Genomic DNA, 72089 nt, shown 5'->3' with positions numbered 1-72089 from the left:
CATAATGAGCTAGTATACCATGCATACTAGCTCAATATGCCTTTGTCTTGCAGGTTTTTTTTGTTTGTTTTTTTAGGGTTTACAACCACTTGAAGGACACTGCACAACTGTAAAGACAAATTAAGCTGTTAATATGAAGAAATACTGCATTACAATTTGCTCAACAAGATTCAGGACATTTGGCTTTTCGGCGGTTCCAAACTGTCCGTCGTCGCTCCTTCTTCTGCAAGGGTCCTCAGAAGGGTCCACTGGAAAAGAAGTAAAGCTGTCCGAATATGATAACATGCAAAAAAAAAAAAAAACAATTGGTTTCAGGAGATTAAAAGTGCTATGTGAGTGGATGCGCTGCTCCCATCTGTGCTCTCTATATTACCTGTGTATGTGCTATCTTAATAGCCTAATTTGGTTCACCATCCACTTAACAGGTTATATCTCATTTATACAATAACCATATGTTTGTATAATTCATCACATGTGAACAACAACTTAATCCAAATACTTTAAATCATATAAAAAGTCCAGTGACATATGTCACATAATGATAGACTCTTCTTCATATGTGTTGCAAATCATCCGTTATAATTGCCGTGGGCGGCGTGCTCTTGTGTGTGGTATCAGATTAAAGTGACTTAGTGCTTCACCACCACCTGTGAGATTTGCCACTCACCAGATTGATCTTTAAAACTGCACCTTTGGTTCATTAACAGGGATAACCACTCCACTCAAAGGAAACTTTCTCCAATATCTATACCAGGTCCTCAATGTTCCTCATGCAAACGGATAAAAAACCATCATCGCGCAATAACGTTTAAAACCTTTATTCCATACATAAAAAACACTTTGCACTCACATTTCCAAGTGCCATTAGGCCGGCACCGAGCTTTTCCCGCAGTTAAGGACGGGTGGGCACTGCAGCCCGGTTCGTCTGGTGTGTGCTAGATGGTCTCCGTTGCCGCTTACGTTCCCCCCTGTTTGCGTTCGCGTCCTCTCCAAACCCCGTTCGTTCCCGGTCACGTGGGTACGGTAATCTCCCAGCAGCCTCTACGCGTTTCGCAATCAAATTTGCGTCATCAGGAAGCTTCCTGATGACGCAAATTTGATTGCGAAACGCGTAGAGGCTGCTGGGAGATTACCGTACCCACGTGACCGGGAACGAACGGGGTTTGGAGAGGACGCGAACGCAAACAGGGGGGAACGTAAGCGGCAACGGAGACCATCTAGCACACACCAGACGAACCGGGCTGCAGTGCCCACCCGTCCTTAACTGCGGGAAAAGCTCGGTGCCGGCCTAATGGCACTTGGAAATGTGAGTGCAAAGTGTTTTTTATGTATGGAATAAAGGTTTTAAACGTTATTGCGCGATGATGGTTTTTTATCCGTTTGCATGAGGAACATTGAGGACCTGGTATAGATATTGGAGAAAGTTTCCTTTGAGTGGAGTGGTTATCCCTGTTAATGAACCAAAGGTGCAGTTTTAAAGATCAATCTGGTGAGTGGCAAATCTCACAGGTGGTGGTGAAGCACTAAGTCACTTTAATCTGATACCACACACAAGAGCACGCCGCCCACGGCAATTATAACGGATGATTTGCAACACATATGAAGAAGAGTCTATCATTATGTGACATATGTCACTGGACTTTTTATATGATTTAAAGTATTTGGATTAAGTTGTTGTTCACATGTGATGAATTATACAAACATATGGTTATTGTATAAATGAGATATAACCTGTTAAGTGGATGGTGAACCAAATTAGGCTATTAAGATAGCACATACACAGGTAATATAGAGAGCACAGATGGGAGCAGCGCATCCACTCACATAGCACTTTTAATTTAATTTTTCTCTGAAAAAACATTTTTTGGATGCAGCAGCTATAAATATCACTTACACTATTTTTGATAGGATAGGTTTTGCGCCAGTGACACATATATTTTCACATGGTTTCAGGAGATACATACTGAAAATTTCGATGGAATAATGCTGGCCTTATTTTACAAATGTTCTTTTGATGATTTGCAAAAAAAGTTTTTGATAAACACTATGAGCTATTTTACCATTGATCTTAAAGTGGTGGATAATGTTTAGTGAATTGAGCTCAACATTTGAAATAGTGCAAAAATGCCAAAAAAAGTGCAACAAAAACTTCTGCATCCACTATTCACTGCTCTACTCACCCTCCTCTGCTGGCAGTTCCAGCAATGTCTCCTTCCCTACTTCCTCCCAACATAATAAGAAATTGGGAGGTAGTAGAGAAGGAGGTGTGGCTGGAATTGGCAGCAGATGAGGGTAAGAGCAGTGGGATTATTGGAGCCTATGCAAATCTGCTTAAACACAAAGGCCTATGGAATTTTGAAGATAAATGATCCAAGTGGTATGTATTTGGATCAGGAGATGTGCAGTTACTCTTATGGAGAGCTCATTTAGACCTACTTAGAAGTAAGGGATTCTGGGTGAGTGGAGCAGAGATTTTTGGAGCCTATGAAAATCTGCTTAAACATTAGAAGCCATGGAATTTTACAGATATATGACCCAGGTGGTGTGTGTTTGGAGCAAGAGATGCTTAGTATAAAGAGGTCACAATATTCTGATGAGTAAAATAAATGAATTAATTAATGCCCCGCAGTATTAAATGTTATGCACATAATATTGCAAAACATGCATTTTATATATTTCATAGTGTTCTCTCTATAAATGAACTCCAAAATTCACCATATACCATGTTAATTAACATTATATATCAGTGTCCCACGCTACCTCACTCACAACGTCACACCACAGAAATGAGCTGAACACCATTTTGTCAGTTGATAAATGTCTTTTAAATCTTAAAGGGGGTAGTACATGTGATTTCTGCAGTGCACCAGTATAGCACACTATACAGCGTGGGTGTTTTATTGGAGAATGGTTTTAATAAAATAGAATAATTAAGGCAGAAAGCACTCTAATTGATTATTCTTTTGAGCTTCTGTGAAGTTGGGCTTACTTACTTGAGGATTGGAATCCACCTGGATGGAGGTGGATTGAGGGAGCAGTGAGCCTTGGAGAGAAGACCAGTCATGGCAATAGGAGTTAATTTATGTAGAGAACACCATGAAATGTATACAATCATGTTCTGCAACATTATGTTCATAATAATTAATACTGTGTGGCACTATTTATTTATTTATTTTGCCGGTTGTACATGTGGGAGCACATAGAGTGCGGGCAGCAGTTACACATTTATACAGGAGAGGTGAAAGATTGTAGATTGTGAAGGAGTTTCTTTGATTTCTAATTCTGGTGGTCTTTCATTTTTTAAGGTGAAGAAATAGCACCGGGTATTTTATTTAGACAATACCCTAATATAACATTTCACATTAAACAGTCGCTCCTAAACATATGAAAAGCATTTATCAATGATAAGGAACATTGATAAAAAAGCAAGGCCAGTCCTTTAGACCCCAGATCTCTCCATAAAGAGGACCTGTCATGACCCATGCCATTACAAGAGTTGTTCATCGCTAGTAATAGCAATGATAAAAAAATAAAAAAAAATAAAGGTACAATGTAAAAAAATGTGTTTAAATAAGATAAATATTAAAATTAAAACATTTTAAAGCCCCCCCGAGATCCTGTGATTGCACACAAATGTGAACATGTACATACAGTGTCTTGAAAAAGTACTCATACCCCTTGAAATTTTATACATTTTGTCATGTTACAACCAAGATGTATATGTATTTTATTGGGATTTTATGTGATAGACCAACACAAAGTGGCACATAATTGTGAAGTGGAAATAAAATCATAAATAATTTTCACATTTTTTTACAAATAAATATGTGTGGCATGCATTCCTGAGTCAATACTTTGTAGTACCACCTTTCACTGCAATGTACAGCTGCACATCTTTTTGGGGATGTCTCTACCAACTTTGTAGAGAGTGAAATTTTGTTGCCCATTCTTCTTTGCAAAATAGCTCAAGCTCTGTCAGATTGGATGGAGAGCTTCTGTGAACAGCAATTTTCAAGTCTTGCCACAGATTCTCAATTGAATTTAGGTCTGAACTTTGACTGGACCATTCTAACACATGAATATGCTTTGATTTAAACCATTCCATTGTAGCTCTGGCTGTATGTTTAAGGTAGTTGTCTTGCTGGAAGGTGGACTTTTGCCCCAGTCTCAAGTCTTTTGCAGACGCTAACAGGTTTTCTTCTAAGATTGCCCTGTATTTGCCCTGTATTTGGCTCCATCCATTCATTTTCCCATTAACTCTGACCAGATTCCCTGTCCCTGCTGAAGAAAAGCATCCCCACAACATGATGCTGCCACCACCATGTTTCACGGTGGGGTTGGTGTATTCAGGGAGATGTGCAGTGTTCATTTTCTGCCACACATAGCATTTTGCTTTTAGGCCAAAAAGTTCAGTTTTGGTCTCATCTGATCAGAGCACCTTCTTCCACATTTTTGCTGTGTCCCCCACATGGCTTCTCGTAAACAGCAAATGGGACTTCTTATGGCTTTCTTTCAACAATGGCTTACTTATTGCCACTCTTCCATAAAGGTCAGATTTGAGGAGTGCACGACTAATAGTTGTCCTGTGGACAGATTCTCCCACCTGGATCTCTCCAGAGTTACGATGGGCCTCTTGGCTGCTTCTCTGATGAATGCTCCCCTTGCCCAGCCTGTCAGTTTAGGTGGACGGCCATGTCTTGGTAGGTTTGCAGTTGTACCATACTCTTTCCATTTTCGGATGATGGATTGAACAGTGCTCCATGAGATGTTCAAAGCTTGGGATATTTTTTTATAACCTAACCCTGCTTTAAACTTCTCAACAACTTTATCCCTGACCTGTCTGGTGTGTTCCTTGCACTTTATGATGCTGTTTGTTCACTAAGGTTCTCTAACAAACTTCTGAGGGCTTCACAGAACAGCTGTATTTATACCGAGATTTAATTACACATGTCTGAAGGCAATTGGTTCCCCTATATTTTTGTTAGCAGAGTAAAGGGAGCTGAATACAAATGCTCGCCACACTTTTCAGATAAGAATTAGTAAAACATTTTGAAAACCATTTATCATTTTCCTTCCACTTCACAAATATGTGCCACTTTGTATTGGTCTATCACATAAAATCTCAATAAAATACATTTATGTTTTTGGTTGTAACATGACTAAATGTGCATCACTTATCTCTCCTATGTTTCATGATGAGGCCTTTAAGGTGAAACACACATTGGAGTAGAGCTACACGTGACGACATCCCACAGGCAGAGTTGGGGGTCACACCAGGCTGAGCGGTGGAGCCCAAACCAGCTGTGAAAGAGCAATTGATCTTAGTGCTGAGAGACAGCATGAGGCATTGTGAGTGTATTGCTTTTATGCATGTTTTTAATTAATATTAAAAACTGATGAGTAAAGAAAAACAATAGTGGTGGAACCCCTTAGGAGAGATAAGCAGTGCAGATCCTGGAGTGCGAGAGGATTGAGGTGGTGCTGTTGAATAAGTGAGGTGGAGGAGTGGGGGAACCCTCCTGTGATCTTAAGTGTTTTTACCCTAAACAACAATGGGTCTATATATCTGGTAAGTGGTTTGTAAAGGTAGAGGCTGCACACAGTGAGTGAAGGCTTAAAGTGGAAAGTACAACAGTGGTTGTAAAGTACATGGGACACTAAGGCCCTTTTTTTTGCATAAGGCACTTTATTTACACATTTTTTGGACTTTTTACATTGGTTTGATGTTCCATTATATAATTATGTGGCTTTATGTACAGTATAATGTAAGGGTATTTTTTTGTATAAAGTATTGAGCACATAATTAACACTGTATATATAATTGTTTATTTATATATATATATTTTTTCTCTCTTCAGTTTACTGGGATTTTTTATAGTTTGGCTGAGCTCTGTATTTATATAACTTATAACTTAGATCACATTCTGATCCAGTACAGCAGCTGTATAAAAAATAGGTACATAGTGCGGATTCATGAGTGTATATTGCCAATAACAGGCATGTATAAAAAGAAAAAAAATGAAATAAGTATACCTTATCACATTGCAAGAGGCAGAGATACAAGTACACACCATACTCAGCTGAATTGCATTTTATATTAAAATATTAAATCTCCTTAATGAATATCCAACCATGCTATTAGACAGAATGTGTACAGGACAGTTTTCATTTTTGCCAAAGATTTTGCTAGGAGTATCTAAGGACAGATGTTAATAGAAAAATTGAAAACACACTTGTTTTGTCCCATAGCGCATGAAACATTTGCCAAAAAAACTAAGGGAATTATTTACTTGTTGTGTTCACTTTTAATACCCAATCATGAGCGGGATGTTGCCTTGCACATGACCAGATGATGAAGTAAACCCCACTTCCCTTTACTTAAGAACTAATTTATATTGAAGAGCAAATTTCACTATCTGCACTCTGTTATTCTCTACTTCACTGTATACATCACCTTCTGACCATTCCTCAAATATGGCGTGTAGTTGGCAGAGCCCTATGGAGTTGATTTTGACAGGTTCCGACATCCAAAGTAATAAATGTGCACCCATACCTCTGCATTAAAAATGTACTCCAAATGAATATTCAGTACTCCTTAAGCAAATCAACCCCCAAAACATTTTTGTACCTTTGATAGATAGAGTAATGAATAAATTCCCTGTTATTTGTTTTGGTTTTGCTTTCTGTGTGCCTTTGGGCTGATTTTTCTTCAATTACTGTCCACATATAGAACCAAAAGTGAGAGGAGATTTCTTCTAAGGAAGGAAATGCTCTCTTAGACAAGGAGTCTTCCCAATTTCAAAACAAAGGGCCAGTTTACAGTCTTTCAGACTTAGGAAGGCTAATCTTTAGCCATTAGGAGTAAAACATGCCCCTACATTAATGGGAGTGAGAAGAAAAAATTATATAGCACCCGTGACCAGTAGAAGGATAATAGGGCCCCATCACTGGTGTTAGAAGAAGGAATAGGGACCCATTGTTGGCATCAGTGGAGGGTATTTTGCCCAACTGTTGGTGTCAGTGGGAGGAATTACAGTGGCGTAGTGGGTAGCACTCTCGCCTAGCAGTAAGAAGGGTCGCTGGTTCGAATTCTGACCACGACACTACCTGCCTGGAGTTTGCATGTTCTCCCTGTGTCTGCGTGGCTTTCCTCCGGGTACTCCGGTTTCCTCCCACACTCCAAAGACATGCTGGTAGGTTAATTGGATCCTGTCTAAATTGGCCCTAGTATGTATGAATGTGAGTTAGGGACCTTAGATTGTAAGCTCCTTGAGGGTGTAGGGACTGATGTGAATGTATAATGTATATGTAAAGCTCTGCGTAAAATGACGGCGCTATATAAGTACCCGAAATAAATAAATAAAATAAATCATGCCCTAGTGTTGGTGTTAGTGTAAGCATTACTGCACTGGAAGCCATTTAAAGCCAAGCAAAGGGCAGCATCTGGCCCATGGTATGCAGTTTGGAGACCATTGTTCTTAATTACTTTCATTGGAACAAGTGCCGTTGCCGTTGGAAAACTTCCCCCAATATTTTGGATTTTCTCTTTCAGCCCTGGCGACAATGGCTACTTATAAATATAAGATTAACTCCACTATTTTGCAGGTTAATTAAAGCTATTAATTAATTTAGCTATTCTTATACTAAAAGTCAACAAAACATTGCCAATCTTGTTTAACTCATAGTATTGTATAGTATACACTCACCGGTCACTTGTTTAGGTACACCTTGCTAGTACTGGGTTGGACCTTCTTTTGCCTTCAGAACTGCCTTAATTCTTTGTGGCAAGAATTCAACAAGGTGTTGGAAACATTCCTCAGATATTTTGGTCCATATTGACATGATAGCATCACGCAATTGCTGCAGATTTGTCTGCTGTAAACCCATGATGCCAATCTTCCATTATACCACATCCCAAAGGTGTTCTATTGGATTGAGTTCTGGTGACTGCAGAGGCCATTGGATTACAGTGAACTCATTGTCATGTTCAAGAAACCAGTTTGAGATGAATTGAGCTTTGTGTCATGGTGCATTATCCTGCTGGAAGTAGCCATCAGGAGATGGGTATACTGTAGGGAAGGGATGGACATGGTCAGCAACAATACTCATCTAGGCTGTGGTGTTTAAATGATGCTCAATTGGTACTAAGGAGCCCAAAGTGTGCCAAGAAAATATCCCCTACACCATTACACCACCAGCCTGAACCATTGATACTAGGCAGGATGGATCCATGCTTTCTTGTTTTTTGCCAAATTCCGACCCTACCATCTGAATGTTGCAGCTGAAATTGCGACTCATCAGACCAGGCCATGTTTTTCCAATCTTCTATTGTCCAATTTTGATGGGCCTGTGTGAATTGTAGCCTCAGTTTCTGTTTTTGAGTTACTGTTGCCTTTCTATTATCTCAAACCAGTCTGCCGATTCTCCCCTGACCTCTGACATCAACAAGGCATTTTCACTTACACAACTGCCACTCACTGGATATTTTCTCTTTTTCAGACCATCCTCTGTAAATTTAGAGATGGTTGTTTGTGAAAATCCCAGTAGATCAGTAGTTTTGGAAAAACGTAGACCAGCCTGTCTGTGGCAACAACAATCATGCCACATTCAAAGTCACTTAAATCCCCTTTCTTTCCCATTCTGATGCTCAGTTTGAACTTCATCAAGTCGCCTTCACTACATCTAGATGCCTAAAGGCATTGAGTTGCTGTCATGTGATTGGCTAATTAGCAATTTGTGTTACCAAGCAATTGAACAGGTGTACCTGATAAAGTGGCCAGTGAGTGTATATTTTGTGTTATTTTATGTGTGATATCTAAATGCATTGGTTTTACTTTCTAATATTTTAACAATAATAGAATATATTAATATATAATAATACTTTAACTTATATATTTAATTAAATTATCAATCTTATCTTTAATATATACCCGTCATTGGGATTAATGTCATATACAATTTTTCTTAAAACTGTAATGCATTGGATAGTTTATTCAACAAACTCTGATGAATCACATATTGTTCATTTGACTTTCCAGCTACTTCAAATAATCCTGTTTTTTTTATTACATTACTGCTTAAGAAAAAAACATACCAGAGCAAGAATTTCTGTTGTTCTTACTGGAAAGTCTTATAAAATGTGACTGCTTCAGATATAAGTGAAATATAATTAACTTTTATTTTTTAGGTCTTTTAAAAAATACTGGTATCTCTGCAGCTGCAAAACAGGATTTACTGGAAAACCTGTGAGCAAGTAATTGACTTCTACAGACTGCTTACTATCAACTGTCTAAATGAAAGATCGTTTCTCAAAATAACTGAAAGATTTGGTGTATATAATTTAATGTATTATAGACTATATCAGTGATTTTAAATCTAAAAGCCCCACCTAGCCTGGTTCTAAAATGAATTTATGAATAGAGCAGAACAATGCACGCAGAATGGATATTAATGTTGTTTTGGTAACAATAACCAATGGAATATCAAGTTCTAAAAAGCTTTTGTATAGTTGTGCTCCTGAGACTATCTATTTCAATTTTCTGGATAAGGTATGATTAAGGGAATACTTGTTTAAGGGAATATTGTTAAGGGAATAAATGACCCTATTTTTCCTAGTGCAAAAGCTTAAGCCCAATCTTAAATCTTTAGTTTAAATCAGCTAAACACAATCCAGTTGCTTTAAATACAAAAACGTGCAATGTATGATTCTTTTTTTTTTTTTTTTTCTGAAGCCACCACAGCCTGAGTAAGGAAGCCTAAATTCTGCCAAAAGCTGCAGATTGGAATCCCTGTTCTCTTGGAAGGGCTCTCTCTTTTTCAAAAGCAGTAGTTTTATTAAAAAAGTCCAACACTAACCTACTTAGTCAAACCTATAGATCAGCAATCAGAGTTTATGTTCCACACTGTCCAGAAAGCTCTGTCTGAACAGGGGGCTTGTCAGACCTCTGCAAAGATTTCACTGTTCCCCCACAGAGAGCAGGGGTTTCCCACTCCAGCATGCTGCCAGAGGACAGATTCTCTATTCAGGCTGTGTCTGTATCTGATTTTTAACTGCTTCAGATCCACGCTATAGCCGAATGAGGGCTACAGCATGGACCTACATTGCTGGGAGGACGTCTATTGACGTCCTCCCCTTTCCTCGCACCCCGCACTCCCTCACGTGCATCGGGGGAAAATCTGTGCTGGCCGTGTCCCTTGGACACAGCCAATCACAGATCGCTGCAAATGGCCAATCAAAGCGGCCATTTACTGTGCGATCGGCGTGGCCAATGAGATATGATCTTAAATGTAAACATATGAGATCATCTCTCATTGCCGCCTCTCCCTCCTCACACAGAGCCCGCGTGTGAGGAGAGAGAGGATCTGTGCTGAATCGTGAGTGATTCCTGAGCATCACAGTATAAAAAAGTAAAAAAAAACATACAGTACCCAAACAGTGCCCAATCAGTGCAGGCTTAGTACACATCTGTGCCACCTCATCAGTGCAGGCTTATTAACACACATCTGTGCAGGCTCATCAGTGCCACCTCATCAGTGCCCATCAGTGCAGGCTTAGCACACACCTGTGCAGTCTCATCACCACCAGCAACCATGTCCAAAAGATGATTTTCCACTGAGGAAGCATACCAAATACTTTCCACGACGGACGAGAGCAATGAGGAGCTCTCTTTTTCGGATTCCCTTTCAAATTCGGATGCTGAGTCTGACGTAAATTATGAACCAGTCCTCAGTAGTGGAACATTGTCAGACTCAGAGAATGAAGATATTCTGCCCGCCAAATGAAGGCGTTCTGGTGAGGAGGCAGTGCCATCCACCAGCACCGCAGTACCTCGGCAAGAAAGGCCAAGTACCAGAGGGGTGTTACCTCAGCCCCAAAGGGTTAGGACCCATGCCAGCCTTCCCTATGCCCTTCAGAACCCCTTGTGACTTCCTCCTAATTCAGGAGAAGCTAACATCCCCCCTTTCACTGCCCAGCCAGGAGTCCAGGAGGACACTGAGAATTTTTCCCCAATCAATTTTTTTAATTTAGTTTTTACGGAGGACATGTTAGCATCAATTTTGGCCCAGTGCAGCCTGCATGCACAACAATTTATTTTGAATAATCCAACAACTTATTATGCCCGTCCTTAAGAGTGGAGAGACCTAACAGTGGAGGAGTTAAAGGTTTTTTTGGGCCTCACATTTTGTATTGGACTCACCAAAAAAAATGAATTGCGTTCCTATTGGTCATTCCACCCCATCCATCACATGCCGATCTTCTCCGCGGTAATGCCCAGAACCAGATATCTCATGATCATGAGTACCCTACATTTTAATGATAATACCCAGTGCCCCCCCCCCCGAAATTACCCAAATTATGGCAGGCTTTACAAAATTCGTCAACTACTAAATTATTTTCCAGAAATATTCCCCCAGTTGTTTACCCCGGCCCAACACATATGTGTGGATGAGTCCCTTGTTAAATTTAGCGGCAGGCTTAAAGTTAAGCAATTTATCCCTAGCAAAAGGACCTGCTATTGGCTGAAGGTGTACAAATTATATGACCGAGCCACAGGGTACACATATTCATAGTGTACAAAGGGAAGGACACCCAGCTGCAGCCCCCTAAATGCCCGGACTACTTGGGATCAAGCGGGAAAGTTGTTTGGAACCTCATATACCCCCTACTTGAGAAAGGATACCACTTGTATGTAGACAACTTCTACACAAGTCTGCCCCTGTTCCACAACCTTCACCGGAAGAAGACGCCAGCATGTGGCACCATAAGAAAGAACCAGAAGGGCTTTCCTTAAAAACTTGTCAATATGAAGTTGAGAAGAGAAGAGACAGCAAGTCTGCGAAACAAGGAGATTCTGTCAGTGAAGTTGGGGTGCAGAAAGGATGTCTACATGTTGTCTTCGATCTACAATAACACCTACGTGGAAATCCCCAGAAGGAACGGCCAATCCAAAAGCCAACATGCTTCCATGAATACAATTTTTTTATGGGGGGAGTCGACTTCAATGACCAAATGCTCAAACCATACCTTGCCACAAGACGGACATACCATTGGTATAAAAGAGTAGCAATTTATTTTTTCCAATTGGCCATATATAACTCCTATATCATTTACCGCAACTCCACCCAAAATACCCAACCCTTCCTTGGCTACCAGGAAGAAATTTACACTGCCCTTATATTCCAGAATGGCACTTTCCCAATAAAATCCCTCCCAAACCAACAAGCCAAAGACGTCAAAAAAGATGTAAGGTGTGTACCAGTGCAGGAGTCAGAAGAGACACATCTTATTATTGTCCCCATTGTCCTTCCCAACCAGGCCTCTGCATAGGGGACTGTTTTCACCATTACCATACGTAAATTATTAGTGAAGTATGGTAAACGTAATCCTCAGTTCCTGCCATTTACCCCCACACCCCTTATGCCACTGCCTCCTCTGTAACTGACCGTGGCTTGTTATTTGACCATGTTTCTGCCTACCGATTCTGTACATACCTCTGACTTATCTGGAACTGACCTTGAACTGTTTTACCATGTTATTTGCCTGCCTCTTGGACTGATCTTGTACCCTGCAACTGGACTAGTGGGATTCAACACAGGGGTCTCACATATGTGAGGGGCTCCAGAATAGTTTTTCTGGATGAAGAAAACATTTTTTTGTTTTCTCATTCCTAGATTAGGGTCTGGAGGCTTCAAAGAGATTTGGGTGGGAGAAGCCTCTAGCCCTGTCCCCATTCTGTCCTGAATGAGGCCCTACTTCTGCCTGCTGCCTGTAGGACTTACTGCCATCATGCCTCTGCCTGTCACACTGACCACAGCACATGGACCATGTTCCTGCCTACTACCAGGACCAAAATTTTTGGCACTGCTGACAATATCTCTGCCTGCACTGACCCTGGACTGTATATGGACAGTATCCCTGCCTGCTGCCTGGAGAACTGTGTTTGCTGTTGCTGACCAAGTCCCTGCTTGCTGCCTGGACCAGTGCTATCCACCTGTGGACAACTGCGCTACTAAAACCACAGGTAATCTTTTGTTTACCCTTTGCTCAGCATAGTGTATTTTGGGGTGTAATTCTTGGTATGTGCATGATATGTGTCCCTGGAACACCTGATCATGTTCCTTGCATGTTGGATCTCTCTATGTGTAAAAGTCTCACACATTTGGTATTGCCATATTTAGAAGGAGTGGCAGAATGTATTTTGTGGTGTCATTTTTGCTTTGTAAATGCTATGTGTTGGAAATATCTTATAAATAGACAACTTTGTGTAAAAAAAAAAATGTGTTTTCATTTTTTTTTTACACATTTTTCAAAAACTTCTGAAAAAAAATAAACCGTTCAAAAGACTCATTATGCCTCATAGATTATACGATGGGGTGTTAGCTTTCCAAAATTGAGTCCTTTTCTGGGCATTTCCATTGTCCTGGTGCTCCAGGGCCTTCAAAAGTGTAATAGGTGGTTGAGAAATGAGATGTGTAATTTATGCTCCTAGAACGCCTGAAGATGCTACTTCAATGTTGGGCCTCTATATGTGGCCAGGCTGTGTAAAAGTCTCACACATGTGGTAACGTTATACTCAGGAGGAGTAGCAGAATGTATTTTGGGGTGTCATTTTTGCTATGTAAATGCTATGTGTTGGAAGTATCTTATAAAAGGACAACTTTGTGTAAAAAAATGTGTTTTCATTTTTTTCCCACATTTTCCAAAAACTTCGGGAAAAAAATTTTCCATTCAAAAGACTCATTATGCCTCATAGATTATACATAGGGGTGTTAGCTTTCCAAAATGTATGCTCCTTGAACACCTGATGGTGCTCCCTGCATGTTGGGCCTCTGTATGTGGCTAGGTAGTGAAAAAGTCCCACACATGTGGCATCGTAATACTCAGGAGGAGTAGCATAATGTATTTTGGGGAGTGATTTGTGGTATGTACATTCCATGTGAGAGAAATAAGCTATTACAATTTTGTGAAAAAAAAATTAAAATAAAATCTTAATTTTGCAAAAAATTCTGGGAAAAAATGACAATTTCACATAACTCACCATGACTCTTACTAAATACCTTGGAATGTCTACTTTCCAAAAAAGGGTCATTTGGGGGGCATTTGTATTTTCCTGGCTTGTTAGGGTCTCAAGATAGGCCAACAGTACATAAGATGTGATAAATTTTTTATAATTTGCACCATTGCTTGTAGACTCTATAACTTCCACACAGACCACATAATATTCACTAATTTGGGTTAATTTTACCAAAGATATGTAGCAGTATAAATTGTGGCCAACATTTATGAAGAAAAATTGCTAATTTGAAAAATGTTATCACAGAAACGAAGAAAAATGTGTTATTTTTTCAAAATTTTCGGTCTTTTTTGATTTATAGCGCAAAAAATAAAAAACCCAGAGGTGATTAAATACCACCAAATGAGAGCTCTATTTGTATGAAAAAAAGGACAAAAAAATCATTTGAGTACAGTGTTGCATAACTGAGTACTTGTCATTCAAAGTGTGAGAGCACTGAAAGCTGAAAATTAGTCTGGGCAGGAGGGGGGATTAAGTGCCCAGTAAGCAAGTGGTTAAAGAAAGCAAACTGTAAGATTTTGCACACCTGGAATGTCCTGTGTGTATTAAGCCAATTTAAAGCTGAACTCTGGGCACAACAACTTTAATTTACATATATTTTATATTAGCCATAAAGGAATAAATTCACTTTATGGGCACAAAATTCTATTGCAGACCCATATAATACCTTGTAAAAGTAACAGAGAGATCATCACTGTGCTATAACTAACCTGTGCAGAGAGCAGAGCTGATGGAGGGACCCAGCTGGTCTCACCCACTACAGGTAGCCTGTAGAAAACTACGGGAGAGTGCAAAGAGCAGCAGAAAATGGTTTTCAATACAGGAAGCTCCTGCACAAAGACAACATTTCATGTTGGATTACTGCACGTCTGGAAGAAGTACACAAAGCACAAGTAAGAATACACGTCTTTTGTATTTAACTACTTGCCGACCTCCCTATAGCAGTTGTACTGCTACAGGGTGGAAGCTGTGGGCTGGATCACGTATATATACGTGATCTCACACTTTTGAGTTGGGGGCATGCATGCGTGCCGGCAGTGGCTCGTTCCTGCTGTGATTTACACACAGCTGAAGCTGATCAGCGGGTGCCGGGTACTCGATGTCCGCCGGCACCCACTGATCATCAGGCAGAGACACAGATATGCCCATGTAAACAAGGAAGATCGCCATTCTGACAGGGGGAAAGGGATGGAGTTTATGTCCCTGCAAAGCAGGGAATACATTCCATCTCTTCCCCTAGTAAAATCACCTCACACAGTTCACATAAACACTGGTTAGGCACGCAGTTAACCGTTTGATCACCCCTTCCCAACCAGTGTCATTAGTACAGTGACAGTGCATATTTTTAGCACTGATTTATTTTATTTATGGTACTTATATGGTGCTGTCCATTTATGCAGTGCTTTAACATATACAATCACATTAGTCCCTGCCTGTCCCCAAGAAGCTTACAATCTAAGGTCCCTAACTCACATTTATACATACACATACTAGGGCCAGACAGGATCCAATTAACATGTCACACTTCAGGCAGGTAATGTCATGGTTGGTATTCGCACCAGCAACCCTTTTGCTGCTAGGCAAAAGTGCAAACCACTACACCACTGTGCTTTTATATTAGTTTTGACTGGTTCCCAAAAAGTGTCAAAAGTTTCAGTTAGTGTCAGAATGTCCGTCACATTATCGAAGTCCCGCTATAAGTCGCTGATCGCCTCCATTACTAGTAAAAATAAATAAATAAAAATATCTCATAGTTTGTAGACGCTATAACTTTTGTGCAGACCAATCAATATACGCTTGTTTGTATTTTTTAACAAAAATATTTAGCAGAATACATATTGGTGCAAATTTACAATGACATTTGATTTTTTTTGGATATGTTTTTAGAAGAAAGTAAAAAATATTGTTTTTTTTGTTTTTTTTCAAAATTGTAGGTCTTTTTTTGTTTATAGCGCAAAAAATAAAACTTGCAGAGGTGATCAAATACCACCCAAAGAAATCTCTATTTGTGGGAAAAAGGGACATTCATTTTCTTTGTGTATAGTGTTGCAGGACCATGCAATTGTCAGTTATCTACTTCTGCTCCGAAAGATTGACCTCCCTTCACGACCAGGCCATTTTTTTGCAATACAGCACTGCTTTACTTTAACTGAAAATTGCGTGCGCTCCCTACCCTAGTGCACAGTTCATGTACTAGGTATGTGATCCTGAGCAGAGTGGGCACCCTGCCGCAGTATATGTGTGGAAGGCAGTTGTAAAGTGGTTAAAGTAACACAGTGCCATATCAGAAAATAATGGTCATGAAGGGGGGGTAAATCTTCCAGAGGTCACATGGTAAAACAATATTTGCTAATAATATCCTAATAAATTCCACAAATGTATTAGGAGATAGATATGAATGTATCCGAGAGAAGAACTCAATACATACAACTTTTTTAAGCTGAATGCAAGGGAACAGCTAAATAAGTAGATGAAATGCATATTAGAGAGCTGTTTTACTTGCCTAAGTATTTGTACAATAAATTCTGAACTTTACACAGATCTGTCTGGTAAGACAGCCAGGTTGGTGACCTTTTCTCTACAGCAGTTTTTGAACACATACAGATCACCTCCCTGCCCCCAGCCTATGACAGAAAACAAATGTGATCATTTCCCTAACATACTGTATCTTCCTATCAGCATATCAGTATCTATGCATATAGCACACTTCATTGGCTCTTAATGTTGCTCCTCCCTCTGCCCGTGTAAGTGTTGATGTGTAGGTGCAGGACAGTAGTTACTTTCAAAAATATATTCTTGGATTGTTTATTACATATAGAACAGAATGGCTTTTATTGAGAGAACCAGAAAGAAATCCATGCAGGCAAATGTGATTATACAGATTAGCAAGACATATTGTTTTCTATTGGAAACTAAATATAACACTTGTATAATGTTTAATTAGCACTAGATACATGGAAATAAACAGGGTTAATAAAACGTAAAAGCCATTAATTAAAGCTCTGTGCATGTTTATATATTATTATATTGACAAATGTTAATGTATCTTTGAAAACAATGTTATTAGTATTTTGTAATATATAAATGAAGTTTCTATCATATTTATAACACAGACACTAGAGTGTGCGTATGAGTGTTTTTAAATGATTAGCCCTTTGGAGGGTAGCCGCTTTTTTCAAACATTACTATTTTTAGGTTTATATTTGTACCCCCTCTCCCATGTATGTTAGGGCCTGTATTGACAGGCTTTGGGCTTGTGTCAATTAAATCAATTTTACCTGTCTGATTTTATCAAACTGGGATGCATTACAGATCATCAAAAAAAGGAGAGAGGTTAAAAAATATACTAAAAATAAAAAATGAAACAGAAAAATATTGAAAAAAGTATATGTGTAGGTGTATGGAACCTAAAAGCATGTACGAAGACATGTTTTCCACCTCTTAATTGATCTACAAAGCCGTATATTTTTTTCCTTGTCAAAAGAAGTTTATTGAGTATACAATGTTATAAAGATACATAAAGTAAGTTTACAAGGATCTATAAAGTAAGCTCATTGTTTTACAGTAGGGTTTATATAGGTAAATATCATGAAATTTCAAATATTAAACATTGGGTTCACGTAAACCTAAATTAAAGATATATATCATTTCCTTAGTTACTTTTGTAGGTATTTAAATGATTTATACCTACTATACATATTGTTTACAAGTAGAGTGTATATAGGTCAAATAAATTCTGATAATGAGCTTTAATCGTAAGGTGGAGAAAAGGAAAGAGAAAGAAGAAAAAAGGTTGAAAGGTAGAGGTATGGTCCACAAGGTTGTCCCGCTCGTCAGTTTATTATTCTTTTTAGTTCTCTTTGAAGCCTTAGAATGGGTGTCTCTGTAAGTCATTTAATCTGTTACCATGGCAACAGGACAGAGTCATTGAAGTTTGACAGGAACTGTTGTTTTATCCAAGGATGCCAAAGTTTTTCAAATTTTGGAATTTGATTTTGATCGATGGCTACCATCTTAGCATGGGACATTGTATTATTCATTCTGTGAATTGTTTCTGCTAGTACCAATGTAGGAGATTTCCATGCCTTGGCCACTGTTTGTTTTGCAGCCGTTATTAGTTGGATCATAAGTTTGAATTGAGAGAGTGTTAACCATTCCGGTTTTAGATTAAGTAAAGTTAAATATGGATCTGGTTGTATTATTTTTTTAAATATTTTAGATGCAATCACGAAAACTTCCTTCCAGAAGGTTTGGATTACTGGGCACGTCCACCATATGTGTAAATATGTGCCTATTTCTGGGCATCCTCGAAAACAAAGAGCTGAGGTATTAGGTGAATATTTTGCCACTCTAGCGGGTACAAGGTACCAGCGAGTTAGGACTTTATAATTTGTCTCCAGTGCTAAGATGTTGGGTGAAGATGACTTAGATGTGAGCCATATGTTAGACCAGTCCGTGTCTTCTAAAGTTCGTCCCAGGTCCTCCTCCCACCTCTGAACGTAAGAGGGTCTATTAAGATTTGCTACTCCATATAATTGATTATAAAGTGATGAAATTGTACCTTTAGCAAATGGATCTTTTGTACAGATTGATTCAAAAATGGATAATTGGGATAATGGTGTATCCCCCTTTAGGAATGGTGTATAGAAATTTTTGATTTGGAGATATCTAAATATCTCAGAGTTTGGTAGATCATATTTTTCTCTAAGCGATGGGAATGAAAGGAATGATTTAGATGCTATGAAGTCATTTAGTGTCTGAATGCCTGATGTTGTCCAAGCTTTAAAAGAATTTGGGTAGATCCATGCCGGATAAAAGGCCGGATTTCTGATAAAAGAAAGGAGAGGATTGTGTGGAGATTGTAACTGATATTTGGTTTTTAGTTTATCCCAGAGAGATAAGAAATGTTTAGTTATGGGATTATGAATTTTAAAGCGGTCTTTAGGATCAAGCCATAATAAATTTGATATTAATAGAGGGTCATTTTCTGAAGCCTCTATAAATACTAATAATGGGATTTCCTGTTTTGCATGGTATTTGGACAGACTGGCCAAATGTGCTGCTCTGTAGTAGTTAGTAAAATTAGGGTATCCCAGGCCTCCTTTATTTTTGGGAAGATGTAGTGTGTGTATAGGTATACGTGGTTTAGAAGAGCCCCATATAAACGAAGTTGCTCTTTTTTGTACTATTCTCAAAAAATAGGAAGGAATTGGAATAGGGAGGACTCTGAATAGATAAAGCAATTTGGGTAGAATAGTCATTTTGATTGCATTAATCTTCCCTATCCAGGATAAAGGAAGTTGCAACCATTGTTTTATTAGATTTGTGATCTGTCTTAATACAGGAGGATAATTGGTTGAGAATAAGTCAGAATGAGATGCTGTTAAATGAATTCCAAGATATGGGATTGATTTTTCTGCCCATGTGAATGGGAGTGCAGCCCCAGCCGGGATCAATTCCATGTTTGTGAGTGAAATATTAAGCACTAGGCATTTCTTAGGATTAATCATAAGGCCGGATAGGGCTGCAAATCCATCAAGAGCTGGTATTAAGTTAGGACCAGAGACCTGTGGTGATGATAGAAAAAGTAATATATCGTCTGCAAATATACATAATTTGTGTGTAATACCTCCTACTTCAATGCCAGTTATAGTTTGGTTTGTTCTGATGTATTGGGCCATGGGTTCGAGTATAAGGGCAAATAATAAGGGAGGTAATGGGCAACCCTGTCGGGTACCTCTTTCGATATTAAAGGCTTCAGATTTGTATCCAGCATATTTTATATAGGCTTTGGGTTTATTATATAATGCTTTGATCCATGTTAAAAAGTGGGGTCCAAAACCCCATTTTTGTAATGAATATTGCATATATTGCCAGGATACTGTGTCAAATGCCCTCTTAATATCGAGAGATAGAAAACATAAAGGGATTTTCCGTTTTTTAGCAATATGTGCCAATAACACTGCCCTGCGTATATTATCGCCTGCCTGTCTATTTGGCATGAAGCCTACTTGATCTCTATGTATTAATTTTCCTATAATGCTATTGAGGCGTTTTGCTATTATTTTTGCTAATAATTTAATATCGAGGTTTAACAGAGAGATAGGCCGATAATTCACACAGGAAGTATCATCAGAAAGGGGTTTTGGGATCATACAAACAATTGCCATTAGTGTTTCTTGCCGAAAAGAATGTCCATCTAGAAGTTTGTTAAAAGTTTCAGTGAGAATGGGAGAGAGTATTTCTGAGAATGTTTTATAGTATAAAGCCGAGTAGCCGTCTGGGCCTGGTCTTTTGTTAAGTTTTAGGTCTTTTATGGCGTTAGCAACTTCATCTATAGTTATAGGCTCATCCAAACTGCTTTTTTGATTCTGAGATAACTCAGGTAAGGTTATTTTTGAGAAGAAGGATTCAGCCTCTGTAGGATTAAATTCATTGTTTGTCTTGTATAAAGTTGCGAGATGTGAGTGAAATTTATGGACTATTTTAACTGGATTACAAGTGTAAACATTTTTTGATAATTTCAAACGTATTGGTTTGAAAGATTTGTTAGTTGAATTTAATGCCCGAACCAAATATGTACCTGGTTTGTTTGTATTCATGTAGAAATTGTGTTTGGAGCGTTTGAGGGATTTATCAACGGACTCAGTGAGAAATAGATCGTATTCCAATCTAGATTTTTCCAGATGAGATTTTGTACTCTGAGATGGATTATCTTGAAATGATATGTAGGCTGCATTAAAATTGAGTTCTAGTTTTTTTGCTAGATTTTTGCGTTCCCATTTAAATAGTGCCATTTGTCTTTGTATTGTACCACGCAAGACAGGCTTATGAGCTTCCCACAGTGTTATTGGGGAGATGTCTGTTGTATTATTAATTGATATGTATTCCTTTAAAGCTTGTTCAATGGCCATCTGATGTAGTGGGTGTTTGAGCATTATGTCCGGTAAGTACCACGTTGGGTCATGCGCTTTTGGTATGGCTGAGGCTATAGTAGTGTATACTGCATTATGGTCAGACCACGGAATCGGAATTATATCTGATGCAATAATTTCTGGTATCATTCCTATTGTTAGAAAAATATGATCTATTCTGGTGAAGGTTTGATGAGGGTGCGAGAAATAAGTGAATTTCTTTTTCATTGGGTTACTTTCTCTCCACGAATCTACCAGATTGTATTTGGAAAGAAGTTGAGAAAAAGGTAATCTAGAGGTTATTTTGGATGGTGTAAAAGGTGATTTATCTAGAAATGGGAGGAGGACCTGGTTCGAATCCCCACACATTATCACTGTTCCTATTTTGTGTGTATTAATCACTTGCAATATATGTGAGAGGAATGGTGTAGGTTGTTTGTTAGGAGCATAGTAGGAAATCACCGTGATTGCTGTATCCATTATATAACCCATGAGTATCAGGTATCTACCTTCTGGGTCTTTAATTTCTGATGATAAGGTGAATGGTGTGGATCGGTGAAATGCAATTAGAGTTCCCCTTTGCTTGGTACAGGCAGAAGCCGTGTAAATTTGTTGATAAAAAGGAGAAATATATTTTGGAGTAGAATCTTTGGTGAAGTGTGTTTCTTGGAGGCATACTATGTGAGCCTTTTTGTTATGGAAAGTACGGAAGGCTTTGGTCCTTTTTTGAGGGACATTTATTCCCTGAACATTCAGGGAAAGTATATTCAGTGGTGCCATGGCAATAGATCAAATAGTTTTGACTTACTTTTTGTTATGCAGAGCTGACTGCGCAGATCAACCTGTGTGGACTGAAGAGATGAATAGATAGAAAAGAAAACAGTGAATTCTGGAGTAAAGAGTAAACAAAAAACATATGAGATTAGATGATACATTGTATAAATTATTTTTTGCAAGTAATCACAATTTACCCGTGAAAGAGAATGAATATCTCTCTCAGGGGAATAAGTGCCTTCGTCACACTCCCACATAATATGGTTGGGAGAATGAGGAGGGCTAATGGGGGTACACGGATATTCCGCTTACAGGAGAGAAGTGCTATGTCAAAAGACATCAAAATGATGTTTCATCAATTGGAGTGCAGAATATAGTTTTTGTTGAAATGATTTATTCCAGGGTGGTTGTATATGGTTAGCCTTGCCCTAGGCTAAATAATTCAGTTAGAAAGGTACTGTTAATAACTTTGGTATTGATGAAGATAGTTTGAATTATTTTGGGATTTTAACCCTTTTAGAGTAAACAATTACATATTTTATTCATATGTAACTGTTTAGATATGTTAACTCATAAAATTGAGGTTGTATTGCTTCAGATTAGAATAAACAAAAACATAATTCTAGGAACTAGTTAGGTAATAATATATTTGTTTTAAGAAAAGAAAGAAAAAGCTTCCATTACTTCTGGATTATTGAACATATTTGTCCTAAAAAGTAATAAATCTATTGTTATTACCTGATAATATATAACTGAACAAGAATTTCCTTATTTCACGTATATATTCTAAGGCTATATGAATCAGAAGTAATAAGAAATATAACTGGAATGTAACATGATCCCACACAGTGTGTGACTATCAGAATGCAGTTACATTCAGTTATAAATACAGGTTTTTTATAGAGAACCATCTCTTAGTATAATAAATGAAGAGATATCAGGAATTAGGATGTCAGTCCATTGAATCTTCTTGGTCCATGGATGATGTGGCATAACGGCCTCTTTTGTGAGAATGATGATTCCCATTTTGTTCTGAAATTTTCTGGGTGCTGCCTGAAGGTGAAGATGATGCCATTCTTCTGCGTGTGGGAGTGTTGCTGCTTGTGGGTTCTGTCAGATTTAATTTTAAAAGGGTTTGTTGTAGTTCATCTGCTGATCTGCTTCTGTAAATTGTACCTTGGTAGTTAAATCTGACTGAAAAGGGGAAGCCCCATTGATACATAATGTTGTGGCGTTGCAGTTCCATTAGTTGGGGTTTCATGGATCGTCTTTTAGTAATAGTAAGTTGGGATAGGTCAGCAAAAATTTGATAATTGTGTCCTTGAAAATTAAGTTCCTTTTTTTCTCTTGCAGCAATTAGTATTTGTTCTTTCGTTCTGTAATAATGAAATTTTGTGATTATATCACGTGGGGGTCCATCTTTCTTTTTGGCTGTGAGGGCTCTGTGTACTCTGTCCAGTTCTAAACGTTCAATAGGGATATCTGGCTTTAGTTCTTGTAATAGAGCAGTAATAGTAGATTGCAGGTCTGTCACAGTTTCAGGTATTCCCCTTATGCGTAAGTTTGAACGTCTGGCTCTATTTTCGTAATCTTCGAGCTTAGTTTGAAGTATCAAATTCTCTTTTTTTAATTGTTCCAATTCTGTTATATTTTCTTGGGTTGTAATTTCAATTTCATCCATTTTTATTTCTAAGGCTGCGGTGCGGTTTCCCAGCTCTCTTATTTCTTTGGTTAGGCTTTTTGTTATTTGGTCTGAGGTTTGTTTTAAAGCCTTATGAAGCATCTTTTCAAATTGTAATAATATTACTGGGGATGCTGAGGAGGCTTGTGGAGAAGTTTGTGAGAGGATTTGTTCTGTATCTGACTCAAATGGAGAGTCTTGCTGTGACATTTTCTGTCTGTGAGAGCGCCCTGATGCTGTATCTTGTGAGGTGACTGGAGCTGCTTCAGCTGCAGTGAGTGCCTGTGAGCTCTTTGTGAGGTGATTTTTATTTCTGCCACGGTTTCCTCCCAGTACCATATTTCCTGCCCAAACTTTCACAGTTTGTTCCCTGGGGCAAAAAGGTTCAAATGGATACCTTTTGAGCCTGCAGGCTCCGCTTTGTCCTTCTCTTCTCTCCTCAGCGGTGTGGAGCTCTAACAATGCATGTCTGCTCTGCTAAGCTCCGCCTCCTGCCCCCAGCCGTATATTTTTTAACCTCTCTCTTTTTTTTTCTTTCTGAACAATTTAAATAAAATGCTTTTTTAACTGTTTTTTTAAAATAAACACTATAACTTATGAAGATTTCATGTAACAGAATTTATTGTCCAGCCTCCCTTGTAGTGCTTTTTCATATGTGCCCTGTTTAGTTTTATGCCTTTTTTGAAGTTTTTGACCCGTTAATGTTTTGACTTGTCAATTTTTAAGCATACATGATAACCTATCTACCAACACTCATTTAGGTTGGATCCATGAGATACCAGCTAATTTGACTATGAGGGAGGAGCCACCGCCCACACTCCCGCCCATCTACCCTATAAATCAGGCACTAGAGAACATGCCCTCTTTCCTTATGGTTTGATAAAGGGGTGTAGCCCCAAAACACGTGACCACGCCCCCTTATGGGGTGAGATCATTACCTCATCCCAGCTGAGATTGGCAAACCAGCTGAGGATACTGAGAAGCCACCACTGTACCGTGTTACACACAGTTTAGCTTTCACAATCACTGCCTGTCTGCATCCACCCAGCTGCTTTCTGGCTGAACTCTGCATATCAGAAGAGTGCCAAGCAAGCCAAGGACGCCAAGATGCCGATGCACACCACGCCGCCAATTTCTCCACTCTCCAGCACTTCTCTCTCACCACCCAGCACCTTCCTTATCTCTACACAACACCAGACACTTGCCTGCCGATCTCTGCTAGAGATGTCAAGACCTCCACATATGACAAGTTGACATTTCCTCCATTACATGTGAGTGCAATATTTATTCATCACATAATAGTTGTTTCCAACACTCTACAGATAAATGCGCCCTCTGTTTTTCTTTTGTTTTCATGCATACAAGGCATGCTTATCTAAATTCAGTAGAGAGTTGAGAGAAAGCTCAATCCACTGGATCAGTGGGGATACAGACACCTGAACACATCATACAAGTTTGTGTTTAACGCTCAACTCTAGGTTTGATTAACTTTACAGGTTTCAAGCAAGCATTCTCATTCCTCAGTATTATTTAATTTTATCCCCACTCTGCTCTGATCACTTTAAATAGATCTGCTTACACCCCTGTTTTATCATCAGCTCAAACAAATAAATGTTTATACTGTATATCAAGAGTGCAGTGCTTCTCCCTTCTAATTAGAATGCAATAAAAAACACAAAAAAATTCAAATAAAAAACATCCATGCATGCTATCCCAATGAAAACTCTTACTTATATACATGACCAAATGTGATATCCATATACGCATTATATATAAACAAATAATCTCTGTTTTCAGCTGCGTAAGGATCTTAGACAGCTGGGGAAGAGAAGCAGCAGCACATTGATATTCATAGTGAATAGCTGTGTATGTGTGTAGGTGGGGGGGCATGTCAGCACAAGCCTGATCATTGGAGGAGAGTAGGCTGAGTTCCAAGCACAACTAGAAAACTGACCAACAGGCCAATAAGGCCTATTTATATTATTTCATATTTGCTGGTAGTAAAAAAAAAAAAAAAAAAAAGAAAAGCTGTTACATGTATTACAGAAAATGCTATCGGTTTAAAGTTTTGTCTGCAAAGAGATTACATTGAAGGGTGAATAGTATCTCTTTTTATTATTTTGAATTAACAAATGCTTCATTCCTACACCCAAACCAAGGCATGTCTTTGCCCTTAAAAACAACACAGGCCCTTTAAAATGTACATCAGTTAAAATAACTATCCAAATTTCTCTATTATTCACTTATCTCTAAAGCAATTTACACTTTAAAGAATCCTCCAAAATGCATATTTTAATATCTAATGTGGAAATATAAAATCAGTGCTTTTGAGTAACCTACTTTTAAAGTTGGCTGAAAATGTCTGCATATTTTTGTGCTCATGACAAATTAGACTTTATCACACGTGTGAGAATAATTCATGACTTTGTTTCATTAAAATTTTCCAGCACCTTAACAAGCAGGTTCTTGTTCATATCAGATCAGCCTAGTTAAGGGTTTTTGTGAGCTACACGCATGTGGTGAGGTTCAGACATAGTTTGTTTTCAGTTACAGTTAAGTATTTCATGTTACAAATGCATTTAAAATAGGTTGGGTAGCAAACCAGATGAGGAATATTTTTAGAAGTGGTTAATCTAGTATGCCATGAAAGTTTATTAAATATCAAAACTAGTAACCCAACAATTTTAAATGCACATAAATAAATAATAAGAAACAACTATGTTCAAACCTAAAAATACAGCAAATTACATCAGTACATTGGCATGTTTGTTAGGTTTTTCAACCACGTCATGAAGTATAGTTTGTTCATGTCCTTTACAAGATGTGTTATTTGTTTATATATTACAGGAAATTGTTTATATTGAACCTTTCTAGATGGACTATGCACATAGGCGTGCGCACAGGGTATGCCGGGTGTGCCTGGGCACACCCTAATGTGTGTCCTAAGATCTGCTGTGAAATGCTGCAAGAGACTGTATAGAGCGCTGCCTGTGAGACAGTTTCCCATTGAGCACTCAAACACAAGCCAAAGGGATGGGGGCTGGGCAGAGCCACATACACAGACCAGCCCGCCCAGCCCCCATCCCATTGGCTTGTGTTTGATAGGCCAGCTGTTCGGTCCGGCCCACCCCTGACATCAGCACCAAGTTTTGACAGCTGATCTCTGCAAGCAGTGACATTACATTACAGTTTCACGCACTGAGTGGCTCTTACATGCATAGCTGACTGCTTTATGGGAGGCTACCCCTCTCCTAGGTCAGTGCCAATTGGTGCCGCCTATCAATGCCAACCAATGCCACCTATCAGTGCCAACCAATGCCATCTATTAGTGCCACCTATCAGTGGCAATCAGTGCCCATCAGTGCCACCTGTCAGTGCCAATCAGTGCCACCTGCCAGTGCCCATCAGTGCCAATCAGTGCCACCTGTCAGTGCCCATCAGTGCCACCTGTCAGTGTCAACCAGTGCCAACCAATGCCAACTATCAGTGACAATCAGTGCCCATCAGTGCTGCATATCAGTGCCAATCAGTGCTTCCAATCAGTGCCACCTATCAGTGCCAATCAGTGGCTTGTGTTTGATAGGCTAGCTGTTTGGTCTCGCCCACCCCCGACATCAGCGCCGAGTTTTGACAGCTGGTCTCTGCAAGCAGTGACATTACATTACAGTTTCACGCACTGAGTGGCTCTTACATGCATAGCTGACTGCTTTATGGGAGACTACCCCTCTCCTAGATCAGTATCGTTGCCGCCTATCAATGCCAACCAATGCCACCTATCAGTGCCAACCAATGCCACCTATCAGTGGCAATCAGTGCCCATCAGTGCCACCTGTCAGTGCCCATCAGTGCCAATCAGTGCCAACCAATGCTACCTATCAGTGCCAATCAGTGCTTCCAATCAGTGCCACCTATCAGTGCTGCCTATCAGTGCCAATCAGTGCTTCCAATCAGTGCCAATCAGTGCTGCCTATCAGTGCTTCCAATCAGTTCCACCTATCAGTGCCCATCAGCGCTGCCTATCAGTGCCCATCAGTGCTGCCAATAAGTGTTGCTAATTTGTAGTCCTGTGAGCCTCCAGGTAATTGACCAAATCTGGTCTCCAAAATAGTATATCTTTGCAAATGATCAGCTGCTAACGTTATGCATGTCTCATAACCATGCAAAATAGTTAAACCAAATTGTACACACACTGCGCTTATCAAAATAAAAAATAAGAAATTTCCACTAAAATATTAATAAAGTGATATTGTGCTTAACATATACAAAATCTATCAATACTATACTATACGTTAATGTGCAATAAATTTCAATGAATGAATAAATAGGTAAAAGTGCTCCAATAAGCCTGTGTATTGCAATATTCCACAAAGCTTGTGCAATTTTCAAACATTAATAGGTAATTCAACACAAAAATCCATGCGATTTAGTGTTGCATCCAAGCATATCAGTACTGCATCTATGCAATATGGTGTTAGTGCAATGTTCGAACAATAAAAAGTTAAAAATACAAAAAAACGCATTCATGGGATTTGGTGCTACATCCATGTGATTCTATGCAATTCAGTGTTGTGTTGCTGTGCAATGATTAAATTAACAGTCCAATTTAGTGTTACATCCATGCATTTCAGTGCTGCATCTATGCAATATGGTGTTAGTGCAATGTTCAAACAATAAAAAGTTAAAAAATACAAAAAAACGCATCCTTTCGATTTGGTGTTGCATCCATGTAATTCTATGCAATTCAGTGCTGTGTTGCTGTGCAATGATCAAATTAACAGTTCACAGAGCTTCCACAATCCATTCATGTGTTATGATGAACACAAACTAAAGTTCTGTGCGCTCATACAAGTGCTCCCCCCCAAGTGATAGCACCTCACCTTAGGGCGTGCGACCTTGCAATTAAGCTTGGTCAGAATGCGCCTTAGAACCTCTCTGGGTTTGATGTTATATGCAGGGTCCTGGATAGATTTTCACTGGTGCCTCTGTTCCTCACAGCAGTCCCGTTTGTACCTCAATATATCAACATAAAAAGGACTTCATGGGGCAGTATGTACTAAATGTATTAAAATCATAAACAAATCCCGCAATGGGTACTCACAGTAACAAGGCATTTAAGGGCGCCACACTAAAACAGCAGAGACGAACGGGCAACAGAGGCCGGTATGGGGTGGCGTGCTAATCTGTCCCAACAGGTTGTATGTATAAAGCTCCATCCTGTCCCCTTTCCCTACGCGTATTCGATACAAGGGGTATTTCGTATCTTCATCAGGGGGTGATGAAGATACGAAATACCCCTTGTATCGAACACGCGTAGAGAAAGGGGACAGGACGGAACGTTATACATACAACCTGTTGGGACAGATTAGCACGCCACCCCATACCAGCCGCTGTTGCCCGTTCGTCTCTGCTGTTTTAGTGTGGCGCCCTTTAAGCGCCTTGTTACTGTGAGTACCCATTGTGGGATTTGTTTATGATTTTAATACATTTAGTACATACTGCACCATGAAGTCCTTTTTATGTTGATATATTGAGGTACAAACGGGACTGCTGTGAGGAACAGAGGCACCAGTGCAAATCTATCCAGGACCCTGCATATAACATCGAACCCAGAGAGGTTCTAAGGCGCATTCTGACCAAGCTTAATTGCAAGGTCGCACGCCCTAAGGTGAGGGGCTATCACCTGGGGGGGAGCACTTGTATGAGCGCACAGCACTTTCGTTTGTGTTCACCATAACACATGAATGGATTGTGGAAGATCTGTGGACTGTTAATTTGATCATTGCACAGCAACACAGCACTGAATTGCATAGAATCACATGGATGTAGCACCAAATCGCATGGATGCTTTTTTTGTATTTTTAACTTTTTATTTTTCGAACATTGCACTAACACCATATTGCATAGATGCAGTACTGATATGCTTGGATGCAACACTAAATCGCATGGATTTTTGTGTTGAATTACCTATTAATGTTTGAAAATTGCACAAGCTTTGTAGAATATTTGCAATACACAGGCTTATTGGAGCACTTTTACCTATTTATTCATTCATTGAAATGTATTGCACATTAACGTATAGTATAGTATTAATAGCTTTTGTATATGTTAAGCACAATATCACTTTATTAATATTTTAGTGGAAATTTCTTATTTTTTATTTTGATAAGCGCAGCGTGTGTACAATCTGCCAATAAGTGTTGCCTATCAGTGTCATCTATCAGTGACCATCAGTGCTGCCAATCAGTGTTGCCTATCAGTGCTATCTATCAGTGACAATAAGTTCTGCCTATCTGTGCAGCATATTAGTAATAGTGTCCATCTGTGCTGCCAATTAGGGATGAGCCGAACACCCCCCGGTTCGGTTTGCAGCAGAACTTGCGAACAGGCAAAACATTTGTTTGAACACTGTTAAAGTCTATGGGACACAAACATGAATAATCAAAAGTGCTCATTTTGGGGGCGTGGCTAACTGCCGAGTTGAATGGAAGCCTGATCTCACAGCTCCTGCGCTGAACGGAGAACCGGACCTCAAATCACTGCCTCAGACCTCACAAAATGCAATCCTCAGACCCCCACAACCTGGGGAACCAGACCGGAACCTCTAGAAAGAGGAAAGAATACAGGATTCCCACAAAAATCACAGATTTCCTCATCTTCTCTCAGGGAGATAAAATCCAAGATGGCCGCCGTGACATTGCACAGCACACAGAGGATTCCTACACTGACCTGCCTGATGATGAAGAATCCTCCATTTCAGCCCAGCACAACTCCTCATGCTCCCAGCTATCCTCAGGCCCCTCATCTACCTCCAACAGCCCTGCAAAAGCAAGGATGCGACTGGATACAGCGGATCAGTCACAGGAGGTAAGGCCTGCATTAGAAAATCTCCTCACACAGCCTTCTACAGCTTCCCCCATAGCAGCCTCCCCTACTACAAATCAGCCTGTCATAGACACTATGCTGAAATAAATGCTGATGTCACTTCACAGCTCCCTCCAGTCGGACATTTCTTCAATGTTTACAGCATTTAAAACAGAAATGATGCACACAGGGCAGAAAGTGGGAATTATTGAAAAGCAGATGAGCGTCATGACAGAAACAGTTAATGACCTGGTAGATGCACATGACCACACCAGAGAAGAACACCGCTGGGTGCATGCCAAAATGGCGGATCTCGAAGATCGCTCACGGCGCCAAAATATCAAGATAAGAGGAATCCCTGAAACTATCCTACCAGCAGATCTCAACTCCTACGCTAGGAAGTTGATCTCAACACTTCTCCCAGATCTCCCACCGATCGAGACGATCATCGATCGAATCCATCATCTCCCAAAACCTCGTTACCTACCCGCAGAAGTACCTCGGGATACTCTGATGCGCATCCATTTCTACCACACCAAGGACATGCTCCTTACACAATCCAGACGCCTGGAACAGCTCCCACATCCATACGCAAAGCTGCAACTTTTTGCTGACATCTCTCAATACACTCGTCAACAGAGACGTCAACTGCAAACAATCACAAAACCCCTCAATAATCATAAGATCCCATATCAATGGGGGTTCCCAACCAAGCTGATGGTTACCAGAAATGGAACACGCCACAATATCCACACCATCAAAGAGGGCATACAATTGCTCAAAACATGGGATATCATTCCTGACGGTGACCCTCCAACCCGTGACCCACAAACCAAACGCACAATCCTCCAACTCCGGTCATTCTCACCACTACAACAAATGACTTCCAAATCAGTAATGCTGTGAATCCAATCTCAGATAAGCACTCCGATTCAGTGCCTGCTCGTTGCAGTTAGTTTACGAACTTTACCCTCAGCCACATTCAGCAGTCCCTCACACACTGCTGACACCTGTTTTCCCTTACCCTCTTGTTTATCACCAACTACCTTGCTGTTTTTCTCCCTTCCTTCCTTATCCACGAGAGCTCAAGTCCCTCAGATCCAGGACTTCTAACAACAACCAACCTCCTTGAGCAATTTACCCATCTGAGTAACTGTAAGTAGTACCTTACTCCACTACCTATACGCACCACTTTCAAAATGCCCAAATTTCTGTCACTGAAAGTAAAAGGACTCAATCACCCTGCCAAAAGGACATCTCTGTGGCGAACTGCACAGGATTCTCACTGCGATGTCCTGTGCGTCCAAGAAACGCACTTTAAAACCAACGCCAAACCTCAGTGCTCCAATAAGAATTTTTCAAACATCTTCAAAGCCTCGGGTCCTGACAAAAAAAACGGAGTCATGATAGCCATTAAATCTACATGCTCATTCACCCTACATGACAGCCTTCAGGATGTTGATGGTAGATATCTGGCATTGAATTGTACATTAAAGAACGATAATTACACCATCGTATCAGTATTTGCCCCCAGCAAGAAACATATTCACTTTCTGTCCAAATGACAGCCTTCAGGATGTTGATGGTAGATATCTGACATTGAATTGTACATTAAAGAATGATAATTACACCATCGTATCAGTATATGCCCCCAACAAGAAACATATTCACTTTCTGTCCAAATTGATGAAAAAAATCAATCGCTTTAAACAAGGACACCTTGTCATGTGTGGGGACTTTAACATAGTACCTGACAACTCCATCGACTCTTCTTCCCACTCAACCAAAGTTACATCCCCTATGGGACCGTTCATTTGATCTCATGACCTATTTGATGTGTGGCGATGCCATCACACCACCGAAAGGGACTACTCCCTTTTCTCCCCTAGACACAACTCCTACACTCGGATTGACTACTTCCTAGTGGATAAATGGACTTTGCCCAAAATCTCCTCCACGGAGATATTGACCATTACGTGGTCTGACCACGCTCTGGTTACAATGACCATAGAAGACTCACCGAAGATTTCCCGTGGAGAGCGAATGCTGCGATTCTCCACTCACCGATCCATTCTTCTTGTATTAGAGACTGTTTAACAGAATACTTTAATACTAATGCAGGATCTGTTAGCAATGATACCGTTCTTTGGAATGCCCATAAGGCATTCATAAGGGGGATCCTTATTCAACTTACTGCTAGAGAGAGGAGGAGGAGATCACAACATCTAAACACACTTACTGCCGATATTAAAACGCTAGAACACCAAAACTAAACTAATCCAGATTCATTAACCAAGACTAAATTAGACTCCCTTAGAAAGGAATTAAAATCTCTCCTTCTAGAATCCTTTGAAAGAGCACATAAGCATTTTAGAGCTCAACACTACTCTACTGGTAACAAAGCCGGAAAGGCAATGGCCAATAGAATCAAAGGTTACTATTCCAAAACCAAAATTACCCATCTATTCCACCCAGCTACTAAACAGAAACTGATAGATCCACAAGCTATTGCAGATGCATTTAGTTACTACTACAATACACTTTATAATTTAAAAGATGACACATCTGTCACACAGCCGTCTCTACCTGACATAGAGGCATTTCTCAATGAGATCAACCTCCCTAAACTGACCACAGAACTCCTAGACTCCCTGAACACCCCATTTACAGATCTAGAAATCAAAAATATAATTTCATCACTTCCCTCTAACAAATCTCCTGGCCCAGATGGTCTTACAGGAGAGTATTACAAACAATTTGGAACTGTGCTAACGCCATATCTGACCAAAGCGTACAATGACGCTGCCTCCTCCTCCTCTCTCCCCCCAGAAATGCTAAGTGCCTTAATTGGTACACTACCGAAGTCGGGGAAAGAGCCTACCTCTGCACAAAACTTCCGACCCATATCTCTTCTCAATGTGGACACAAAAATCTATGCCAAAATAATAGCCCACAGATTACTCAACCTAATGCCCCTTCTTATACATAAGGACAAATCAGGCTTCAAAAAAGGGAGGCAGACAACTGATGCCACTCGCAGAATTATCAACATAATCCATCACGCTGAGCTATCTAGAACACCTTCTCTGCTCCTATCCTTGGATGCAGAGAAGGCGTTCGATAGGGTCCATTGGAAATATCTTGAAGCAACCCTTGGCAAATTTGGTTTTCAGGGCCCCATTCTGGCAGCCATAATGGCTCTGTATTCCTCCCCATCAGCACAGGTCTATACGTCGGAGATGCTGTCTAAGCCATTCTCCATCACTAATGGCACCCGACAAGGTTGTCTGCTCCCACCAATCATTTTTAACCTAATTATGGAACCCTTAGCAGAACATGTCAGATCCCACTCTACAATATCAGGATTCACCATTGGTACCACAGAACACAAAATAAATTTATTTGCAGACGACGTGATAATGATGAACACAAACCCTCACTCTTCCCTGGCTTTGGTCCAATCGCTACTGAAAAGGTTTAGTACTTTATCTTACTACAAAGTTAATGAACATAAATCCTACATTCTAGACCTGGGCATTGATGCAACCACTAGTAATCTACTCCAGACCCAATATCCTTACCCATGGGCGGAGGATAGTATTCCCTACCTCGGCATTAATCTCACCAAATCCACTAGAGGTCTTTTCGCACACAACTACACAGATGCCAAACAGATGATGCTTACTGAAACCACAAAACTCTCCAAACATGAATTCTCATGGTCAGGCCGCCTGGCAGCCTTTAAAATGATGGTATTGCCATGGTTGCTCTACATATTTTGCATGCTTCCTATACCACTTTCATCTACCTACCTGAAATCTCTCAAATCCATCCTAAGCCAATTTGTTTGGCAAGGGAAAAAATCTAGATGTAGTCACACGAAACTTATTAAACACAGATCCGCGGGGGGAATAGGATACATAGACATCAAAGACTACTACAATGCCACCTTTCTATCACAAATGAAAGAATGGATGAATACCACACCCAAAACTCTGGAGCGATATAGAAAATCACAAGACACCGGGCACAAACCTCGCCAACTGGTTATTTAGTACCTCTACACATAATCCTCACATTTTCCACATTTTCCACTACTCACCCACTGTCCAAGCCTCAGTTAAAGTGTGGCGTACACTAAACAATACCAAATGGTCACATGTACTGACGAAACCACTACACATTCCTTTAAACATCTCAAAGCTTCTTACTCCTGACTTAACACTCACATCCTGGATTACTGACCGGGTAACATACACACAAGAACTTCGCGATCTAACAACCTGCAAATCCTTCTCACAAATAGGCAAAGACCTCAATGCACCCTCCAAAGACTTCCTCAGCTACTTCAAATTACAAAACTGCTTGAAGGTACACACATCTCTAGATGGAAAACTACCCTTGAAACTATGGAACTACTTCTTTACAGAACACTCTAACACTAAAGGGACTTCTCTCATATACTCATTCCTACAGGAAAAAAACATGTTCAGCAAAACCAAACCTCTCCTTGACTGGGAAACTGACCTACAGACACAATTTACAGATGCCCAATGGCAACAGGCAATCACATCTATTTACAAAGCAACAACTTGCACCTCCCTTTGGGAAATCACCCAAAAAACGCTAATGAGATGGTGCCTAACTCCGTCCAGACTGGCCAAATTCCACAAACACGCCTCACATGACTGCTGGAGAAACTGTGGCCATACGGGCACCCTCTACCACATTCTTTGGTCTTGCCCAAATGTAACCCAGCTTTGGAAAAATGTGGAATCCATACTCCAAGACATACTCCATAGCTCGGTTACAATTACTCCACACTTAGCCATTCTTAATCTGACAATAGAAGATTTTCCCATACACCAAAGAACAGTGATTACACACATCCTCCTAGCTACCAAACTCTTGATCATTAGAAACCGGAAATCTGACAACATTCCCTCCCTTACGGAAGTTACTAACTTAGTACAAACCCATTTCACTTATGAAACCCTTTTGTCAAGCAGCAAACAATCCCATACAAAGACACTAACTCGCTGGAACCCATGGGTCCTTTGGTACTCAAAAAAGAATTAGCAATTGAAGTAAGGTATAACAATTGAATGCCCTGTCTCTCTACTCGCCTTCCACTTGAAGCTCTCCTTCCCCCCTTCCCTTATCCCTCCTTGCCCCTCCTTCCTCTTGCACCCCTCCCCTCCTTACCCCACCCCTCCTCCTATCATTCCAGGTCAACTGTTCTACCCTATGTTTATAATCACTTTGTTAATGATTTTTTCTCATAAAACGTTGTTTATAAAATTGCTATTCAGACTATACTTACAATATCTAGTCTGTAAACTTACATTTACATGTTCATGTTCCTGTTCCTTACTATGACTTCATAACCTGTAATATGTAAAACGCAATAAAAATTTATTGAAAAAAAAAAAAAGTGCTCATTTTAAAGGCTTATATGCAAGTTATTGGGGACCCGGGTCCTGCCCCAGGGGACATGTATCAATGCAAAAAGTAGTTTTAAAAATGTCCGTTTTTTCTGGAGCAGTGATTTTAATAATGCTTAAAGTGAAACAATAAAAGTGTAATATTCCTTTAAATTTCGTACCTGGGGGGTGTCTATAGTATGCCTGTAAAGGGGCGCATGTTTCCCGTGTTTAGAACAGTCTGACAGCAAAATGACATTTCAAAGGAAAAAAGTCATTTAAAACTACTCGCGGCTATTAATGAATTGTCGGTCCGACAATACACATAAAAGTTAATTGATAAAAATGGCATGGGATTTCCCCACAGGGGAACCCCGAACCAAAATAAAAAAAAATGCGTGGGGGTCCCCCTAAATTTCATACCAGGCCCTTCAAGTCTGGTATGGATATTAAGGGGAACCCCACGCCAAAATGTAAAAAAAATGGCGTGGAGGCCCCCCTCAAAATCCATACCAGACCCTTCAGGTCTGGTATGGATTTTAAGGGGAACCCCACACCAAAATTAAAAGAAATCACGTGGGGTCTCCCCAATAATCCATACCAGACCCTTATCTGAGCATGCAACCTGGCAGGCCGCAGGAAAAGAGGGGGAATGAGAGAGCACCCCCCCCCCTGAACTGTACCAGGCCACATGCCCTCAACATTGGGAGGGTGCTTTGAAGTAGCCCTCCAAAGCACCTTGTCCCCATGTTGATGGAGAGAAGGGCCTCATCCCCACAACCCTTGGCTGGTGGTTGTGGGGGTCTGCGGGCGGGGGGCTTATCGGAATCTGGAAGCCCCCTTTAACAAGGGGACCCCAGATCCCGCCCCCCGTGTGAATTGGTAATGGGGTACAAATTTACCCCTACCATTTCACAAAAAAAGTGTCAAAAAGGTTAAAAAACACAAGAGAAGGTTTTTGACAAGTCCTTTATTAATTTCTTCTTCTTTCAGCTACTTCTTCCATTTTCTTTCTTCTGGTGTTCTTTCAGTGTTCTTCTTCTTCCTCCATCTTCTTCTTCATCTTCTTCTTCTCCATCTTCTTCTTCTTCGTCCGCTCTTCTCATCCCACATCTTCCTCCAGGCTTCTTCTCTGCTCCGTCCGCACGATCCGCCTCAGTGGGAGTCTTCAGCCATGTGACCCCCACGCATTTTGTTTTAATATTGGTTCGGGGTTCCCCTGTGGGGAAATCCCATGCTGTTTTTATCAATGAACTGTTATGTGTATTGTCGGACCGACAATTCATTAATAGTTGGAGTAATTTTAAATGACTTTTTTTCCTTTGAAATGCCATTTTGCTGTCAGACTGTTCTAAACACGGGAAACATGCGCCCGTTTACAGGCATACTATAGACACCCCCCAGGTACAAAATTTAAAGGAATATTACACTTTTATTGTTTCACTTTAAGCATTATTAAAATCACTGCTCCCGAAAAAACGGCCGTTTTTAAAACTACTACCCAGGTCCCCAAACACTTTTTATGACAATACCATGCATATAAGCCTTTAAAATTAGCACTTTTTATTTCTCCCATAGACTTTTAAAGGGTGTTCCGCGGTTTTCGAATTTACCGCGAACACCCCAAATTGTTCGCTGTTCGGCGAACTGGCGAACAGTCAAACTGTCGATGTTCAAGTCGAACACATGTTCAACTCAAAGCTCATCCCTACTGCCAATCAGTGCCCATCAGTGCTGCCTATCAATGCCCGTCAGTGCCACCTATCAGTGCCCATCAGTGCCTCCCATCCATGCCGCCCATCAGTGCTGCCTATCAGTGGTGCCAAATAGTGCCAATCAGTGTCACCAAGCAAAGCCTTTCAGTGCTGATAACCAGTACTGCCTATCAGTGGCCATCAGTGTCCATCAGTGCTGCCAATCAGTGCTGCCTATCAGATAGAACCACAAGCACACATGCTCAATGTATTTTTTTCCAAGCATTAGGCCCCTTACACATGGCTTTAGGTACAGTGTGTCCCTCCCTTTGTCCCTGAATACACAGATCCCTAAACTTGGGTTACCACCCCTTACAGCATTCAGTCCCAGCCATCCACAGCCTGCCAAAGATTTTCATAGGCTGTCTACAGTAGGGCTGAATATGGTATGAAAATATCAGTCTAAAATGATGTCTCTTGAGTCAATTAGATATCTTCCATTCCTCGAGTGCTAATCCCTTTACAACATTTTAATTGTATAAAAAACTTGTTTTAAACTTTTCAATCTAAAAATGTATACTGCTTTTGACATTTTTTTTTTTTTTTCCTAGGATTGCTTTTTTTAACTATTTCAGTCCCCTTTAGATAATGAACATTTTAAGTTTCAAGGACATGTCAGTTAAACAAGTAACCTTCTGTCTTTGCAGTCATAATAATAAAATCCACAAATTCCTTACAGGACGGGTAGGAAATCCTATGACAGAAGAACTTAACACATGCAACCTTTCTTTTTGCAAGGTTTATTGGGGAACTACAGGAAATTAAAAAAATTGATGCCCATATGAAATATAATGAATGTTTTTTTACCTACTAAAGCATTTCTTTTTCTGCCCACCCAGTTCTTGAATTTACAGTACATAGTCCTTCAACACAGAACAGCTGAGCAAGTGACAACACATTAGTTACAGTTATGGACTCTTGAAAGGATACACTGTTTTCCTCTTTCTATCCGCAGCGTACTGACTGAGCAGTGAAAGAGCAGAAGTACACTGGTGATGTCATGAAACTTCTAACTTTGCTCTCTCCTTCTATACATGTGGTTACAGGTGGTTAATTATATGGTTGATTTTTTTTAACATCATTAAATCTTTTTGTAAACCCCATAGGTGTAGATCCTTGTCATGATACTGGTTTGATAAACAAGTAAGAGACAACTAGATACAAGTGGAATGGGGTAAACAATTTTATGAAAAATTGTTGTGTTGTGTTGTGGGAATAGATTTGTATTGTTTCCTGATTATTGTTAACAGCTGCTTAACTCTGTCTCATGAAGAGGAGACAATAACTGGGTACACATTAACCACCTTTAGGGATGAGCTAATCTGGAGGTTTAAAAAGGGCAGCAAAAAGTCTAACAAACCCCAACATGGCGAAACTAAACCTGAACCCGAACACCATAAAATCAATCTTGTTATTTTTTTTCTGGACTTTTTTAAGGCCAGCTTGTGAGCCCTTGTTTAAAAATGACATTAATAGCTGTGCACTGCATGGGGGACATGTACCAATGCAAAACAGTTTTTGAAAAAAAAAACATTTAGTAAGGAGTGGGTCTTTTAATGTCTTAAAAGGCAACATTAAAAACAGAAAAATCCTTAAAATAACATGCTAAATGATAGTGTCACAGACTACAATCAGGCTTGGAGGGCAGTGGCTGTAGCACTGAGGCTTAGTAGTCAGCTGGATTACCAAACACAAGCAGATACCCCTATGGGATGATGTGGGATCACCCAAGGCGCCTGGTCTAAGCACTAGCTGGTCTTCACCAGAGCTCCTGAGGGTGGAGATGGGTTTTACTGCATGCTAGTGCCATGTCATGGCCCCTGGATTGCCCCAGCAGCAAGAGAGCAAGTTGGGTTAGGTGGATGAATCAGGTAGGGAACAGGCATAAGTGTAATCAATATACAAGCCAAAAATTCAGTAATGAGTAGTAGCTGGATGGGTTCAGTCAGAAGCATAGTCAATGTACAAGCCAAAAGGTCAGCAGCAAGTAGCAGCTGACTGGAATCGGGCAGAAGTGTAGTTGATGAACAAGCATAAGGGTTGATAACTGAATCTATTTAAAACCGAGCTCTTGATATTTCCTTCCCCACGTGCCCCTTCCCCTGACTTCTCTGTCAAGATCAATTGCACATCTATCAGTCCGTCCCCACATGCCAGGGTGCTAGGGGTAACCTTAGACTCTGAATTGTCCTTTCAGGCCCACATCCAATCCCTGTCCAAATCATGCCGCCTTAGCCTCCTCAATATTTCCAGAACATGCCCCTTTTTAACTAATGACTCCACCAAGCTTCTAATTCACTCCCTGGTTATCTCTCACTTTGACTACTGCAACTCCCTCCTCATTGGATTATCTTTACATAAACTATCTCCCTTCAGTCCATAATGAATGCCGCTGCAAGACTCATCCATCTTACCAACCATTCAGCGTCCTCCACTCCTCTCCGCCAATCCCTTCCCTGGCTTCCACTCACCCAACAAATATAAATTCGAAGTACTAACAATAATTTACAAAGCCATCCATAACTCTGCCCCCAGCTACATCACTAACCTAGTCCCAAAATATCAACCAAGCCGCTCTCTTCAGTCCTCCCAAGACCTCCTGCTCTCTAGCTCCCTTGTCACCTCCTCCCATGCTTGCCTCCAGGATTTCTCCAGAGCTTCTCCCATCCTTTGGAACTCCCTACCCCAATCTTTCAGACTGTCCCCTAATCTATTCATCTTTAGATGATCCCTGAAAACCCCTCTCTTTAAAGAAGCCTATCCTGCTTCTAACTAATAAACTGTTTTACTTCCTCCATCAGCTCATCCCCCACAGCTATTACCTTTTATATCAATTGACCCTCCCTTTTTAGATTGTAAACTCTAATAAGCAGGGCCCTCTGATTCCTCTTGTACCAAATTGTAATGTAACTGTAATGTCTGCCTTTGTTTTGTAAAGAGCCACGCAAACTGTTGGCGCTATATAAATCCTGTATAATAATAATAATAACACGTGGGGACAGCAATAGATATGCAAGGAGCAAGATATAAGCTGGAGAGAGCACAATAATTGGGTAAACAGAAAGTGTAAAGACATGGTTTCAAGAGAAAGTTCATAGGAGGAGCAAATAATTCAAGTTCCAACAGAGATTCAACAGAGACAAGATATAAAACAGGAATGTGCATGGTACCAGACAACTAGCTGTCCAACATTCCAAATGGTAACATGAGAAGAGCCTCAGTCAGACACTGCAGAGGTCCTAGGTTCAGATCCGGATCCTGATATACAGATTCCCACTTACTTCTGTTTTTCAACAAACCAAGGTATGTCATTTAGGGGTGGTAGCACCCATTGATTCTATTTGATTCCAATGTAATAAACCACGGGCTTTTATCCTGTTTATCTCTGTCTGCTGCCTAACCTGACTTTTGGAGCGTATCCTGGTTTTGTTTAGAAAATGAAACAAAACTTTTTTTAAACATTCCTAAGATGTGTTTTTTAAAAAAATTATTGGAATGGGAAGCAGCTATAGATTTGTTAAGAGCTTACCATTTTGTAGCATTGCATATTGCACTTCAATAATTTAATATTTATTCAAAGTGTATATCCTTTATATTAGAGAAGAGACTACACTGTGCAAGAGTACCTTGACACTATATTTTGGTTATCCCATATATTTGCAAATGTATGCAACCGAGACCTCTGATTTACTGATAAGAGACACCACACTACATTCTCCTAGGAGCAGCACCCTTGAAGCATGATTTTGATTGTGTTGAAAACTGCTTCAAACACAACATTGGCTTTGCATGAAGAACATTGGTGAGAAGTGTAGTCTGCCCCGGATTAAAAAAAACCTAAAAAGTAATCTAAAAATTAAATGGAAAAAAAAGTTCCTATAACTGGTACCTAATTGTATAGGTACTGCCATGGGAGACATTAACAATAAAAGTAATTTTGATCTTTGTATTTCATCATTGTTTTTTTCCACTGAAAATGATTGGGCATTCAAGATAGGTTGAAATTACTCCTTAAAGCAGAAGTAAACCCATCCATTTATCAGTTTCATTTCCGGCACGTGCCGGAAATGTAACACTCCCATTGGTTGTGTTCTCAACCAAACTGTCAGACCATCCAATGGCTGGTGTCATAACTGATCACATGTGCAGTATCATGGCAGTTGAAGATTAAACAGAGGCAAAGATGGCAGCTTCCTTGGCTGAAAACTATAGGAGGGTTTACTTTACACTTTAAGTAAGCTAGGGCTCGGTATCCATAATGTAATGGAGGTTGCTTAAATGGAACCTTTGTTGTCTCAGTAGCCAATCCTATTGAATGATAATAATAAAAGACAAAACAAGCAATTTTACTTTTCATGGGTATCTACAGGGAATGCATACCAATAAGCAGGATTATTGCAATTAAGTATCAAATACAAATGGCTCTCTATCTTTATTTACAAACTTGAAATGCAGTATTGTTTCATTAAACTTTTTGCTCTGCTAAAAAATTAACCAAAATGCTTATATTTATGTACACAGCTACACAATTCCATTTGTTTACTAAGCAAACAGACTGATTAATGAGAACAAATATAATTATGTCCTTCATGTTAGGAATTTAACCATAAATGTATTTATAGTATAGAACAGAACAGGAAAAAAAAACACTAGACTCTAGAAATCCACAAGTTTTCACTCATCTTTAAGCCCGGGTTCACACCATAATGCGCTGCGGACCGCACAGGAGCGCTGTGCGTCCCTGTTCACCGTTTCAGGGACGAATCAGGGCCGATTCTATGCCTGAATTCGGCCCTGAAACGCAGTCAAAGACGCACATCGTTTTTGTGCAGTGCGCACCGCAGCCGCCCCGGAGATATGTGAACCGGCTCCATAGGGAGCCAGTCACATTCTCCTGCTATGCGAATTAGATGTGCGGAAACGCACATCTAATTCGCATAGGTGTGAACCCGGCTTTAAGGGAGTTTTTGCTTCCTTGAGTATTTTTATTAATTTTTCTTATTTATTTCAATATACAATTATTGGTGATCATTGGGTGTATTCTGATACATTGTATGTATAAACTGCAGTGTACATGAAAAAAAGAATGTTTATTATAGCTAGTATGCAACAGCAATTATGTAGAGCTGTCATATAAAATGACTTTTTTGGTAGATAATAGCATCATTTTGGTGAGTTCATTTGACAAGATTCTAGGTGGTGCTGTGCAGATCTATAATTTCAATTTAATGCTCTGCAGCCATCCTGCTACACTCTGTCCCCCTTTGGGGCTTGATATACAGTGAGGCAAAACAGTTTTTAGTCAGCCACCAATTGTGCAATTTCTCCCACTTAAAAAGATGAGAGAGGCATGTATTTGTCATCATAGGTATACCTCAACTATGAGAGACAAAATTTGGAAACAAATCCAGACAATCACATTGTCTGATTTTTGAAAGAATTTATTTGCAAATTATGGTGGAAAATAAGTATTTGGTCAATATCAAAAGTTCATCTCAATACTTTGTTATATATCCTTTGTTGGCAATGACAGAGGTCAAACGTTTTCTGTAAATCTTCACAAGGTTGTCACACACTGTTGCTGGTGTATAGGACCATTCCTCCATGCAGATCTCCTCTAGAGCAGTCATGTTTTGGGGCTGTCGCCAGGCAACACAGACTTTCAACTCCCTCCAAAGGTTTTCTATGGGGTTGAGATCTGGAGACTGGCTAGGCCACTCCAGGACCTTAAAATGCTTTTTACAAAGCCACTCCTTTGTTGCCCGGGCGGTGTGTTTGGGATTATTGTCATCCTGAAAGACCCAGTCACGTTTCAACTTGTTTGTAGGTGACCAAATACTTATTTTCCACCATAATTTGCAAATAAATTCTTACAAAAATCAGACAAAGTGATTGTCTGGATTTGTTTCCACATTTTGTCTCTCATAGTTGAGGTATACCTATGATGACAATTACAGGCCTCTCTCATCTTTTTAAGTGGGAGAACAATTGGTGGCTGACTAAATACTTTTTTGCCCCACTGTATGTGGGTGTAGTAGGTGGGCAAGGTTGCATTGTCCTTACATATTGTATGTGTAAACTGCTAAATTTGTGATAAACATCAAATTCATTATATTAGATGTATCACATATACGTATCACATTGGAGCATGCTATTTGTTAATATGTATAATATACAGAATATTGTAGATTTTGTGCTCATATTCTGTATATTGTAACTATGCATCTTTGCAGTTATGGGGTCACTAGTCAGGTTAGACTCTTTGATCTGGCTAGTTTGGTTTGACCCCCCTCTCCTACTGCATCCAGATTGCCATACCCTGTCTCTCTAGAGCTGATTGTGTTTGGTTGTGCGTGGGAAAGACAGGCTGGTGTACCTTTGTGTAAGACATGCCATAATTGTGGCTGAAGTCATATGCATGCCCAAGTTGTGTGCTGTGAGCAATGATATCCCTCCTTGGGGCAATGTCAGGAAACCGGAGTGATGTTTGAGGTTCCCTGGCAGACCTGACAGTGTACTAGGGCCAGAATGGACCTCAGCGAGTTGGTGCAGGCATTTGCTCTTCAGGGACAACTGCTGGGAGAGCAGGCCAACTGTGTGCAGTCATTCGAGGAGAAACTAGGTTCTATCATGGAGATGTTATCCTCTTTGTCTACAGCACATGGGTCCAGTCCTGCTGTACATAGTTAACTTGGGAACCTGTTGCCATGTCTAACCCCCCAGGTTCCCCCACTCCTAAAATACCTCTCCCTGAGAAGTATGATGGTAACCCTTCTGATTGCAGGGGATTTCTCAACCATTGCCAGTTGCATTTTAGAAATCAACCATTTGTGTTTGCCTCTGCTCAAGCCAAGGTGACATTTATTATTTCTTTGCTAAAGGGCAGAGAATTGTCCTGGGTATCCCATCTTCTTGAGAAGGAGTCTCCTGTACTCACTGATTACCCTACTTTCATGAAGACTTTCAAGGAAATATTTGACGTTCCAGGCAGAGTATTTGTGGCCGAGTCCATTATTCTCGATTTACATCAGGGTAAACGCACGGTAGAATCCTATGCCATAGTATTTTGCACGCTAGCAGTGGAAACCACCTGGGATAATTGCGCCCTTAAGGCTTCTTTCCGCAGGGGGCTAGCAGAACGCATAAAGGACAAATTAACTTATCGTGAGTTCCCAGTGGGCCTGGAGGATTTTATCAACCTGTGTATCCTGGTGGACACTCACTTCTCTGAGTTAGAGAGAGGGCGCCAAAGACAAAATAATCCTCACAGACTTGGGTATAAGTCTCCTCCTCAGCAAACTCTAGCCCCTACTGTCCCTCGTCCTGTCGGATCTGAGGAGGAATCCATGGATGTAGGGGTTGTGCGTTTAGCTAATAGTGAATCTACCAAATGCAGGACTCTAGGCCTCTGTCTATATTGTGGGAAGCTGGGTCATGTTCTGCATTCTTGTCCGGTTCTGCCGGAAAACTTCCGGGCTTAATGGGTGATCGAGGAGTCCCATTAGGCCATGCTGTTTTGTGTCCTCCACTGGAGAGACTATTTGTTCCTATTTCCTTGTCCTGGAATGATCAGTGCTGTTCCTCAGTAGCCTTTATCAATTGTGGTGCTGGTGGAGTGTTTCTAGATGCAGCGCTAGTTAAAAGACTCCAGATTCCTATGGTTTCTAAAAACCTACCGCTCTGTGTAACTACTCTCGGTGGAGACCATCTTGGTGATGGACTTATTACTCATGAATCCAAGCCTCTATCTGACCTGTTGGGTGCTCTGCATCAGCAAGTTTTATCTTTTGACATCATTCCGTTTCCAAAGCACCCTGTAATTCTTGGGTTCCCTTGGTTATGTAAACATAAATCGTCTATTGACTGGTCCTCTGGTCAAAATGTTGCCTGGGGTAGCTCCTGTCATGTCCACTGTCTCTAAAAGGTAGTACGTTTTAAAGTGTGCATTCATGAGGTGTCTATGGACCCTGAATTACCTGATGCCTTTGCCGATTTTGCTGATATATTTTCTGAAAAAGAAGCAGAGGGGCTCCCTCCACACGGCCCTTATGACTGTGCTATTGAATTGCTTCCCGGTACTCCTCTACCTAAGGGAAGAACTTATCCTTTTAACCTTGCGGAGACAAAGGCTATGGATAAATGTATCAAAGACAATCTCAAGAAGGGTTTTATTTGGCATTCCACCTCTCCTGTGGGGACAGGGTTCTTTTTTGTGGAGAAAAAAGGTGGAGGACTTAGACCCTATATTGACTTCAGAGCTCTCAACTGAATTATGGTAAAAAAACAGTATCCTCTCCCCTTAATTACTGAGCTGTTTGACCGTGTCCAAGGATCAAAGATCTTTACCAGACTGGACCTTTGTTCTGCATATAATCCCATTAGAATCAAAGCAGGAGACGAATGGAAGACAGCTTTTAGTATTAGAAGGGGGCCTTATGAGTGTCTCATGATGCCATTTGGACTTTGCAACGCCCCCGCCGTAATCCAGGAGTTTGTAAATGATATTTTCAGGGATCTACTTGACTCTTTTGTTGTCATCTACTTAGATAATATACTTATTCAGCATCATCGGTGCAATGTACGCACTGTTCTCCAACGTTTAAGAGATCATAGGTTGTACGCCAAACTTTCTAAGTGCTCATTTGAACAATCGCAAATACCTTTCTTAGGTTATATCATTTCGACTGAAGGATTCCTGATGGATTCCAAGAAACTCAATGCCATCTTACAATGGCCCTGACCTTCCACTTTAAAAAAGAGATGCAGGGATTTATTGGATTTTGTATCTACTATTGAAAGTTTATCAAGAATTTTTTCAAGATTCTAGCTCCGATCACTGCCCTCACTAAGAAAGGTACCAACTGCTTTCAGTGGTCTCCAGAAGCCTTGGAAGCTTTTGATCACCTAAAGGTGGCCTTTAGCTCTGCCCCTATTCTCCATCATCTTCAGCCTTCAGCTCAATATTTCTTGGCGGTTCATGCCTTCGAAGTAGGTGCCAGAGCAGTGTTATTCCAATGAGAACCTACTTCCAACAAACCACATCCGATCACCTTCTTCTCCAAGAAGTTCTCTGTTGCAGAACAAAACTATGACATAGAGAATAGAGAACTTTTGACTATAAAACTAGCATTCTCCAAATGGAGACATTTATTGGAAGGTACGGAACTTCCTGTTGTGGTTCAGACTAACCATAAGAATCTGACTTACTTGGAGAAAGCCCAAAGACTGAATTGCAGACAAGTCCACTGGGCATTATTCTTCACTTGGTTTAACTTTGTAGTAACGTACATTCTGGGTACTAAGAACACCAAGGCCGATGCCCTGTCTTGGCAGTTCCCTTGAGAGAATCTTCAAGCTCCTCTGGATCATATCGTTCCTCCTGAACAAATTATTGAATACTGGATACTATTTTACAAAGGAACATGTTAGCTGCGCAATCCCGGGCACCTTCTAATCTTTCGGTTCCATCTAACACTTTGTATGTTCCTCAAGAATTACTTGAAGTTTGGCAATGGGCCCATGGACAAAAGATATCCAGGCATCCTGGTATCAAACAAACCTTATTATGCCTTAAATCCCTTGTTTGGTGGCCTACCCTAAGTAGGGATGTAATAGCCTTTGTTAGAGCTTGTACTGTTTGCGAGGCCATCAAAATTCCTTGATCTGTTCCTCAAGGTCTACTACAACTGTTGCCTATTCCTCGTGCTCTCTGGACCCATATTAGTTTGGATTTTATTGTGGACTTCCCTACTTCCAGAGGGAATACCGTCATCTGGGTTGTAGTAGACAGATTTTCAAAGTTAGACACTTCATTCCTATGCCTTTCCTACCTTCTGCCACAAGAAGTTGAAACTGACAGGGGTGTATTCAAAAGTCAGCTTGTAGTATTCTGAACAGACAATATGTTTCTGTAACTGCTTAAAAAATGTTACTGGAGTTTGGCTGTAATATGTTATACATCTATGTAAATCCCATCTAAATCTACTAGTCCATCTAACACTACCCTCTCCAGACAGTGCTTCTACTCAAGGGTGACTCCATTGCTTCATAGATTGAGGAGCTTTCATATCTCTGGCTGTGACTGTTTAGCCTTCACAAATTGCACTTTTTATTATGCGTATGCATTTATTGCTTTAATTGACAGCAGCCTATAACAAATAGACCACTGTGAGTGCATTTTGTGCATTTCTGATCTGCTTGCATTATAAATTGATTTTATACACGAGGCTAGAAGTTAGCATATAAAAATTAATATATATTCACCAGAGCAATTATTTTTAATAGAGGTTGCAAGAAAAAAAAACTGGTATTTGACAACCTCTTTAACATTTCTGTAATGATTCTGTAATGCAAAAACTCACTACTACTCAAAACTCACTGTATTAGTTATTTCATTTAAAGTCAATCATCGGGTTGCTAGACACAAACACCCTGAAATGATATGGCCTAGCGGAGATTCCTTTGATGCTAGCCCAGCTGAGGTCTTAAGAACAAATATTCCATGAAATAAAATTGTACAGACTCCATATTAAATGAAGAAAAGAAGTATGTTAATGGCCAGGTCACCACATTTAAGTATTGGTAACCTGGAAAAAAATGTTAGTTTTGGGGTTTAATACCACTTTAATCTAACTTGCTTAGATTATTATTTTTATTTGAGTAATTTATGTAAGTTGTTCAGTTTGTGAAAACTTGATCAGCTATCAACATGTACAAAAGAAAAAAAGTCAAAAATAGAAAATGTAAGACCTGTCAGCCTTGCCTCTATTACAAGTTAGTGATTTTAGGTGTATTTATATTCAACATACTATGGAAACAAGTGCATGCTGGTGTTCATCAAACACTAGTTCAAATAAACAACTATAATTAGTATTATGAGGAGATAAAAATGAAAAGAGGATATTGGCAAATTTAGTACAAATGCTCTTATTAAATATTTAATATAATTTTTGGAACCAAATAAAATCAGGTTTATCACTTCAATGTAATTCATGTAATGAAACAAGACTTTATACATTAGCCTTTAGTTGCTTCACTTGGTACATTACATTTTGTCTTATAGTCTATAGTAGTGTAATGTTTGCATTGTAACACATTCGTGAAAGTACTTTATTGCTACAAAACGGATATGGCTTGCTGATACACAAACTGAAACAGAACAGATTTCAACTCACTTATTGAAGTCTTATGGTGGTGTTCTACCTGTTGCCAGTTCTGATAAATATATAGCATTTATGCACATATCACTTTATTAGAAGGTGAGATACTGGTGGAAAGGTGTATCATCATTTTCATGAATGCACTAAGATGATACTTTAATAATTATGCCCCATGGTTTATATTATGGTTTTTAGTTATACAGATGTCAACTAATAAAAGTTAGTTTTTTTTAATAACTAAATACTGTATCAAAGAGATGAATTGATGTCCACAAATAATTGGGGTAAAGCTTATTCTATTTTTTTAACGTTGTACATAGTTCTCTGATTATCATGCTTATGCATTAGCTTTAGTGCTTTTGGAATTGCTGACACAAATAAAGTAGTAGGAATAAGGAATTATGTTACTTTTTAACACAGACAGAATGCATGATATGAGTCTGTGACACAGAATGGTAACTTGCACTTCTTTAACATCAGGTTTACTTTAAAGTCTAATGGACACCCTCCACCCCTTTTTTTCTCATTTTAGTACTGTTCCAATGTAGGTAATGATTTTTGTGAAATTGACAGTTGGCTAAAACCACACCCCTTGTCATAAGTGTCCTAACACACTCTTGTAGTACAGAGAGAAGTAGTTGGTCAAACTCTGAACAGTCATATTTAGACATAAGATGCTATAAGATGTAGAAGTGCAGTTATGAATACGGAGTCTGTTTGTACAATTTTATTTTATGGAATATTTGTTCTTAAGACTTAAGCTGGGCTAGCATCAAAGGAATCTCCACTAGGACATATAATTTCAGGGTGTTTATATCTAGCAACCTGATGACTGGCTTTAAATGAAATAACTAATACAGTGAGTTTTGAGTAGCAGTGAGTTTTTGCATTACAAAAATGGTAAAGAGGTTATCAAATGCCACATTTTTTTTCTTGCAATGTCTATTAAAAATAATTGCTCTGGTTAATATATTTTAATTTTTATATGCTAACTTCTAGCCTCGTGTGCAAAATCAATTTAACCACTTAAGGACCGGGCCTCTTTATTAGTGTTGTTTACAAATTAAAAACTGTTTTTTTTTGCTAGAAAATTACTCAGAACCCCCAAACATTATACATTTTTTTCTAACACACTAGAGAATAAAATGGTGGTTGTTGCAATACTTTATGTCACACCGTATTTGCACAGCGGTCATACAAGTGCACTTTTTTTGGAAGAAATACACTTTTTGAATTAAAAAATAAGACAACAGTAAAGTTAGCCCAATTTTTTTTCTATTGTGAAAGATAATGTTGTGCCGAGTAAATTGATACCCAACATGTCACGCTTCAAAATTGCACCCACTCGTGGAATGGCGACAAACTTTTACCCTTAAAAATCTCCATAGGCGACGTTTAGAAAATCCTACAGGTTGCATGTTTTGAGTTACAGAGGAGATATAGGGCTATAATTATTGCTCTCACTCTACCGACCACGGCGATACCTCACATGTGTGTTTGAACACCGTTTTCATATGCGGACTCTACTCACATATGCGTTCGCTTCTGCACACGAGCTTGGTGGGACGGGCGCATTTAAAAAATGTTGTTTTTTTTTGTTTTTTATTTTACCTTTTATTTTTTTAAGGATTACAAGGAATGTAAAGTTTTTTTCTATTACAAGGAATGTAAAGATCCCTTGTAATAGAAAAAAAGCATGACAGGACCTCTTAAATATGAGATCTGGGGTCAAAAAGACCTCAGATCTCATATTTACACTACAATGCAATAAAAAAAAAGTCATTTTAAAAAACGATTTTAAAAAAATGGCCCTTTTAAGAGCTATGGGCGGAAGTGATGTTTTGACGTCGCTTTTGCCCTGCAATGTCATGGAGACGGGTGGGGGCCATCCCCTCACTCGTCTCCATGCACAGCCACCAAGAGGACCGGATTGCTTCCGCCGCTGCCAATGGCTCCGGTAAGCAGCGGAGGGCACCAGAGTGTGGCAGGGGCCCATCTCCTGCCGTCAATAAAAGTAATTTTGTGGTGAATCTGCCACAGAGACCACTTTTATCTTGTAGCTGACCGTTGGCCGAACACGAGGATACCGGGGTTATGGCAGCTACTTGCTGCCATAACAATGATATCCGTCTTCAAATTAAGGAGGTATATTGGTGGTCGGCAAGTGGTTTAAATGCAAGAAGATCAGAAATGTACAAAATGTACTCACAGTGGTCTACTTGTTATAGGCTGCTGTCTATTAAAGCAATAAATGCATAAAAAGTGCACTTTGTGAAGGCTAAACAGTCACAGCCAGAGATATGAAATTTGCATAAAGTTTCTCCTTGCTTATTTTTAAATTGCAATATATATTTCTTGATTTGAGTTATGCATTGTTGTTTTTACACACATACTTCTTTATTTATTTTATTAACCAAATATGTTAGGTAAGAAATACAACGTGCAATTAATTAGACACACTAAAGGCAAGGAGAAAGACTAAGATAAATATTTTTATACAAGATGCATAATTATGCTTGTGCACCACCATACTTTATTATAAGCAGGTAAGCAGACTTTTTACTTATTGTCTTTCAGATTACATTTTTGTCAATTTATTCAAACAACGTACATTTGTGATAAAAATGACATTTACATATATTATGAGCAGTAGCCTTAGTCTATTTTAATACTGACCTTAAAATTATAATTGTTACATTAAATTTACCCTTTAGTAAGGAATGGCTTTTAGTATAATCCCTAACTATTGCTGAAACAGTGTCCAGAACTTTACAAATGACAAAGATTTGACATTTGTAGAAAGCTGTATTTTTATCTTTATTTGCATTCCAGATAAGTTTTGGGCTGCTCATCCTGATTTTTACCTCTACATTTAAACTTGGCACACAATTATGCCATATTGTTACTAACTACATATATTATTATTATTATTATACAGGATTTATATAGCGCCAACAGTTTGCGCAGCACTTTACAACATGGGGGCAGACAGTACACTTACAATACAAATCAATACAGGAGGGATCAGAGGGCCCTGCTCGTTAGAGCTTACAATCTAGAAGATTTACTACATATACTAAATATTCACATCTACTATCATCAAATTTTAATAAAAATCTATTTAGTAATTCACTAACTGAAAGATTACAAACTGTTTACAGTATGGTGTTAAAGCATATGTCAAGGTAAAAAAAAACACATATTTAGTACATCTCTTGAATACATGCACAAGTCCCAATCTTTTATCCCTTTAAACATGTTATAAGAACAGAAAAATAACTCTTGATGTGTTAGCAATATACAGTAGTGTGTCTTCCTTTTTGACATGACAACACAGCTTCTAATTCCTAACAATGTGTTGTCAGTGTTTGCAAATTTATTTCTAACCTTGTCTCATCTCCAGGTAGAGAGCACAGGAAGTTATTAGCTCACAAGATTTATAACAAAATTCACAGGTATTTTTCGTACTTATCAAACAGAAATTACTAAACTATGATTTATTTCAATGGTTTATTTAGCAGACCAAAAGGGAGAAAATCAGAAAAGTTCATTGTTAGACTTTGCATACAGTATCTCACAAAAGTGAGTACATCCCTCACATTTTTGTAAATATTTCATTATATATTTTCATGTGACAACACTGAAGAAATTACACTTTGCTACAATGTAAAGTAGAGTGTACAGCTTGTATAACAGTGTACATTTGCTGTCCCCTCAAAATAACTCAACACAGCCATTAATGTCTAAACTGCTGGCAACAAAAGTGAGTACACCCCTAAGTGAAAATGTCCAAATTGGGCCCAAAGTGTCAATAATTTGTGTGGCCACCAACATTTTCCAGCACTGCCTTAACCCTCTTGGGCGTGGAGTTCACCAGAGCTTCACAGGTTGCCACTGAAGTCCTCTTCAAAGCTGGTGGATGTTAGAGACCTTGTGTCCTCCACATTCCATTTGAGGATGCCCCACAGATGCTCAATAGGGTTAAGGTCTAGAGACATGCTTGTCCAGTCCATCACCTTTACCCTCAGCTTCTTTACCAAGGTACTGGTCATCTTGGGGGTGTGTTTTGGAATGTTATCATGTTGGAATACTGCCCTGTGGCCCAGGGAGGGGATCATGCCCCGCTTCAAAATGTCATAGTACATGTTGGCATTCATGGTTCCCTCAATGAACTGTAGCTCCCCAGTGCCAGGAGCACTCATGCAGCCCCAGACCATGACACTCCCACCACCATTCTTGACTGTAGGCAAAACACACTTGTCTTTGTACTCCTCACCTGGTTGCTGCCACACACACTTGACACCATCTGAACCAAATAAGTTTATCTTGGTCTCATCAGACTACAGGACATGGTTCCACTAATCCATGTCCTTAGTCTGCTTGTCTTCAGCAAACTGTTTGTGGGCTTTCTTGTGCATCATCTTTAGAAGAGGCTTCCTTCTGGGATGACAGCCATGCAGACCAATTTGATGCACTGTGGTCTGCATGGCTGCATTGTGGTCATATGGTATGTGGACTGACAGGCTGACCCCCCACCCCTTTAAAGTCTGCAGCAATGCTGGCAGCACTCATACATCTCTTTCCCAAAGACAACCTCTGTATATGATGCTGAGCACTCAAGCACTCAACTTCTTTGGTCGATCGTGGCGAGGCCTGTTCTGAGTGGAACCTGTCCTGTTAAATCACTGTATGGTCTTAGCCACCGTGCTGCAGCTCATTTTCAGGGTCTTGGCCATGAGGTGCCATGTTGAACTTCCAGTGACAAGTATGAGAGAGTGAGAACGATAACACCAAATTCAACACAACTGCTCCCCAGTCACACATGAGACCTTTGGATACTAACTAGTCACATGACATTGGGGAGGGAAAATGGCTAATAGGGCCCAATTTTGAGGGGACAGCAGATTTACAGTTATACAAGCTGTACACTCACTACTTTACATTGTAGCAAAGTGTAATTTCCTCAGTGTTGTCACATGAGGGGTGTACTCATTTTTGTGAGATACTGTATGTGATGGGAGGGCTCGTGGAACCCAGAATCCCTTGGAAAGTATGGGATGCCCTTGTTTCAGCTCCCCATACACCTCTTATGTCTAAGTCACCCTGTGCTATCCTGGCACAGGGTGAGTGAGAAAATATATCTTGGACTACTTAAAATGGGACAGTGATATTTGTCCACAATATCTCCCAGGATGTATGTAGAGACTATTCTTGGTTTGTTTGATTCTGAACTCAACATGTTAATTGAGAGAGCTGATCACATTGTCCTCTGTACAATGTAGGAGGCGGGCCGACTCCTAGTGGAGCCCCTGCTATTGTGAGAAAATGTCCTGTGGTTGTACTTATAATAATGTATAATGTACTGCGTGAAGCTCGGTGACAACAAGTCTGACCTGTAGTGAAATCCTGACGGGCACAGAGTCCTATCGGCTGCTTAAAGGGATTAGTTAATTAGCTCATGTTAATTTGTTACAGGTGTATTGTTAGAGTAATATGAGCAGGAGGGGGGACCTCCTCTTCTACTGTATAAAAAGACTTATATCCTAGTTCTAATAAATGAGTGCATGTTAGCAGCTAAGCAAGTCTTGTTTTGTGCTTATGAGCGGTTGGAATATCTGATATCTATATCCAGACTGGGAGGAAGTGGTATACCGATGGAAGCACTCAAGCGGAGTGTGTGACGTTCCGTGACACTGTACATTTTAACCAATTGTTGACACTGGATGTACTACATATACCCCAAAATAATTTTCTTCAGCCCCACTGTTTCCCACCTTGCACTTGCTGACAATTCTTGAGTTCAAAATTATGGTCAGGATTTGCTGTGTAAGTGTAGCGGTTGTGTTTCCTTTGGTGAACTGTCTTGGCTGCTGACTTCTACGACTTAACATGTATAACATTTTCCTCATTCTTCTATTATCGTGAGCCTGATTTATTATCTTTGCCTGCTCATGCTTGGTTGTAACTTACACTACCAGGACTGTATTTTGTTGTGACTTCTGGTACTACTGTGTTATTTGATGTTATTGTACCATGCCTATGTTTCAATAAAGACATGTGCTAGTTGTCAAAAAATGTAGCAACTGTAAAAGCTTTTGCTGTCAAAAAACAGACCATCTGGCACAGTTTTTAGAAGCACTATTCACCTTTGAGAAGGAGAGGTACAAAGTAACATTGTTACTTTTGTACCTACACTGTTTTATTCATCTGCCCCCATCAAATAGATGAGTTTCAATCTAAATATAATATCAGTTAAAGCAACCTGACAAGTAAAAAAAAAAAAATGTTTTTTCTTTGAAATTAAACCATTTGTAACCCTTAGTTCACCCTAATCAGCCCTAATTAAACTATTCTCCTCTTCTCCCCTTCCCTATTTTCCATCTGATTTTTGTATTTATCTTTTTTTCTGAGAATTATTATTTTTTGTTTGTTTTTATTAGTTTTTTTTTGTTAATTGTTAGTGTCACATTAAAAATACTGAACTAGAGAAAAAGCTTTATTTCATTTGTTAAAAAATAAAAACTTTGCTTTGCTTTTCACTAGAAACATCATTTCATTGACATTTTAAACAAGACAAATATAGGAAAACATTTACAATTTATATACTGTAACTGATCAAAGTGCATTTTTTTGGATTTGATACCTTTTTTCTTCTATGAATTGTATAAAAAATAAAATAATTTTTGCAAGACAAAGTTGGTCCTAAAAATGATAGATGTTTTACTTTGGAGTAATAAAAAAAGTCCTATAGAACAGACAGTGCACATTCCACAGACAGGAAACACAAACTTTATTGTAGAGAAAAGACATTTAGTTTACCCAAGAGTTCAACAACTTTCCGCCCAGCCTATAGTTAATTAACAAATATAAAAAACAGGGAGAAATCAGCTGAGCACTATAGGTAATCAACAAAACCAAAACACAATTAGTCCAGCGCTCTGGATATCAAAAAATCAGACTGCAACATCCAGACATGTAAACTGAATAATGTGAATAATTTAATAAAAACAGTTCATTGGAAAAAAAAACAGTTCATGAAAACAGTCATATAGATCCACAGTGCTTAGAAGAAAAGCTTGTAAACATATTGCAAAATGACAAGCTGTCCAGGGAGCAACGAGGGTCAAACCAGGAGAGCCATCCGATTGAACCATCACAAGCTGTAACGGGATGGAGGGAAAAGAGGGGGGTTGGTGATGGAACCCAAATGTAGTAGATACTCAGGCGACCTGCAGAACCACCAATGGGTGTGAGGTGCGTGCCCTGTGGAGCTGCACTCGGAGACGGTGAGTCATCCCATCTGTTTTTATTAAATTATTCACATTATTCAGTTTACATGTCTGGATGTTGCAGTCTGATTTTTTGATATCCAGAGCGCTGGACTAATTGTGTTTTGGTTTTGTTGTTTATCCATATCTATCAGCTATGGTCGTTCCAGCTTCACTGGTATCTTATTCCCCCTCCTAGCCACCATATATTATATTTTAGCTCCCCGAGTGTCTATAAATATTAGTGCTGGGAAATTGCTATTGTTTTGTGACTATAAGTAATCACATAAGCCTAAAAAACAATTTAAAAACAATGGTAAGTGCAGCACAAAAATATTGTTAAGAAAGAAAAAAGTCCAGTCCACATGGGTAGGAACTCCAACGTCCAGATAGATGGAAATGCAAGATCCCTCGTGAAGGAAAGAAGAATAAAATCCAATGGTATATGAGTGACAAAAAACCTCCACCACATAAGCCAGAATGCGCTTACCAGATAGAGTGGACATCTGTGTGACAGAAGGTCAAATGCACGTACATTCCCACAGGGATGGTGGTAACTTCCAGCATGGCTTGAAAGATCCTCGATCCGGCTAAATAGAGCTCCTGTCCAACAGTGAGGTCCAGTGGTGTAAGTCTCAAAACCAGCAGTGATATATGGTGTGGTTATATGGCCATCCTTCATCAGCAAACCAGCACATTCTGAAAGTGGGCATTGCTAGGTGAAAATGCTTCTTTTGCCTAAGGCTTGATCATTAGGTTCAAATTAGAAGAAAAACAAAGACCACCTGGAGGTGCAGGGCCACAGTGCTGATGGGAAGATGCTGGAACAACCCAGATGACTTCTGATACAGGCTTAACTGATATAAGTTGAGCTATAGAAAAACTAAGTCAATGTCTGGCAAAGCAGCAGCAAACAGGTGCAAGGATGCAGGACACTTGGTTGTCTACCAGGGCAACAATAGGCAATATCAGACTGCTTTTTGTCACTCATATATCATTGGAAGATTTTATTCTACTTTCCTTCACGAGGGATCTTGCATTTCCATCTATCTGGACGTAGGAGTTCCGACCCATGTGGACTGAACTTTTTTTTCTTAACAATATTTTTGCGCTGAACTTATCATTGTTTTTATACAGTTAATTGACAGCTGGGCGGGCCTCTCGTCGATCCAGATGGACATCATATGTTACTATGGTAATATTATATAGCTCTAGTCGAAATGTGTTAAAAAAATCGTAGAAACAAAAAAAAAATGTCATTCAAAGTGTGACAGAGCTGAAAAATAAAAATTGGCCTGGGCAGGAAGGGGGTAAAATTACTCGGTATTGAAGTGGTTAAACATAGATACATCTAAAAACTGGTACAGTAGCTTGAAATATTATGCCATGCTTACCGAGAACCGCCTGTGTGTTATCACCTGTATATTCAGTTCCATTATCTGTATGCAATATACTTGTCATTTTGCCAAATTTGTTGCTTACTTGATCCAAACACTGTTCAAGTTTCTCTGGTACTTCACTTTTGTTGTGTAACAGATATAGGGGGTTATTTATGAAAGGCAAATCCACTTTGCACTGCAAGTTCACTTGGAAGTGCAGTTGCTCTAAATCTAAGGGGCAGATCTGAAATGAGTGGAAGCTTTGTTGATTTTATCATCCAATCATGTGCAAGCTAAAATGCTGTTTTTTATTTTCCTCGCATGTCCCCCTCGGATCTACAGCGACTTTACTTCCAAGTGCACTGAAAATGCAAAGTGGATTTTCCTTTAGTAAATAACCCCAATAGTGTAGTAAACTTGGAGTAATCATCTATAAAAGTAGGAAAATACCTTTTCTTTCCTAGAGTAAATTTTTCCATTGCACTACAAAGATCTGAATAAATTGAGCCCAAAGGTTTCTTGGCTCTGCTGGTACTCTGCTTTGGAAAGATGTTTCTTGTCATTTGTCATGTGACTTGTGCAACTTTTGGATTAAGAAAACATTTTCATTATATGAAGCAAAATCAGTTTCTTCCTTCACATTTGGTCTTTTGTAGTTTAGTTTGTTTTTGCACTCTAGCTTTAAGGATTCTGCAATCTGCTTTTAAATGATCTTGTTTCTTGCACACAACATTCACGTGTTTCTTGTTGCATGTTACTGTTTTTATTCCTATTTTGTCTGTGACAGAAGGACCGACCGTCACTAATAATGCTTTCTGTTTTAGGCTTATAATCATCCACAGGCTTTCCCTTAACATATTTCAATGTCAGTTCATCATCTGGATGTGCATCAAGTGCTGAGCCGAAATTTAAAAATAGCTTTTGTCCATATGGGGTGTACAGGTATGAGGGATGAAGTGGGCAATCCTGTATTTGTGTATTTTTTATATGTATAAACATTTTTTTTAAATAACTAAAATGTGCAGGTCTGATGTGTATTCAAACTATAAAAATATCTTTTTTTGCAAGCCACTTTATTATATATAAAAGATTACATGGAGTATATTATCAGTATTTTGAATGCTAAAGTATGTTTTTCCAATCACTAATTTTACTAGACCAGTATTATTTTGGTGCCATTATAAATTTTATATTAGGACCTCTTGTGCTCACCCTACTTTTAAGTGTTTCTCAGCACCTCACAGGACAAATTTTCTGTACTTCATACATACATTAATTTATGCTGATACATATCCAATTTATAAGCTAGCAGGATGAAACCACTCCCCTACCTAGACTATCAACAATTGGGAGCTGAGAAAGGCATGTAATATTTGCTTGTCCATCAGACTTATTGGGCCTATAGGCACCTTAAGAAATGTGTACATTCTAATCATCTATAGAAAAACCTATGCTTCAGATATATACTATATGTTAGGCCCCAAAATCAGATCTCTCAAGACAATCCAAAGTATTATGAGACTCAACAAACTAGTGGCATTTGAAATCCAAATATATACATAATGAATGTGGTATATGTAGTTGCAGTCATTTTTTGTTTTGTTTTTCTTGTGTGTTATAAAAAAAAAATTTTTTTAGCTTAAGATTAGAGATGTTCTTTAGGTTGGGGTGGAACCTGAATTTAAGGCAAACCCAAGTCGTTCACAGTTCAGAGAAATAAACTAATGTGGCTGTTTGCCACTATAGCAACCAATTATGCATGTTCTGGCTTTTAAACGTTGTTCAGGTGGTTTATAAGGGTACGTTTTTTTTTTTTAGTTTGTTTGTTTTTTTTTTATGTACAAGTTCCCACAAGTATTCTGTCAGTGTGTTTTTGGAGACTTGGAGAAGATTGGTAGAGCTGCCAATGTTTGCAGAGCGAGATAGTTGCTGCTATACTATACAGTGCTAAAGAGTGCTATACACAGTGCTACAGTATACAAAGTCAATTTATGATGGAGACTTGAAGAGGATAGGGAGAGCTGATGGAGTGTTTGTTGGGAGAGATAATTCCTATTTCAACATACAAATTGAACAGTGATGTACACAGTGAGTATATGTTGGAGACATGGAGTAGATGGGGAGAACTGACTGCGTGTTTGCAGGGAGAGATATTGCAGCCTACTAAAGCTGTTTACACAGTGGGCATCAATACTGTAAAATATTACTAGCTGTTGTCTCTGAAATAATACACTCCAGTTTAAATTTCATGATAAAACTTCTCTCCCTCTGAAACTGTGGCTTATTAAAACTACTTACATACTGTGCATCGAGTCTGTACAATATTTTTGGCTATTGTTCTCTGAAATACTACACTATAATTATTATTTCACAATAAATCCCGCTGAGTATCTCCCTTTAAAATCATGTCCTACTAAAGTTGCTTAAATACTGTGTATCGTGGCTGTACAATGTTTGTGGCTATTGTCTGTGTATAATTGTTAGAAACTAGGCCAGCTGGTACAACGGCAGGTCCATGAACCTAAAGGTTGAAGTTTCAGTATTCACAAGTGGATGTCTCTCAGAAGGTCCCTGCATTTATTCTTCTCCTGATGCTGGCTGTTGGGAGAACATTTATCCCACCTCAGGAGTCTTACAGTGCCTCATTTTACTTCTGAGCCCATTCGCTATGTTTTGTTGCTAACCATTCTGTTCCAGTCACCTCTATACATGATCTTCATCATGGATCCGTTCTTGACCCATTTTACCCACTGTTCCTAACAAATTGTACTTATCCTGCTACCTTCCTGATTCCGGTGTGCCTTTTTTCCTTGTACAAGTCATTCTGATCCTGCTTTTATTTCCATTTGTTTTGTTGGTTTATTAGCCAGTTAAATTATATCAGATCACCCACACTTATGGGCTTACTTCAGTGCTATACCCCGTGACTAAAATGCCAACCCATCCAGTGCAAAAATGTCAATATGTGCAGCAGCAGCTCACCACATATACCCCTGTACATATATGTAACTAAATACTAAAGGAAAGGTAGCTATGCTTAACATAATTTTTAACTGGGCCTGAGGTCTTGCTTCTTACCCAATGTGTCAATGAAAACCTATAAATAAAAATTGAGGGTAGTATAATATACAGTGGTGGAAAATGCAAAAGACCACAAATTGTAATGTGGAAATGCAGATCAATATGATAACCCCAAAAAAGTGTATATGACAAACTATGTTCATATGGTACATAGGAGACACATACCCATAACATTATTATTGTGCAACACCTTTTGCCAACTGCTTCATGAAGATGTCTGGTTAGTGCGGGACTTTCAGAAACATAATTTTTGCTCAATAGAACGTACACTGGCTGCAGGCTGAGTGGTTTCCTGAAATCCACATTGTGCAGTCATTATGGGTACTGGATGGGTGCCACATATTGTAAGTAGGGATGAGCTTCGAGTTCGAGTCGAACTCATGTTCGACTCGAACATTAGCTGTTGGCAAGTTCGCCGAACAGCGAACAATTTGGGGTGTTCGCGGCAAATTCGAATGCCGCAGAACACCCTTTAAAAGTCTATGGGAGAAATCAAAAGTTCTAATTTTAAAGGCTTATATGCAAGTTATTGTCATAAAAAGTTTTTGGGGACCCGGGTCCTGCACCAGAGGACATGGATCAATGCAAAAAAAAGTTTTAAATACGGACGTTTTTTCAGGAGCAGTGATTTTAATAATGCTTAAAGTCAAACAATAAAAGTGTAATATCCCTTTAAATTTCATACCTGGGGGGTGTCTTTAGTATGCCTGTAAAGGGGTGTATGTTTCCCGTGTTGAGAACAGTCTGACAGCAAAATGACATTTGGAAGGAAAAAACCCATTTAAAACTACCCACGGCTATTGCATTGCCGACAATACACATAGAAGTTCATTGATAAAAACGGCATGGGAATTCCCCACAGGGAAACCCCGAACCAAAATTTAAAAAAAAAAAAGACGTGGGAGTCCCCCTAAATTCCATACCAGGCCCTTCAGTTCTTGTATGGATATTAAGGGGAACCCCGGCCAAAATTAAAAAAAAAAAAATGACGTGGGGTTCCCCCTAAATTCCATACCAGACCCTTCAGGTCTGGTATGGATTTTAAGGGGAACCCCGCGCAAAAAAAAAAAAAAAAACGGCGTGGGGTCCCCCCAAAAATCCATACCAGACCCTTATCTGAGCATGCAACCTGGCAGGCCGCAGGAAAAGAGGGGGGGACGAGAGTGCGGCCCCCCCTCCTGAATCGTACCAGGCCACATGCCCTCAACATTGGGAGGGTGCTTTGGGGTAGCCCCCCAAAACACCTTGTCCCCATGTTGATGAGGACAAGGGCCTCATCCCCACAACCCTGGCTGGTGGTTGTAGGGGTCTGCGGGCGGGGGGCTTATCGGAATCTGGAAGTCCCCTTTAACAAGGGGACCCCCAGATCACGGCCCCCCCTGTGTGAAATGGTACTTTCCCCTACCATTTCACTAAAAAAGTGTCAAAAATGTTAAAAATGACAAGAGACAGTTTTTGACAATTCCATTATTTAAATGCTTCTTCTTTCTTCTATCTTCCTTCATCTTCTTCTTCTTCTGGTTCTTCTGGCTCTTCTGGTTCTTCCTCCGGCGTTCTCATCCAGCATCTCCTCCGCGGCGTCTTCTATCTTCTTCTCCTCGGGCCGCTCCGCACCCATGGCATGGGGGGAGGCTCCCGCTCTTCTCTTCATCTTCTTCTTCATCCTCTTCTCTTCTTCCTTCTTCTCTTCTTCTCTTCTTTATTTTCTTCTCCGGGCTGCTCCGCATCCATGCTGGCATGGAGGGAGGCTCCCGCTGTGTGACGGCGTCTCCTTGTCTGACGGTTCTTAAATAACGGGGGGCGGGGCCATCCGGTGACCCCGCCCCCTCTGACGCACGGGACATGACGGGACTTCCCTGTGGCATTCCCCGTGACGTCACAGGGAAGTCCCGTCAAGTCACCAGAGGAACACTTTGGAGCACAAATGGTTTTGAAGGTGGTGAGGATTTATTCACAAAGAGTTGGTGTGATGGATTGGTTTCAAGTTTACTGACATTGGGGAAGATTTTTTTTCCTTGTCAAAAGAGTATACAATGTTATAAAGATACATAAAGTAAGTTTACAAGGATCTATAAAGTAAGCTCATTGTTTTACAGTAGGGTTTATATAGGTAAATATCATGAAATTTCAAATTACTTTTGTAGGTATTTAAATGATTTATACCTACTATACATATTGTTTACAAGTAGAGTGTATATAGGTCAAATAAATTCTGATAATGAGCTTTAATCGTAAGGTGGAGAAAAGGAAAGATAAAGAAGAAAAAGGGTTGAAAGGTAGAGGTATGGTCCACAAGGTTGTCCCGCTCGTCAGTTTATTATTCTTTTTAGTTCTCTTTGAAGCCTTAGAATGGGTGTCTCTGTAAGTCATTTAATCTGTTACCATGGCAACAGGACAGAGTCATTGAAGTTTGACAGGAACTGTTGTTTTATCCAAGGATGCCAAAGTTTTTCAAATTTTGGAATTTGATTTTGATCGATGGCTACCATCTTAGCATGGGACATTGTATTATTCATTCTGTGAATTGTTTCTGCTAGTACCAATGTAGGAGATTTCCATGCCTTGGCCACTGTTTGTTTTGCAGCCGTTATTAGTTGGATCATAAGTTTGAATTGAGAGAGTGTTAACCATTCCGGTTTTAGATTAAGTAAAGTTAAATATGGATCTGGTTGTATTATTTTTTTAAATATTTTAGATGCAATCACAAAGACTTCCTTCCAGAAGGTTTGGATTACTGGGCACGTCCACCATATGTGTAAATATGTGCCTATTTCTGGGCATCCTCGAAAACAAAGAGCTGAGGTATTAGGTGAATATTTTGCCACTCTAGCGGGTACAAGGTACCAGCGAGTTAGGACTTTATAATTTGTCTCCAGTGCTAAGATGTTGGGTGAAGATGACTTAGATGTGAGCCATATGTTAGACCAGTCCGTGTCTTCTAAAGTTCGTCCCAGGTCCTCCTCCCACCTCTGAACGTAAGAGGGTTTATTAAGATTTGCTACTCCATATAATTGATTATAAAGTGATGAAATTGTACCTTTAGCAAATGGATCTTTTGTACAGATTGATTCAAAAATGGATAATTGGGATAATGGTGTATCCCCCTTTAGGAATGGTGTATAGAAATTTTTGATTTGGAGATATCTAAATATCTCAGAGTTTGGTAGATCATATTTTTCTCTAAGCGATGGGAATGAAAGGAATGATTTAGATGCTATGAAGTCATTTAGTGTCTGAATGCCTGATGTTGTCCAAGCTTTAAAAGAATTTGGGTAGATCCATGCCGGATAAAAGGCCGGATTTCTGATAAAAGAAAGGAGAGGATTGTGTGGAGATTGTAACTGATATTTGGTTTTTAGTTTATCCCAGAGAGATAAGAAGTGTTTAGTTATGGGATTATGAATTTTAAAGCGGTCTTTAGGATCAAGCCATAATAAATTTGATATTAATAGAGGGTCATTTTCTGAAGCCTCTATAAATACCCATAATGGGATTTCCTGTTTTGCATGGTATTTGGACAGACTGGCCAAATGTGCTGCTCTTTAGTAGTTAGTAAAATTAGGGTATCCCAGGCCTCCTTTATTTTTGGGAAGATGTAGTGTGTGTATAGGTATACGTGGTTTAGAAGAGCCCCATATAAACGAAGTTGCTCTTTTTTGTACTATTCTCAAAAAATAGGAAGGAATTGGAATAGGGAGGACTCTGAATAGATAAAGCAATTTGAGTAGAATAGTCATTTTGATTGCATTAATCTTCCCTATCCAGGATAAAGGAAGTTGCGACCATTGTTTTATTAGATTTGTGATCTGTCTTAATACAGGAGGATAATTGGTTGAGAATAAGTCAGAATGAGATGCTGTTAAATGAATTCCAAGATATGGGATTGATTTTTCTGCCCATGTGAATGGGAGTGCAGCCCTAGCCGGGATAAATTCCATGTTTGTGAGCGAAATATTAAGCACTAGGCATTTCTTAGGATTAATCATAAGGCCGGATAGGGCTGCAAATCCATCAAGAGCTGGTATTAAGTTAGGACCAGAGACCTGTGGTGATGATAGAAAAAGTAATATATCATCTGCAAATATACATAATTTGTGTGTAATGCCTCCTACTTCAATGCCAGTTATAGTTTGGTTTGTTCTGATGTATTGGGCCATGGGTTCGAGTATAAGGGCAAATAATAAGGGAGATAATGGGCAACCCTGTTGGGTACCTCTTTCGATATTAAAGGCTTCAGATTTGTATCCAGCATTTTATATAGGCTTTGGGTTTATTATATAATGCTTTGATCCATGTTAAAAAGTGGGGTCCAAAACCCCATTTTTGTAATGAATATTGCATATATTGCCAGGATACTGTGTCAAACGCCCTCTTAATATCGAGAGATAGAAAACATAAAGGGATTTTCCGTTTTTTAGCAATATGTGCCAATAACACTGCCCTGCGTATATTATCGCCTGCCTGTCTATTTGGCATGAAGCCTACTTGATCTCTATGTATTAATTTTCCTATAATGCTATTGAGGCGTTTTGCTATTATTTTTGCTAATAATTTAATATCGAGGTTTAACAGAAAGATAGGCCGATAATTCACACAGGAAGTATCATCAGAAAGGGGTTTTGGGATCATACAAACAATTGCCATTAGTGTTTCTTGCCGAAAAGAATGTCCATCTAGAAGTTTGTTAAAAGTTTCAGTGAGAATGGGAGAGAGTATTTCTGAGAATGTTTTATAGTATAAAGCCGAGTAGCCGTCTGGGCCTGGTCTTTTGTTAAGTTTTAGGTCTTTTATGGCGTTAGCAACTTCATCTATAGTTATAGGCTCATCCAAACTGCTTTTTTGATTCTGAGACAACTCAGGTAAGGTTATTTTTGAGAAGAAGGATTCAGCCTCTGTAGGATTAAATTCATTGTTTGTCTTGTATAAAGTTGCCAGATGTGAGTGAAATTTATGGACTATTTTAACTGGATTACAAGTGTAAACATTTTTTGATAATTTCAAACGTATTGGTTTGAAAGATTTGTTAGTTGAATTTAATGCCCGAGCCAAATATGTACCTGGTTTGTTTGTATTCATGTAGAAATTGTGTTTGGAGCGTTTGAGGGATTTATCAACTGACTCAGTGAGAAATAGATCGTATTCCAATCTAGATTTTTCCAGATGAGATTTTGTACTCTGAGATGGATTATCTTGAAATGATATGTAGGCTGCATTAAAATTGAGTTCTAGTTTTTTTGCTAGATTTTTGCGTTCCCGTTTAAATAGTGCCATTTGTCTTTGTATTGTACCACGCAAGACAGGCTTATGAGCTTCCCACAGTGTTATTGGGGAGATGTCTGTTGTATTATTAATTGATATGTATTCCTTTAAAGCTTCTTCAATGGCCATCTGATGTAGTGGGTGTTTGAGCATTATGTCCGGTAAGTACCACGTTGGGTCATGCGCTTTTGGTATGGCTGAGGCTATAGTAGTGTATACTGCATTATGGTCAGACCACGGTATCGGAATTATATCTGATGCAATAATTTCTGGTATCATTCCTATTGTTAGAAAAATATGATCTATTCTGGTAAAGGTTTGATGAGGATGCGAGAAATAAGTGAATTTCTTTTTCATTGGGTTACTTTCTCTCCACGAATCTACCAGATTGTATTTGGAAAGAAGTTGAGAAAAAGGTAATCTAGAGGTTATTTTGGATGGTGTAAAAGGTGATTTATCTAGAAATGGGAGGAGGACCTGGTTCGAATCCCCACACATTATCACTGTTCCTATTTTGTGTGTATTAATCACGTGTAATATATGTGAGAGGAATGGTGTAGGTTGTTTGTTAGGAGCGTAGTAGGAAATCACCATGATTGCTGTATCCATTATATAACCCATGAGTATCAGGTATCTACCTTCTGGGTCTTTAATTTCTGATGATAAGGTGAATGGTGTGGATCGGTGAAATGCAATTAGAGTTCCCTTTGCTTGGTACAGGCAGAAGCCGTGTAAATTTGTTAATAAAAAGGAGAAATATATTTTGGAGTAGAATCTTTGGTGAAGTGTGTTTCTTGGAGGCATACTATGTGAGCCTTCTTGTTATGGAAAGTACGGAAGGCTTTGGTCCTTTTTTGAGGGACATTTATTCCCTGAACATTCAGGGAAAGTATATTCAGTGGTGCCATGGCAACAGATCAAATAGTTTTGACTTACTTTTTGTTATGCAGAGCTGACTGCGCAGATCAACCTGTGTGGACTGAAGAGATGAATAGATAGAAAAGAAACCAGTGAATTCTGGAGTAAAGAGTAAACAAAAAACATGAGATTAGATGATACATTGTATAAATTATTTTTTGCAAGTAATCACAATTTACCTGTGAAAGAGAATAAATATCTCTCTCAGGGGAATAAGTGCCTTCGTCACACTCCCACATAATATGGTTGGGAGAATGAGGAGGGCTAATTGGGGTACACGGATCTTCCGCTTACAGGAGAGAAGTGCTATGTCAAAAGACATCAAAATGATGAGTTCATTAATTGGAGTGCAGAATTAAGTTTTTGTTGAAATTATTTAGTCCAGGGTGGTTGTATATGGTTAGTCTTGCCCTAGACTAAATAATTCAGTTAGAAAGGTACTGTTAATAACTTTGGTATTGATGAAGATAGTTTGAATTATTTTGGGATTTTAACCCTTTTAGAGTAAACAATTACATATTTTATTCATATGCAACTGTTTAGATATGTTAACTCATAAAATTGAGGTTATATTGCTTCAGATTAGAATAAACAAAAACATAATTCTAGGAACTAGTTAGATACTAATATATTTGTTTTAAGAAAAGAAAGAAAAAGCTTCCATTACTTCTGGATTATTGAACATATTTGTCCTAAAAAGTAATAAATCTATTGTTATTACCTGATAATATATAACTGAACAAGAATTTCCTTATTTCACTTATATATTCTAAGGCTATATGAATCAGAAGTAATAAGAAATATAACTGGAATGTAACATGATCCCACACAGTGTGTGACTATCAGAATGCAGTTACATTCAGTTATAAATACAGGTTTTTTATAGAGAACCATCTCTTAGTATAATAAATGAAGAGATATCAGGAATTAGGATGTCAGTCCATTGAATCTTCTTGGTCCATGGATGATGTGGCATAACGGCCTCTTTTGTGAGAATGATGATTCCCATTTTGTTCTGGAATTTTCTGAGTGCTGCCTGAAGGTGAAGATGATGCCATTCTTCTGCGTGTGGGAGAGTTGTTGCTTGTGGGTTCTGTCAGATTTAATTTTAAAAGGGTTTGTTGTAGTTCATCTGCTGATCTGCTTCTGTAAATTGTACCTTGGTAGTTAAATCTGACTGAAAAGGGGAAGCCCCATTGATACATAAAGTTGTGGTGTTGCAGTTCCATTAGTTGGGGTTTCATGGATCGTCTTTTAGTAATAGTAAGTTGGGATAGATCAGCAAAAATTTGATAATTGTGTCCTTGAAAATTAAGTTCCTTTTTTCTCTTGCAGCATTTAGTATTTGTTCTTTCGTTCTGTAATAATGAAATTTTGTGATTATATCACGTGGGGGTCCATCTTTCTTTTGGCTGTGAGGGCTCTGTGTACTCTGTCCAGTTCTAAACGTTCAATAGGGATATCTGGCTTTAGTTCTTGTAATAGAGCAGTAATAGATTGCAGGTCTGTCACAGTTTCAGGTATTCCCCTTATGCGCAAGTTTGAACGTCTGGCTCTATTTTCGTAATCTTCGAGCTTAGTTTGAAGTATTAAATTCTCTTCTTTTAATTGTTCCAATTCTGTTATATTTACTTGGGTTGTAATTTCAATTTCATCCATTTTTATTTCTAAGGCTGCGGTGCGGTTTCCCAGCTCTCTTATTTCTTTGGTTAGGCTTTTTGTTATTTGGTCTGAGGTTTGTTTTAAAGCCTTATGAAGCATCTTTTCAAATTGTAATAATATTACTGGGGATGCTGAGGAGGCTTGTGGAGAAGTTTGTGAGAGGATTTGTTCTGTATCTGACTCAAATGGAGAGTCTTGCTGTGACATTTTCTGTCTGTGAGAGCGCCCTGATGCTGTATCTTGTGAGGTGACTGGAGCTGCTTTAGTTGCAGTGAGTGCCTGTGAGCTCTTTGTGAGGTGATTTTTATTTCTGCCACGGTTTCCTCCCAGTACCATATTTCCTGCCCAAACTTTCACAGTTTGTTCCCTGGGGCAAAAAGGTTCAAATGGATACCTTTTGAGCCTGCAGGCTCCGCTTTGTCCTTCTCTTCTCTCCTCAGCGGTGCGGAGCTCTAACAATGCATGTCTGCTCCGCTAGGCTCTGCCCATCTCCCCCTCCGGGGAAGATTTTTTTGAGATCATAGGCTACAAGGAAATTATTATTCTACAGAATTTATATAGCACCAACAGTTTGTGCAGCGCATTACAATGTAGAGGGGGGACAGTACAATTATAATACAGTTAAATACAGAAGGGCTGGGAGGGCCCTGCTCTTGGAGCTTACAATCTAAAGGGAGAGGGCGATGGTACCAAAGGTAATAGCTGCAGGGGATGAACTGATGGAGGTGGCTCAGGTACAGTTCTTAGGTGCAGGTGGGATAGGCTTCCCTGAATAAGTGAGTTTTCATGGATCGCCTAAAGGCGGATAGGTTAGGGGCTGACCAGACAGATTGGGGCAGGGAGTTCCAGAGGGTGGAAGAAGCTCTAGAGAAGTCCTTGAGGCTAGCATGGGAGGTGGGAGGAGGTAACAAGGGAGCTAGAGAGCAGGAGATCTTGGGAGAAACGGGGAGGACAATTTGGGCGATATCTGCAGATGAGGTTTTTTGATGTAGCTGGGGGCAGTGTTGTGGATGGCCTTGTATGTTGTGGTTAGTATTTTGAATTTTATGCAGTGGGGTAGTGGAAGCCAGTGAAGGGATTGGCAGAGAGGAGCATCAGTCACAGATCAGTTAGTAAGGTGTATTAGTCTAGAAGCAGCATTAATAATAGACTAAAGGGGAGGTAGCCTGTGCAAAGGTAGGCCAGTGAGGAGAGAGTTGCAGTAGTAGAAGTGAGTGCATTATGACCTTTAGAGGGAACAGAAGGAGGAAAAGATAACATTAGGAGTCCAATATAAAATGGCTGAAAATGTATGTCTGTGGGAGAGGTGGAGGAGGGCAAGGGAACATTAGTAGGCCAATTCTATATGGTTGCTATACACCCAAATAATGGAGAAAAAAAGAAATAGGAGCCTATTGAAATAGCTGATATGTGCATCAGGGAGAGATGAGGAGAAGGAAAAGGGGGGCATTTGCAGCACCTGCAGACAAGTGGTAGACCTAAGCCTCTGGGGATTAAAAATATAATAGTTTATTATATAACCTCTCTTATAGTTGCAAATAAAGTTTGTGTCTGTAGTATCCCCCCCTTTCCATTTGCTGATGTCAGCCCTTTTCCATGCATGGTGGAAGGGTAGGCAACTTTTATTTAATTTTTTGCAAAGGAACAAGGTAGTGTATAGGCCTAAGACTTTTTTTATAAGGAAATATTTACTTTTCCACGGAAGGAGTGGCCTTACAGGTAAAAATGTGTAAAATGTAAATATTAATACATAAAATTATTTTACATATAACAGCCACAAATAAAACACAACATCCAGTCTATGCTAATTGAGAGGTGATCCATTACCAGAGAGATGGTCCTTAACCTCCCTGACGGTAATCCCGAGTGTGGCTTGGGGTTAAATTTCAGTCCCATTAGCGGTAACCCCTCCTGGTGCGGTGTTACTTATCTTGTCCCCAGGATCCTGCGATGTCCCCCGCAGTGTTTGCGGGCTCTGTCTCCTCCGAAGCCTCTCCATGCCAGGCTCCATTCCCTGCCAGCGTCGCAACGCACGGGGGTGGAGCCTGGCGGCAAATTTTAAAAATGTAAAAATCATAACACATACAGTACTGTAATCTTACAGATTACAGTACTGTACGAAATCATTTCACATCCCTTTTGTCCCCAGTGCTTTGGCCCATGCCCTGCATGCAGTTTTATATGATATATACTGTTCTTTCTGCCTGGAAACTGGAGATAGTCTATAGCAACCAAAAAGTGTCCCTTTATGTCAAAAGTGGCTTTAGACCAGCTAGAAAACAGCGATAGTAAATTAGAACACTTGCAGAATTGAGTGATAGTGAATCGTGGGGAAATTTATTTTATTATTATTATATTATTATTTTTTTTAACCACTTCAGCCCGGAAGGATTTACCCTCTTCCTGACCAGAGCACTTTTTACAATTTGGCACTGCGTCGCTTTAACTGCTAATTGCGCAGTCATGCAATGCTGTACCCAAACGAAATTTGCGTCCTTTTCTTCCCACAAATAGAGCTTTCTTTTGATGGTATTTGATCACCTCTGCCGTTTTTATTTTTTGCGTTATACACGGAAAATTTTGAAAAAAAAAGATATTTTCTACTTTTTGTTCTAAAAAAAATCCAATAAACTCAATTTTAGTCATACATTTAGGCCAAAATGTATTCAGCCACAAGTCTTTGGTAAAAAAAATGTCAATAAGTGTATATTTATTGGTTTGCGCAAAAGTTATAGCGCCTACAAACTAGGGTACATTTTCTGGAATTTACACAGCCTTTAATTTATGACTGCCTATGTCGTTTCTTGAGGTGCTAAAATGGCAGGGCAGTACAAAACCCCCACAAATTACCCCATTTTGGAAAGTAGACACCCCAAGGAAATTCCTGAGAGGCATGTTGAGCCCATTGAATATTCATTTTTTTTTGTCCCAAGTGATTGAATAATGACAAAAAAAAAAAAATTACAAAAAGTTGTCACTAAATGATATATTGCTCACACAGGCCATGGGCATATGTGGAATTGCACCCCAAAATACATTTAGCTGCTTCTGCTGAGTATGGGGATACCACATGTGTGGGACTTTTTGGGAGCCTAGCCCCGTACAGGGCCCTGAAAACCAATCACCGCCTTTAGGATTTCTAAGGGCGTACATTTTTTATTTTACTCCTCACTACCTATCACAGTTTGAAGGCCATAAAATGCCCAGATGGCATAAACCCCCCCAAATGACCCCATTTTGGAAAGTAGACACCCCAAGCTATTTGCTGAGAGGCATGTTGAGTCCATGGAATGTTTTATATTTTGACACAAGTTGCGGGAATGTGACAAATTTTTTTTTTTTTTTTTTTGCACAAAGTTGTCACTAAATGATATATTGCTCACACAGGCCATGGGAATATGTGGAATTGCACCCCAAAATACATTTAGCTACTTCTCCTGAGTACGGGGATACCACATGTGTGGGACTTTTTGGGAGCCTAGCCGCGTACGGGGCCCCGAAAACCAATCACCGCCTTCAGGATTTCTAAGGGTGTAAATTTTTGATTTCACTCTTCACTGCCTATCACAGTTTCGGAGGCCATGGAATGCCCAGGTGGCACAAACCCCCCCAAATGACCCCATTTTGGAAAGCAGACACCCCAAGCTATTTGCTGAGAGGCATGGTGAGTATTTTGCAGCTCTCATTTGTTTTTGAAAATAAAGAAAGACAAGAAAAAAAATTTTTTTTTTCTTTTTTTAATTTTTCAAAACTTTGTGACAAAAAGTGAGGTCTGCAAAATACTCACTATACCTCTCAGCAAATAGCTTGGGGTGTCTACTTTCCAAAATTGGGTCATTTGGGTTTTTTTTTGCCACCTGGGCATTCCATGGCCTCCGAAA

The sequence above is a fragment of the Aquarana catesbeiana genome, linkage group LG04 (assembly GCF_042186555.1).
Source record: "Aquarana catesbeiana isolate 2022-GZ linkage group LG04, ASM4218655v1, whole genome shotgun sequence".
Lineage (NCBI taxonomy): Eukaryota > Metazoa > Chordata > Amphibia > Anura > Ranidae > Aquarana > Aquarana catesbeiana.
This window is presented reverse-complemented; position numbering follows the sequence as displayed.